This window comes from Mesocricetus auratus, unplaced genomic scaffold (assembly GCF_017639785.1).
Source record: "Mesocricetus auratus isolate SY011 unplaced genomic scaffold, BCM_Maur_2.0 Super-Scaffold_15014, whole genome shotgun sequence".
In the NCBI taxonomy this organism is placed as follows: domain Eukaryota; kingdom Metazoa; phylum Chordata; class Mammalia; order Rodentia; family Cricetidae; genus Mesocricetus; species Mesocricetus auratus.
Genome location: NW_024429186.1, coordinates 14,008,994 through 14,074,729, shown reverse-complemented (window position 1 = coordinate 14,074,729; position 65,736 = coordinate 14,008,994). Strand labels below are relative to the sequence as shown.

Below are 65,736 nucleotides of genomic sequence, written 5' to 3'. Positions count from 1 at the left end.
GTATTAAAGGTGGATAGCATCACCTCCTAGCTCTATGGCTTTGGGGAATAAAGGTGTGTATCACCACTGTCTGATCTCCATAGCTTGAGGCTGGCTTTGCTTTCTGAATCCTCAGGTAAGCTTTAATAAATCATATATAACACATCACCACATAATTCCTGATGGTTAGGATTAAGAGATATTTTGAGCACAAATATGATTTGGTAATTGTAGAAAAAAATCTACTGCAGAGTGAAGGCCATGTGCTTTATTGTGAGGAAAACAACCTCAAATACCATTGAACTTACAAGGGAATATAGCAAGGTAAATATTCATAATAATCCAAGGTGTTAATACCCAAGTTTTCCTTGTATGTAATCAAAAAGAAAGCCAATGGAAAGTCACTTAAAATGCTCAGTGAATCAGATTTTTAAACATTAGTAAGGGCTCACAAACAAGTCATATACAGAAAGACAGGGTGTGCTGCACACTAGTCCCGTGAACTCTGCAGGTCACTGTTATACCTCAGCTTCTTCATATCTCAAATTGAGATGGATTGTAACAGAGACGTTGCCCTCAGACTTAGTGTACTAGCTTGAGATACTTGTTCACACCTTTAAGGTAATATATGGAAATATATTCCAAAGTAATGTATAAATACATCAAAACCAAACCAGATCTACCTACATGATCTGACCCAGAAATCAATGTGAGAAGTGCGTGGTGAGAAAGGGTGAGAGAATTCTGGGTGGGAAGAGCTTGAGGGCACAGGAGAATTCTGGGACATGATGCAGTTATTCACCGCAGTCAATGCCCCAGCCAGAGGCTGCTACAGGTCTGGGTAGCAAGGCACAGGAGAGGCTGGAAACACAGGGATGGGACTCACAAATGAAGGGTAGGAGAACACTGAGTCCAACATGCACCACATGGACATAAAGATTAGTCTATGCTAAAGACCCTGACCGGCAATGTGTACAAGACCTTCCATATCTTCTTTCTTACTGAACCCGACAGGGAAGATGCTGGCCCTACCCCAGAAGTAAGGTAATACTATTAACACCAGGGATGTGAAATCCAGGCTTACTATTAACTAATTACTGAACAAAATACATGCCAAGAAAAAGGAAACACAATGTTATTCGGACTTATGGTTTGAGGGAATAAATTCCATCATGGTGAGAAGGCATGGGGATGCATGGCTGTGTGGTAGCAGGAACGTGAGGTTGCTGTTCACTTATTGGTGATCAGGAAGCAAACAGATCAGAGCAGAAGCAGTCTGGCCTCTTGACACTACGTCATTCTGACATCCAGCAAACCCCTTATGTGCTGGGCTCTGCCTTCTAATGGTTGCACGGTCTTGTAAAAAAACTTCACTGCAGGCTGAGTGTGTTCACATGGTCCCATGAAGGACATTTCACCATTAATGCAGACCACAGGGTGAGAGGAATCTGCACAAGTCTCCATTTTATGAGTGTCCTCTGTCATCAATTGTCCCTGCACAGACACCTGGCTGGTCACGTTTCCACCATGTCCAATTCTCAGTCCTACTTTAAGTAGTGACCTCTGTTTCTTTGGCTCTCTGTTTCCTTATGGTGGCTCCTGCCTCACTGGAGACTTATATTAAATACATGCATATGCTTTTGTTTTATTAATGTATTCTGTGTCAACTGAATTCTCCTGGAGGCCACAAAGGCTTAAGAGGATAAAGGTAATATTTTGTTTCTCTCATACAATTGAGGTGGCATTTTAAAGTGTCAGTAAAGGTAACTATATGCAATATATAATTTGTAGCAACTGGCTAGTTTTTAATCCTACCATTCCAGAGAGAGAAATAGGTGTTTCTCTCTCTGAAGTTTGATGCCAATGCCTGTTCCACACAGTGAGGTTCTGGTCCACCAAGTCTACCCGCATATTGAGATCCTGCTTAACAAAAGTAAACAACTGGCTAGCTAGAAATTTACAAATTTTGTCTATTTGGTTATTTTATTACATTTTCATGGGAATTTAATCCCAGATGGACTAATGAGCTAAATAAAGGAAATGACAATGCATTGTGAAAACTGAAACCCCAAATTACAGAAAAACCCTTTCCAACAACATTAAACATAGACCACAAACAGCAAACATGTGAAACCTCTGACTGAGTATATTAAAAAATGAAAATTTTCTGCATAGCAAGAAGGAAGAAAACCAACAGAAGTAAAATTTAAAAAGCCCTGGAAACAAGATAGTCAGAGTAGGAGGACAATGGGAAATGGGGATAGACCTTTTGTGGTTTTCTCCCCTGAATACAGTGTGCAGATCTCTTGACAGGTTCCATCCTCACCATCCCTTCAAGCGCTGAGCCCCAAACACCCCTCTGCAAACACAGTCTTCATGCCCCTTCTGAATTACTTTCCAGATACCAGGACAATTGGAAGAACCCAGTACAGTCCCTGTACTTCTCCGTGGTTTGTTTTATGTTTAATTTTTATAAAGTCTCAGGTGGCCCTTTTGGGTTCCTCTCTGCGAAACCTCATGTCCATCCCACAAACCATTTGTTAAAAACCAGCAGACTCAACTGGGAGTCTCCTGTGCCCACCCCTGGAGGCCTGAGTCTGCCGGAATTTATCCATCTCCTTGCTCCCACGATGTCTGAGAAGCTCCCACCTCAGTAGCACATAGCAACAAGGGATGTTGTATCCAAAGCATCTCACATCCCTTCATCCAGGGCACTGGTCCATGCCTCAGCTGCCTCACAGTCTGCTGGTTCTCTGGAAGCCATGATCCATACTCTGAAGTAGTTTCCTAGGACTGTCCTACTATGGACCACAGACTTGTGACAGCAGAGCAGGGACTAGAGTTGGAGGCATTGAATCCACAGGAAAGCAGCCCCTTGGCAAAGAAGTGCGGAAGCCCCTCCCACAGGCTTCCTCTTGGGACACAAACTTCCCCCTAGAATCACCCTGGGTACACAAACCTGGGAGAATCGGATGTTATGGAAATGTCCTAAAAGGGCCATGCCACCGAGAACCAGGGCTTTGGGGAGCTCTCTAGGCCCACCCCCACCCCCAAGAGTGCCTTCCATTTCTTGATTAACTGTCTTTATTTCTAATCGTGGGTCTCTGGTCCAATTCTCTGTCCTGAAACAGGAACCTGGGTAATCTGGCTGGTGCCCCAGAGACTCAGTGACACAACAGACTGAGGGCCAAAAATGACTAGCTTAATTTTCATTTTCCAACAATCCTATTGCAGCCAGAAAGATGACAGCAGGGTATGGGCAGGGCCAGTATCCCCTGAGGACTGTCTCCTTATTCATACATGCTGTTTTCTCTATGACTTCCCCATGGCCATCTCACTGAGTCTTTGTCCCAGTTCCCTCTTCCACCAGGACACCAACCATAGGCCTGGTCAAATGACCTCATTTGTCCTAATGATTTCCTCAAAGACCCTCTGTGCAAATGCATTTGCTTTCTAAGGGACATAGAGCCAGGACCCCCATGTATGGATGGGGACACAATTCAGGCCACTGTCCCTGAGACGACTTTGAGTCTTTACTCTCATAAACTTCTCGTGGCTCTCCTTCCTCATCATCCATTTGGTAAAAATCTGGCTCCTATTAAGTGTCTCTCCTGCGATGACTGATTACATCTGTCCAACAGATTGCATCTGTCATCAAATAAGAGACCCATCTCTGGGAGGACAAGGGTCTTGCAGTATTTACCAGAAGGTTTATCTTACAGGGGAACACTGTCCCCAGAATAGTTGGTACTTTCTGATAGTGGCTATGATCAAAGAAATTTGAGGGCAACGGCAGGTATTGGTGGCACGCCTTTCATGCCAGCACTTGGGAGGCAGAGGCAGATGGATCTCTGTGAGTTTGAGGCCAGCCTGGTCTACACAGGGTTCCAGAACAACTGCAACACAGTGAGACTCTGTCTTGAACCCTCCACCCCGAAATAGTCACTTTTGCAACAGGACTGGCTTTACAGATATCACCACTCCTTGGAGATAATGTGATCTGTCTATGACATATAGCACTCTACTGACTCCAGGGGTTGGTTTGTCTAATGTGGTTGGGTAGCAGCATATCTCCTCCATCTCTTAAGAGTACACATGGATCCTTCTAGAAGCTTCTTCCTCAGTATACACAGAACAGCAGTCCTCAAGCTGTGGGTTGATTCCCATTCAGGAGGAGTTGATCCACCCTTCACTGCCTCACATGGTAGATATTCTGCACAGCAGAGTTTTATAATTGATTCATTATGGTACTAAATATGGAGTAGCAACGGAAATGATTTTATGGTTGGGGTGTCACCACAACATGAGGAGTGCAGTATTAGGAAGGTTGAGGACCCTGATACAGAAGGAGCATGCTCTGTCAAGGGTATTGGAGTAGCTGTCCTCCACAGACATGAGCTCTCCAGCGATGGTGCAGGACTGTACATCAGCAGACCACAGACAACCAACACAGGGAGCAAGCTTTTGTTACAAGGGAGAAGCAGGAAGCTCAGAAAGTCAAGTATAAGATCAAGGTCATACAGCAAACGCCTGGACTAAGCACAGGACTCAGGCAAACCTATACACTCTTAAGTATTTGGTTGGTAGGGCTACTGCTTTCTGAAAGCCAGGCCAGTGCAAATGTACACAGCCTGGGTGCTGTCCTGGCAATAGAAACCCACCCACCACTGGGATGCTCCCCATCAGACTATGAGGCAGGCCTAGTCATGCTTAGCATTGGAGACAAGTAGAGCTTGGGTATGTTCAGGGGGTAGAGCTATAGAGGAAACCAGTGCTTTAACAGAAGGCTGAATGAAAGGATATGGGAGAGTTAATGAGAGCATGAGGCAGGAGCCCTGTCTTAATTGGACCCTGAAGCCCTGGGTTGTCTAACTCTTTGAAAAATGGAAAATATCAAGACTGTTCTAGAGGCACACTCTCTGTCTGTTACGGCCTAGGGAAGGAGGAATGGCCGGGGTAAGTACACTTAACCCAGGATGTTCCTCCAGCCACACAGAATGCATCCAGCTCTGTCACCCTTCATCTCCTCTCACTAGAGCAAGCAGAAAGTGAAAGCTCCTGTCTGGTGATGCAGAGGTCATCGTTCTCAAGGGCAGGGTGTGCCCAGTTATGATGGAGAAAGTGCGGATTCTGGGTTTGCTTGTAGACCATCTTATCCTAGAACAGGAGGTCTTATTCTGGGGTCGGTGTCTGTAGGTAGATCTTGGTATGATCCTGTTTCTGACCATGGGGAAATGTGAATGGGGAAGCCAAGCTGATGCTGGGCCAACAGACTGTACCCACTACTCCAAATTGTGCTGCTTGGCTTTAGCCCAAACCAGGGACCAAGAGGACTCAGTATGTTAGAGGCAGGGGTCAGGAAAAAGAGGGCTCACCATGGGCATTGCAATGTATATGATTGGGAGGCTTGGGGAAGTGGTACCCTGCAGGCAGGCAGGCAAAGACTTCAGGGTCAGGCCACAGGGAGACTCTTTCCTCAATGTTTAAGCAATGGGTGTTTTATCTTGAACAATTTATGGGGAGAACTCTAATTCTAATAATCCTTCTGCATGAAAAAGTTTCCTTCTGAAATAGACCCAGCTTTCAATGAAGCTGCTTGCTGGCTCTGTCCCACCCCTGTGCTTGAAGCAGCTGATGCAAAGGCATAAGATGAGAGAGAGGATGAGCCTGGAGTAATTGAAGACGCAGAGGCCGCTGTCCATAAGGAGCAGGGTATAATGGTCATGTTGTCACCTGTGTTCTCTGGAAACAGGACCAGGAACAAGCATTTCTATGTCTCTTATCTTAGTTGATTTTTCTCTTGCTGTGACAAAACACCACAACCAAAGCAACTTGTAAAAGAAAGCATTTAATTTGGGACTGATGGTCCTGAGGGTTAGGCCATGACCAGCATGGTGGGGAGCATGGCAGATGGGCAGGCAGAGAGCTGGACCAGTAGCTGAGACGTTTCATCTCACAATCCCGAGGCATAGAGCAGAGTCAACCTAAAATGCAGGGGACATTTGAAACCACAATCCTGCCCCAAGTGACACACCTCCTCCAACAAGGCCACACCTCCTAAAGCTTCCCAAACAGTTCTACCAACTAAGGAAAAAACATTCAAATATACAAAACTGTGGGGACCATTCTCATTCAGACTATACCCATGTTGTTAGCAAGCACACACAACATAGAAAGTTAAAAATGTAACATTGAATGTGGCTTGACTCTAAAAACCTAACAACAGACAGAATAATATTAAATACAGCTTAAAACTCAGAGAGACATGTGGATTGTTGGTTCTTAATTCTTTTCACATAGACTCAGAGTTTTGATTATGCAAATCTGAATCCCATCAGGCTTTGGGGCTGGGGTAGGATGGCTAATGTGACAACTCTGTATTTACTTGGAAATGCTCAGGGTAGAGGCCAACTTGATTAGTCAGAATATTGCAGAGAAACAGAACTATTGGGACATGTGTGCCTGCAGGAGGATTTGAGACTGGAGTTGGCACACACGATGATAGAGCAAGTCCAAACCTGCAGTGGGCCAGCCAGACTCAAGATGGCTGATGGTGAGTGTCCACTGTGAAGGCCGTGCCACTGAAGGTTCTCTAGCTTTAGGGAACTCAACACATTAAGAGACCACACAATGATGGGTGTCCTCAGGATCCTGGGACAAAGGTTCAGAGAGTGACCTAGTACTCTTTCTCAAGGAGTATCTCTAAATGCTTTACATTGATGTCATAAAAAGACTGACCAAAGGCCTCATGGGCCAGGAAAGGGCTTACAGGGCACACTCCATTGCTGAGAGAACCAGGCTGGATCTCCGGGCAGGAACCTGGAATCTGGAACTGAACTAGAGTCTAGGAGGTTCACTACTTCCTGACTGGTCCTCATGACTTGCTCAGCCAGCTCTTATATATTCCCAGGACCACTAGTCCATGGGTGTCCTGGTTCCTGTCACACCAATCCTAGCTTGTGTCAAGTTGACAAAAAGCTAAGCCGCACAGTGAAATTGTTCTTCACATTTCTTATTTTTTACAATAAAAACCGCAAATGTTATGTGCCTACATAATTGTAGGTGTCTCTCTCTCTCTCTCTCTGTGTGTGTGTGTGTGTGTGTGTGTGTGTCATAGTGTAGATATAGGGGCCAGATGACAACTTATGAGAGTTGGTCTTCACTATCATGTGGGGCCCAGGAATCTAACTCATGTCTTCATGATGAGTGACAAACATCTTTGCTGAATGAGCCATCTCCACAGCCTAAGGATGGCCTTTTTGTTCTGGTGAGATCCTTCAACTGTTTTACCCCAAGCTCACTGAATTGAACATGAGCTCCAAGTTGACAGGTAAATCTGGCCACCATCACAGGTGATATAGAAGAACATCGAACCTTGGCGGGCAGGGGCAGCAGGTTACACTGAGTTGTGAAGACCCATTTTAAATCTGTAGTCGTTACAAACTAAAGTTTCAGATAAAAAATAGGCATGATTGCCTGCAACAGAAATAGAGCCCAGAGGCAGAAATGGGTATGCTCCTCCTTCTGTTTGAATCAGCGTTTACCTACCCTGAGAAAGAGCACCAGGTCACTGTCTGAACCTTTGTCCCAGGAGCCTGAGGAGGACACCCATCATAACATGTTGAGTTCCCTACCTGCATCTCATAAAGTGGTTCCTCACTCCCAAGTCCAACCATGCCCTGATGCTGTAGGTTCTCTACCTCGTGTCTGGCTCAGTACCCTGGACTGTCAGAGAGAGGTGTGCCAATAGCACAGTGCTTTTCCTTTAGTCCCTCAAGGCCAGCTCAGCGCCCTGTGCATGTGGTCTGGAATCACCCCCACTCCAGCTGATTCACCTGTACTCAGTTCCTGGGCCTTGGGAAGGGCTCCCTCTGGAGGGAGAGGTCAGCATTGCGGGGCAGAGCTCATGGATGGGGAAGAGAAATTAAATGGAGACTATGCTGCATCTTAACATCTCTCCATGCCAGGTAGCAGAGAGGGGCCAGTTGGCCAGGATACATTACCTCCTGTCAGCCATGGTGGGGACAATGACTAGATAGAGGACAAAAGGACTACCTTCCATGGACATCATTCCTTCCAGAGATACATTCTCAGCCTCTCCCTGTGACCCAGTAATTCTAGGGACTCAGCTAAGATTGGCAGCAAAGCGTCAGAGCCAAGAATAGGTGAGTTACAGGATCCCACTGCCACCAACCTCACTCAGGCCACACCATCCATGCCTCAGTTTCTTCATCTGTGAAATGGGGTCTGCAGTCTCTAAAGATGCAGTTACCTAGTGTCTTAGGGTCACTATTGCTGAAATGAAACACCTTGGCCAGAAGCAACATGGGGAGGTTTCCTTGTCTAACAATTCCACACTGTAGTCTGTCACTGAAGAGAATCAGGAATGGAACTCAAGCGGCACCAGAACCTGGAGGCAGGAGCTGGAGCACATGCCAAGGAGGGTGCTGCCTACTGGCTACATCCTGATGTGTTGCTCAGTACACTTCCTGTCAGAACCCAGATCACCAGCCCAAGGCTGCTCCCACCTACTCTGGGTGAGCTCCCCCTCCCCATCAACCACTAATTAAGACATGCATTGCATACTTGCCTACAGATCAGTCTTATGGAGTCATTTTATTAATTGAGGCTCCCTCCATTCAGATGGGTCTAGGCTATCTGAAGCCGCCATAAAATCACCAAGGAAGTGTCTGCCATGGGGCTAGAAGTCTGCATGCAGCTGGGGGTCTCAGGTGGCAGAATGCTGGGCTAGCCTGTGCTAAGCTCTGGGTTGGAACTCCAGCCCCACAGAGAACAGGGCATGGTGATGTAATCCCAGCAATGGAGGATCTGAGGCAGGGGGACCAGGAATTCAGGGTCATCCTCAACTACAATTGAGTCTGAGGATAACTTGGGCTACATGAGACCCTCCTGAGAGAAAAAGGAAGGAAGGAAGGATGAGAGGGAGGGGTAAAGAGGGAAATGCTGACAGACACAGGTGTTCCCCAAGATCTGGGTGGGATGAAATGAATCTGGTCTGAGGCTCTCAAAAAGGAAAAGGACACACAGAGCCGGTCTTCAGGGCACAGGTGCTGTCCTCACAGGGCTGCTTTGTGACTGCCCTGCTGTGGCCTCAGAAAATTGAGGAGATGGGCTGAGGAGATGGCCCCTTGGGCAGTCACACTCCAGGCCAAGGACAAGGTTAATCAGAAGGCCCAGCTGCCCATGCCAGAGTCAGTCACATTTTACATGATCTTTATCACAAACATCTGAGGAGTGTGGGCTTGATTTCCAGAAGCAACTTAGGTCAGGTGTGTATCTTCCTCAGATAACCCCAAAGCCTCGGTTCTCAATCTATGGGTCTCCACCATCTTTCTGACATCTATCTCCCAATGTGTTTATATGACAATTCACAACAATAGCAAAATTACAGCTAAGAAATATCTAGAAAAGTAGTGTTATGGCTGGGGTTACCACAACATGAGGAACTTGTATTAAAGGTTTCCAGGATTAGGTAGGCTGAGGACCACTGTATTATATCAAGAGGGTTCAACTAGGTTCCTGATGGAAACTTGTTGGAGAGGTGGTGATGAAAGTAATTCCTCTGGGTATCTGCGGATGCAGGGCACTTGGTGCAGCTGGCAGCTGTTTCCAGGGACTCGAGCTCCTGGCCCAGCTGTAAAAGGTCCTGGCTCTCCAGTCTTACTCTCCCTGCCCCAGCTCCAGCCTGCACCTGCACTATTGTATATTAAAGAAGCAGTCAGCTCTCTGGGCTCCATACTATGGCTGCTACTCCCCTGGGGTTACCCCCACTAACTCTTACCTGTGTAAGACCTGGTCACTACCACAATGAGAACCAGAAACTCTGGGTGATAATAAACCTGGAATTTACTCCCGACCATCCAACTCATAACATAGTGAGTTTTGAGGCTCCAGGGAGGCTGTTCTCTGGCCTAGGGGTATACGAGTGGGTTAGAGTGTTTGTGTTGGGGTGATGTTATCACATGTCAGAATATAGCTGATACTGGTCTCTCAACAGAACCATGTCTTCACCCCTGCACCAGCCCCAGTAGCCCCTGCTTGGAGGCCCCACAGACTCAGGCTTACCCACAGCCCTTGTGATGAGGGTAAGCCTGGTACAGGGACTAGTCAGAGGGAGCATGCTGAGAAAGCCTACAGATTGGATAGTTGAGGCTGGGCTCTGTGGGAGGAATAGGAGTTCTCCAGGTCAGAAAAAAAGGCAGGTCCAGTATAAGCCACACAACTTGGAAGGAGCAGATATGAATGTAAACCACTAGTTTCTGATTTTCTGCAAATAATGACACATCTGCTGCTGTTGCTCCCAAATTATAATGCCTGGGGAAGCATTCAACAGCTAAGGGCTCCTCACACTGGAAACTGATTAGAGGTCCTGCTGGGTTACTCCATCTGCTGTGAGAAGATAATCACTCTGAAAACGGCTCTGGGCTGTGGCTATAGATCCCAATGGAACCAGAGAGGCTAAACTACTCTGTGTTGCTGCAGGAAAAGAGTTTCTAGGTATTAGAACTCTCCCAGAACCCAGGGATGTCACTTGAGGACAAAGTCCTTGTTTGGTGTGGCAGAGACTATGTGTTCTTTACCTGGTGATGGGTGAGAAATGTTCAGTCTTATACCTGGGACAAATGACTGAGTACCAGTTAACAAATCAAAGTGGCCTCTGGCCACCAGGTTCTTCCAGCATCCCTCAGTCCCTACCTGTTACAGGGTATGGCAGGCTTACCCTGCCCTCTACCTTGAACTGTCCAGCTCAAGGCCTGAGCCTCACCCCAACTTTGCCCACCCCCACCCCTATTACTCTGCTAATCCCTTTAAAATTCAGCCATTTTGTCTGTGCCAGTTTCTTGGCCCAGGCCACCCCACTTGGTTGTCATCTCCTCTCCCCTCTCCTCTCCTCACGTGGCCAGGCTCACAGTCATGTTCACTCCAAACTCACCCAGATGTCTCCATCTCTGCCTGTGCTCTCCCTTTTATCTACAATAAACCTTCTCCTCCTCCATACCTAGGAGCAGTCATGTCCTTCCTTTTTCATCCTTTTCCCCGTCATCTGGGGAAAACTGTGATGTGTTATTGAACCCGTTCGTCCCGGGTTGGGACAAGGGAGTAATTCACCTATAGCACCGTAAAAAAATCTTGAAGTAGATATGTTTTTCTATAAACATAAAATAAAGTATAGAATGATTTTGGACCAAATATTTTAGTTGGAAAAAAAACCAGAAAAGAATTCTGTTGGTGAGGATGTAAATGAGACAACTTGCATGAGAAACTTTGTGCAGTCACTGAATTCATTAGAGTCACATGCCTCCCAGCATCCTGCTTCTGGACAGCCTTGGGTTAAAGTAGCTGTTGGATCCACGTGTGCCTAGAGGGGCAGATGCAGCATCCAGAACAGCTTCTGGGGCAACTGAGTTAAAGGGGGAGAGGAGAATCTGATGGCTCCTGTAAAAGAATCAACCTGAGGCCCCAGGCAAAGCTGTTGCTAAGGGACACATGCACTGGAGTTCCTCGTGGAGTGGCACTTGAACTCGCTTTGTAGTTCACGCTGGACTGATACTTCTGTTCCTCTGTCACAGCCTCTTGGGTCCTTTGGGATTCCAGGTGGCAACAACAGGCCCAGCAGTGTTCTTCTCGCCCTTCCTTCTTACTTTATTCTCTCCTTCTATTTCTCTCTCTCTCTCTCTCTCTCTCTCTCTCTCTCTCTCTCTCTCTCTCTCTCTCTCTCTCTCTCTCTCTCTCGGTTAGTATACCAAGAAATCATTTCCATTGTTACATTTAAACACACACACACACTCACACCACAATCACCATCTCACATCACACACACACTCCCACTCTGACACTCGCACACACAAACTCATGCTCTCACACACACAGTCTCTCACGACCCTCATACTCACAACTAACTCTCTCACACATTCTCACAGCGATGACACTGTGTGAGAGTGTGTGTGTGAAAACATGTGTGATAATGTGTGTGAAAGTCACTCTGTGTGACTGTGTAGTCACTATGAGTGTGTGTGTGAGTATGTGCGAGTCAACTTGTCAGTGTAAGTGTGAGAGTGTGCGTGGCAATGTGCATTGGAGTCCACCAAATCTGGAGCTAGACTGCAGTCAGGAAACCCCAGTGGTCCTCCCATCTCAGCTTTCTGCAGCCCTGGCACATGTGTGGCTGTGGCTTTTACATGGGAGATGGAGATTCACAATTAGGTCCTCATGTCTGTGCAGCTAGTACACTTAACCCAGAATCTGTCTTACTTTTCAAAGAAGATTTTTAAAACTCTGGAAATGTCTGAGACCCAAGGCCGAATCCAGCATCCGTGAAAGGTGCTGTGTGTCTGGAGACTGTGGCTACTGTGTGGGAGAAGCTGGGGATGAGCAGGGATGGGCAGAGGGAGGTCAGGGTCGGACCAGGCAGAAGAGCACCAGACATCCCAGGTCCTGGGAAGACAGAGGTGTTGGAATAAGGCTGTGGTGAGGGCTTTGGAAACATAAACCTCTGATGTTGACCTTGCATCAAAACTAGGCCAGCACCCACGCATGACTAATGTACTTCTCCCCTCTACTCCTTTCAGCCCGAACCTTCTCTCACTATCACGTTCTGGCAGGTGAGCGAGTGCTGCCAGGAGCCACTGTCCCCCTTCTCCTCTACTTTGACATGTCTCCCCAGTATGTGGCAGAAATATGCTTCCTTTTTATACAGTGGGACAGACTCAATGTCCTGGAAATTAGTGGATCATACCCAGGTAAGTGTGTGGTGCCTCCCAGTGGAAGCTGCAGCAGGTGGGTGTCAGATGCAAATGCTTCTCATCCTCTCCCATACCCAGGAAGTTTTTTTCTTTCCTTCATTTATACTTTGTGTCTTTTACATCATGCATCTCCATCCCCTTCATTTCCCCAACCCTGAATATTCATGCTATACCCTTGCAAGCTCCCACAATTTAAAAAAAATTAAAAGAAGAAAAGGGGGGACAGGGAAAAAATCAGTCTCATCATGGAAGCTGTACTATGATACAGCAAGTCACACAGTAAGCAATTTTTTCTATATTTATCTCTACTTTCAAGTGTTCATTGCACAGACTCATTGTCTGGTCCGAGGGCTTTGGTTTCTGCTACACTGTCCATGCTGGGCTCTCATTGGACTCCTCTTGGTTATGTTACTGGTGCCCTGTGTAGTGGAAATCGTGCAGATTTGGGTGTGCAGGTTTGCTCCCTTCACATGTTCTGACAGATCACAGATGGGATGGATGTTAGGGAGGAACAACATGTACCCAGTTTCTGGGCCTGGATAGTGGCAGGGTTGGTCAGCCTGCTGGCTCTCCCTTGTCCTCACACATAGGGTGAGCTCTCTAGCCTTGTCCTGGCAAGCTCACCCCTTACACAGATGAGCAAGGGGCAGGGACAGTTGTCCTAGTTTCATGTCCTCAGGGTCAGAACTCTCAAGGCTGCACCTAGGGCCAGCTCTACAGTGTTGTTCAGGGGTGGCAGAGGGGACACTCCCCTGAGAGCGGCAGCTGATGAGGGAAAGGAAAAGCTCTTCCCAGGGAGATTTTTACCTCTCCTTCATACAAATCTCCATTCAAGAGCTATGACAGGGTCATTTTTAGTGGAAGACTTAAGTTTTTGTGTGATAAAATTATTCCTGGAGAGAGGAAACATACTCATCGCCTCACCTTAGGTAGGGAACACATGACAGACAAAAACACAGATACCACCAACTTCATCTTGGTGAAGCAATGAGTTTCATTTGAGTCACTTACAGGAATATGGTGAGGGTGAGGGATCACTTACAGGAGCAGAAATGACTCAAAGACAGCTGCATCACCAAAGGACACCCAGCACTGATGACAGAAGGCTCACAAAAGCTGGGACCCTGGAGCACACTGCACAGCCTGCTGGCAGCTCAGCAGGTTGGAGAGTGTCCTTTCCAGGTGCCTCAGTTGGGCTAAACCCCTCTCAGGCAGAGTGGCTGGTTTCTGCTTGGCTGGGTGGCTTTTCTTGTGTGAGAGTCTTTGCTGCTTGGCTCTACTTCCTCTGGCAGAGAGGGGCCTAGAGAATCTGGTCAGTTTCAGGGAGTTCTTGAAGATATTTTTTGTTGTTGACCTCTCTACTTGATGAGGCTACCAATACAACAGAGGGGGGACAGGATGGAGAGAGAGAATGCATCCTTGCACACATGTGGGTATCTGTGCACAGTGGGGCAGCTGTGGAAGTAATGCTCCCCTCTGGCTCTAGAATCCTCACCCCAGATCCCCTTCTGACCCTTTCCCCTCTGTGCTGCCACAAGTCTGAATGGTCATTGTCTTAGAGTTGGCTAGATGTGTGTTACCCAGGATCCTGATGGCTGTTCCCTCTCCTGCAGATTGGAGACAGAGAACAATTGGTCCTGAAGTTGGACTTCAGCAATGGTGAGACACCAGAAGGCTTTCCCTCTTTATTGGGAGGCAGTGCTGGTGGCGCTCCCTGGGCTTTCCTTGTGTGGTCACCTGTCACCCTTCTCCTTTGATATAAGTGCTGTGAGCTGACCCCACAGAGTCACCCTCAGTCCTGGAAGCAATTCCATGTGTCCAGTGCTCCATGTCACAGCTAAGCAAAGAGATTCTGGGTATTGGATTGCGGGTCCTGAGACAACAGAGCCTAGAATAGTAGTGATGGAACTAGAACCTAGTGACCTTGTCTCTCCAGTTTAATCACACTGCAGTACTATGTGGTATTGGCCCAAGAGGACCTACCCTGGGCATCTCTCCTAGCTTGGATGTAGCTCTACCTGTCAGAGGAGAGATTGGCCCAGAGGCAGGGCTGGAGCTGGCCTGGCTGGAGCACAGTCCAGTACTGTGGGGATTCACTAAGCAGTGTCTCCTTGGTCCTCTCTAGGTATTGGTAGCCTTTCAGGCCCCTGTCCCTTCAGCCCTCAGTGGAGATTTTCTGCATCTACTTCTCTGCTTGTTCCCCAGGTTTCCAGTTATAGCAGTGCTTCCTGCTGGACTCAGGTCCCAGCTTCAGAGGATTCTGTGACCCAGTTTCTGTGACCTTGGCTCTCTGTGTCCTGAGCCTCCTCACTTCCTGGGTACAGCTGTGACTTTCTTGCCCCCTTTTGCCTCTGATGCTAACCATACAGATTGTCCTTCTAAAGACCTCTCATCACTTTGAACCCCTCCCCTGGACTCCCAGTGCAGCATGCCCCTCAGGTGACTCTGATCTGGAGGCGCCTGTGGAGCAGGTATGGATGGGGACTCCATGCCATGTGGATCTCTGAGCTACCAATGCTGGCTGGAAGTTGACCTGGTGCTGGGCAGAGGACTCTGTGCTCCGTGCTTGAAGGCACAATGGGATGTGCACAGGGAGCATCTGGTCACTTCTCCCACGTGCTCAGGACTTGGCTCCCAGAAGTGATGCTGACCCTAATCCCACCCCAAACTTGTTTTTAACTAATTAAACGTCACTGCTTTTACTTAAGTGCTGTGCTGGCCTGGTCTGTCCTTATCTGGGTTCTAAATCATAAAGTGGAAGTGACCCCCAAACATTACAGGAGCACTGTATGACATCTTCAGGACATTTCCTCACTGGAGGATGGTTCCTGGTGCATTTCAGCAGCAGGGTACCTGGGGAAGGTCTAACAGGGAGGCTGTGTGGGAGCTGGGTGAAGCTGTGCTGGGCATAGGATAAGAAGCTGTGGCTTACATGGAGGGAGGGAGAGTGGTCAGTGACTGACAGAGTCAACACAGGAGCCACACTAATTCACTAGAGGCCAGAGGGAGAAAGTGTCCTTGCACATGAAGACACCAGATGTCAAGGGAGCAGCACAGAGGGGACAGAGGCCAGGTACTGTGAATATGTCCTTCCTTCAGCAGATCCACAGGAAACAAAGGCACTCCCTCTGACACAATTCACAATAGAAACTGTCAGCAGATGGAAGTTGTAACTATACAGAGTAAATCTAGAAAGACACTATGGGGTTGGGTCCTTAGCTCAGTTGGACACAAGCTGACTTAGCATACACAATGCTCTAAGTCAATCCCTCAGTTTTGCATGATCAGGGTTCAAACTAGCTGTGTGAGCACTTGCTGGAATCCTAGCACTTGAGATGGGGATTGAGGTCAGAGAATCATTAGTTTAAGGAGATACTGGGCTATGTAGTGAGTTCAAGCCAACCTAAGATATATCAGAGTTTGTGTGTGTGTGTGTGTGTGTGTGTGTGTGTGTGTGTGTGTGTGTGTGTGTGAAGACATGGTTTTCTGTATAGCCCTAACTGTTCTGTTATGTAGAGCAGGCTGACTTCGAACTCAGAGATCTGCCTGCCCCTGCCTCCATAGTACATGGATTAAAGGTACGAGCCACCACTGCCTGGCTGAGCGATGGTTTTTAAAGAAAGTGTTTGTAGAAAGCATAAACAAATGTTTATGTTTTGGGAAAGGAAGATCCCCAGACAAGACAAAAGCTGCACACTGCATTCATCGGGGCAATCCATGGATCGTCTCTCCACATCTCCCATTGTCCTTTTATTCTGGGTACCTAGTTCCCAGGTCCTTCTAAATTTTACTTTTTTTCTTTTTTTGTTATTTATTTTTAAATTTAAATTTAAATTAGAAACAAGGTTGCTTCACAAGTCAGTTCCAGGTCCCTCTCCCTTTCCCTCCTCCCATGCCCTCCTCCTAGCTCCCCCCAATATCCCCTCATTTCCCCAGGGAGGGTGAGGCCCTCCTTGGAGGTGTCCATAGTCTGTCATTTCATCCATGGCAGGGCTTAGACCCTCCCCCAAGAGTTCAGGGTGAGAGTGCATCTCACATTGTTGGATGGGAGTCCAAAGTCCTTTTGTATACTCGGGATAAATACTGATCTACTACCCAAGGCTCAATAGATTACCTAGGCCTCCTCACTGACACCCCCATTCAGGGGGTCTTGATCAGTCCCATGCTGTATTCCCAGGCTGATGCCTGGGATTCAAGAGTTAACCCTTGTCAGGTGAGCTGTTTCTGGGGGTTAAACCAGCCCAGTCTTAATCCCATTGGTCATCAGTCCTCCCTCTCTTACTGGCTTTCTTGAGTTCAGCTCAGTGCTTAGCCATGGGAGTGTGCCTCTTCTTCCATCAGCCACTGAATGAAGGTTCTGTTTCCCAGACTCTCTGGCCATGGGATTGTAGGCTGGCACTTCCCAGATCTATGTCTAAATTCCATATATGAGAGAGTACATGCCATATTTCTCTTTTTGTGACTGTGTTACCTCACTCAGGATGGTTTCTTATAGTGTCATCCATTGTTTTTTCTGCTGAATAGCACTCCATTGTGTAAATGTACCACATTTTCTCTATCCACTCTTCAGTTGAGAGGCATTTAGGTTGCTTCCAAGTTATGGCTATTACAAATAATGCTGCTATGAACATAGTGGAACAGACATCCTTGTTGTATGAATGGGCATCTTTTGGATATATGCCTAAGAGTGGAGTTGCTGGGTCTTGTGGTAGGTTTATTCCCATTTTTCTGAGGAATCTCCATACTGATTTCCAAAGTGGCTGAACAAGTTGGCACTCCCACCAGCAATGGAGGAGTTCCCCTTTTACCACATCCTCTCCAGCATAAATTGTCATTGGTGTTTTTGATTTTAGCCATTCTGACAGGAGAGAGATGGTATCTCAGAGTTGTTTTGATTTGCATTTCCAGGATGGCTAAGGATGTTGAGCACTTTCTCAAGTGCCTCTCAGCCATTTTAGACTCCTCTATTGAAAATTCTCTATTTAGTTCTGCAGCCCACTTTTTGGTGTTTTGGAGACTTGCTTCATGAGTTCTTTGTAAAATTTGGAGATCAACCCTCTGTCAGATGTGGGGTTAGTGAATATTTTTCCCATTCCATGGGTTACCTTTTGGTCTTGCTGACTGTGTCCTTTGCCTTACAGAAGCTTCTCAGTTTCTGGAGGTCCCATTTATTAATTGTTGATGTCACTGTCTGTGCTACTGCTGTTATGTTCAGGAAGTTGTCTCCTGTACCAATTTGTTCAAGGGTACCACCTACTTTCTCTTCTAAGAGGTTCAGTGTGGCTGGATTTATGTTGAGGTCTTTGATCCATTTGGACTTAAGTTTTGTGCATGACGATAAACATGGATCGATCCACAGTCTTCTACATGGCAGTCTCCAGTTATGCCAGTTATGGGGGAGTTTGCTTCTTTATGTTCTAGAGCTTTCAGCTGTGCTGTTCATTCTCTAGTATAACTATTCTCCAGGTTCTTCATGTGGGCACTTAGTGCTATGAACTTCCCCGTAGCACTGCTTTCAAAGTGTCCTATAAGTTTGGGTATGTTGTATCTTCATTCTCATTGAATTCTAGGAAGTCTTTAATTTCTTTTTTTATTTCTTCTTTGACTCAGGAATGGTGCAGTTGTGCATTATTCAATTTCCATGAGTTTTTAGGTTTTCTGCAATTTGTGTTGTTGTTGAATTCTAATTTTAAAGCATGGTGGTCTGATAAGATGCATGGAGTTATTCCAATTTTTTGAAGCTGCTGAGGTTTGATATGTTGCAAGTATGTGGTCGATTTTTGAGAAGGTTCCATGTGGTGGTGAGAAGAAGATATATTCTTTTTTATGTGGATGAAATGTTCTATAGATGTCTGTTAATCCCAGTTGGGTCATTACTTCTATTAGACCCTTTGCTTCTTTGTTGAGTTTCTGTCTGGTATTCCTGTCTAGTGGTGAGAGTGGTGTGTTGAAATCTCTCACTATAAGTGTGTGGGGCTTTATATGTGATTTAAGTTTTAGTAATGTTTCTTTTACGAATGTGGATACCTTTGTATTTGGGGCATAGATGCTCAGGATAGACACTTCATCTTGGTGGATTTCCCCTGTGATGAGTATGTAATGACTTCCTTCATCTTTTGATTGATTTTATTTTAAAGTCTAATTTGTTAGATATTAGGATTGCTACACCACCTTGTTTCTTGGGTCCATTTGATTGGAAAAATGTTTCCATCCTTAAATCTCAGGTAATGTCTGTCTTTGAGGGTGAGGTGCGTTTCTTGTATGCAGCAGAAGGATGGGTTCTGTCTTTGAATCCATTCTGCTAGCCTGTGTCTTTTTATGGGTGAGTTAAGGCCATTAATGTTGAGGGATATTAATGACCATTGATTGCTCATTCTTCTTTGATTTGGAATGGTTGTTGGTGGTGGAATTATGTGTGGAATTTCACCCCTTTGTTCTTTTGGCTGATGGTAGAGAGGGACTCTCTAATGTCTATGTTTTTCTGGTTGTAGTTAACTTCCTTTGGAGTTTTCCTTCCAAAACTTTCTGTAAGGCTGGGTTAGTGGATACGTATTGCTTGAATCTAGTTTTGTCATGGAATATCTTGTTTTCTCCATCTGTAGTGATTGAGAGCTTTGCCAGGTATAGTAGTCTGGGCTGGCATCCATGGTCTCTTAGTGTTGGTAGAATATCATTCCAGGACCTTCTGGCTTTCAGAGTTTCCATGGAGAAGTCAGGTGTGATTCTGATAGGTTTGCCTTTATATGTTTCTTGGCCTTTTTCCTTAGCCACTCTTGATATTCGTTCTTTATTCTGTATATTTGGGGTCTTGATTATATGTGGTGAGGGGACTTTTTTGTGATCCACTCTATTTGGTGTTCTGTAAGCTTCTTGTACCTTCATTGGCATGTCTTTCTTAAGGTTGGGAATGTTTTCTTCTATGAGTTTGTTGAATATGTTTTCTGCCCATTTGAGGTGGTTTTCTTCTCCTTCTTCTATACCTATTATTCTTAGGTTTGGTCTTTTCATGGTGTCCCATATTTCCTGGATGTTTTGTGTTAAGGATTTGTTGGACTTAAGATTTTCTTTGGTTGATGAATCTATTTCTCCTAGTGTATCTTCAACACCTGAGATTCTGTCTTCCATCTCTTGTATTCTGTTGGTAATGCTTGTATCGGTAGTACCTGACTATTTGTCCAGCTTTTCTATTTCCAGCCTTTCTTCATATTGTGTTTTTTATTGTCTCTATTTCAGTTTTCAACCCATGCACTGTTTGCATTGTTTCTTACAATTTTCGATTTATCTTTTTGTCCATTTGTTGCATTTTATGAATTTTTTGGTTTGTTCTTTCTTCCATTTCTTGCATTTTTTGGTTTGCCTTTTCTTCCAGTTCTTGTATTTTTTGCTTTGTTTCTTCTTCCATTTCTTGCTTTGTTTTTTCTTCCATTTCTTGCATTTTTTGCTTCGTTTCTTCTTCCATTTCCTGCCTTTTTTGGTTTGTTTTGTCTTCCATTTCTTGCATTTTTTGGTTTGTTTTTTCATCCATTTCTTTGAGGGATTTTCCTATATCCTCTTTTAGGGCCTGTATCATTTTCATGAAGGTGGTTTTAAGGTCATTCTCTTCTGCTTCATTTGCATTGGAATGTTGGAGTCTTGCTGGTGTAGAGTCTCTAGTATCTGCTGGTGCCATATTTGTTTTTCTGTTGCTGAGTGTGTTTTTGTATTGTCTCTTTCCTATCTCTTCTTCTAGTGAGTGCATAAAGAGTCCCTTACTGGTCTGGGGGTTAGGGGACCAGAGTTCCCTTTTGGTGGGTGCCAGCAAGTCCAATAATCTGGTAGTTCTTCTATTCCTTGTCCTCGTTCTGGTCCTGTGGGCAGAGAAGAAGACCGGGAATCTGGGGTGCTTAGCCTCCCAGCTGGTCCCCTGGTCCCTTTGCTGGATCTGCTGGTTTCCCAGTTTCGCTGGTGGGAGAGAAGACCTGGAATCTGGGGTGCCTGGCTCCTGCCGGGATTGGAAGCTCTGTGCAGTTGCCAGGCGATCCCCAGGCACTGGAACCCAGGCCTGGATGCGGGGCCTGTTTTACCTGGTCCCGCCGGAACAGCTGGTCCCTAAATTTTACTTTTGTAGGGTTCTTTTTCTTCTTTCTATGCAGGACATTTTCATTTTTCAGTATACTTAGTCACAGCTTCAACATGTGTGCTGTGTGGTCTATGTTTAATGCTCTTGGGAAGGGTTTCTCTGTAATTTGGGTTTCCTGTTTTCACAATGCTTTGTAATTTCCTTTGTTTAACTCATTAGTTCATCTCAGATTTATTTTCATATGAAAATGCAGTATTATAATCATATAGATAACTGTCTTGCCACTTGTGAAGTTTTTTTTCTTAAAATATAATTTCAATATGTAGGTAACCTTGGCTAGTAGAACAGATGCTCACCTCAAATTTCACACAAACACCTGTTTCTGTCTCTAGAATGGTAGAACTAAAACCTAGCCAGTTGTTACAAAGTATATATTGCTTAATGTATCTTTAACTGACACTTTGAAGGGTCACCTCAATTGTTTGAGAGGAACAAAATATCACTATCCCTTTAAGGAATTGGGCCCTCTAGGAGACTTCAGTTTTCACAGAATACATTAATAAGACAAAAGCACTCACATGTATTTAATATAAATCTCCAGTGAGGCAGGAGCCACCATAAGGAAATGGAGCACCAAAGAAATAGAGGTCACTACTTAAAGTTGGACTGAGAATTGGACATGGTGGAAATGTGACCAGTCAGGTGTCTGTGAAAGGACAATGATTTCAGAGGACACTCATAAGATGGAGACTTGCAAAGATTTCTCTTAGCCTATGGTCAGCTGATGGAATGTCCTTCATCAGCTCACGTGAGCACACTCAGCCTGTAGTGCAGTTTTACAAGGCTGTGCAACTATGAGGAGGTAAATCCCAGTACTCAAGGGATTTGCTAGATGTCAGAATGCCTTGAGATGTCAGAGCCCAGCTGCTTCTGCTCTGACCACTCCCTGTTTGCTTCGTGATCCACCAAGAAGTGAACAGCAACCTCACATTCTTGCAACAACACAGCCATGCACCACCATGCCTTCTCATCATGATGGGTTGTATTGCCTCAAATCATGAGCCAGAATAACCTTATCTTCCCTGTTTCTTGTCGGATATTTGGTTCAGTGGTAAGTTAAGAGTGAGCTTCAATCCTCATTCTGTGGTGTTAGTAGAGCTATTTTACTTCTGGTATATGGCCAGCATCTTCCCCATGTGGCTCAACTTCATATGGAAGGTCTTTAGCACAGACTAATCTATTGGCAGAAGTTTTCCTATCCTCTAGTTGCTCTCAAATAAACACACTGACGTTTATATTATAAATGCTCGGCCAATAGCTCAGGCTGATTACTAACTAGCTCTTACATTTTTAAGGTAACCCATATTCCTCATTTTCACTGTGCCACATGGGTGGTTACTTTATTAACAAGACACATCATCTCGTGCTCCTCATGTTGTCTGGCTGCAACTCCAGGCTTCACCCTTCTTCCTTCCAGCATTCTCCTAGACTAGCCTTTCTGCCTAATCTTATTCTGTTCAGATACTGGCCAGTCAGCTTCTTTATTAACCCAATCACAGAGACATATATTCAGAGTGTAAAGGAATACTATTCCACCGCAGTAATCCTTATGCCAAAGTGGTGCATGTTGGACTCGGTGTTCTCCTACCCTTCTTTTTGGAGTCCCATCTTCTATGTGTTCCAGCCTCTCCTGTCCCTCCTCCCCAGACCTATAGCAGCCTTGGGTGAGGCACTGCTTGCTGTGTGTCACTCCATCATGTCCCACAATTCACCGCAGCTCTCCGACTCCTCCCACCCAGAATTCTCCCACCCTTTCTCACACACACAATTGTCATGTTGATTTCTGGGTTATATCATGCAGGCAAACACTGTTTTTTTGTTTTGTTTTATTGTAGTTATATATTAGTGTGGAAAATAGATTCTTATATTAACTTTATTTTTGAAATAATTGTCTCAATCTGTTACACTAATCCCTGTCTGCTAGCTTCTTTATTATAATCACTGAGGTGTAAAAAGTGAACTACCCAGTTCATGGGACTTGTCTGCAACACAACCTGTCACCCGCTTTAGGCTTGTTAGTGAGCCCTTACCAGTGTTTTAAAATTGGCTTTGCAGCATATCCTTTCTTTTGGAATCTGTGTACAAGGAAAGCTTGGGTATATGCCTTGGGTTATTAAGAATATTTACCTTGCTGTGTTCCATTGTAAGTTCAATGGTATTTGAGGCTATTTTCCTCATAATAAAGCACCTGGTCTTCACTCTGTAGTAGAGCTTATTGTACAATTGGAGAACACCTTTTTGATCAAATCATCTCTCAAGCCTCACCATCAGGGACCATGTGGTACTTGCTTCCTTCTCACCCTTATCCTCTGACAGCTCCCCACAGGACTGGATTCACCTCACTTGGGAGAATGAGGCGCATTTCTGGGGGTTTATGAAGGTATGAAGCATGGGGGCCATATAACATGAACGTAGGTATGCAATTACTTGGGCTGTGAGATCCAGTCTGAATAAAAGCTGGGGAAAGAGAAAACAGGCATGCATTCTTTCTCCACTCCCTGGCCAACCATGATATGAACTGAAGTGCTTCTCATACACCCCACACGAATCAAAACAAGTGCTTACTCAGTTGTAAGTCATTTCCACCAGACATTTTGGTCAGAGCAATGAAGTAACACAGACATCCAATTCTTCTGTCCCACTGTTGCCTTTGCTAGGTCTAATTTATTGTAGCAGACACCATTCTCCTTTAGTATATTCCTAGATTTGTCCCTTTGCAATAGACAGTGTCAACCCTACTTTCTTCAAATTCAGGTGTGAATGCACTACCCCCCCCCCCGCTGGTCTCTGTGTTCCAGTTTGTTTCTGAGGGGTGATGTAGTAGTACAACCACCCATGGCTGCGTAACACCATCACTTGAACAGGACATCCAGACAGTACGAGCCTACTGCAAGGGAAATCTATTCATTCAATAGGACCAGCAAACAAAAATGGGGGATGCTGGATCTCAGCTGACTTTCCTCTTGCCCTACTTTTATTCCATTCAAACCTGCAGCTTATGGAGAGGGTGCCACTCAAAGACAGTGTGGGTCTCCTCCCCTTCAGGTCTCTTTGAGAACACATTCAACTCACACCTTGGCATGCCTCAATAGCAATCTAAGTTGACAACAGGGTTACCCATCAGAGGAGAGTTTCCTAGGCACCACGGTCCCAGATGAATTCAGCATCTCACAGGACAGGGCAGTATCAGGATTCAGGGCTTGGTCACCCCTGCATGGTACAATTAGGACTCTGAGCACCTTCCCTTTACTGACCTCTGGGCTGGAAGCAATCTCAACTCCCAAAGCCCAGATATGGGGCAGTGTCTGGAGACACCTTAGGTCCAGGGGACAGATGTCAGGGATGAATGCTGCTGTTCACCTGTGTGCTCACCCAGGTCACCCCAGGACGATGAAGGATCTGTGACCCAAATGCCCTTGGTGCCCACTTCAGGAAGCCTGCTCCAGGCAGAGGCCAGGAAGGGCCTGGCTAGCAGTTGAAGCCACCATAGATGTCCCTATGTTGTCTCATCACCCCAAGTGTTCCTACCCAGAACAAGGGTAAGCATGCCTAGGTCTCACACCTGCCTTCTCCCTGTGTTCCTTTCTCTACTGGCGTGGGCTGCTGCTCTGTTTTCTGTCCTCAGAGAATCCCCAGAGTCATTGTGAACTTGAGTCCCAATGCTGGTCTCACAGCCTGCTGTTTTGATTTGTAGGGTTTTTCCTTCCCAAGATCTTAAACATATTTTTCTATATTTTCTACAAATACTATAATTAAAAAAACAAGCTCTCAGCTGGTCAGTGGGGCTCCTTTCTTGAATCTCAGCACTCAGGAAGCAAGAGCAGGCAGATCTCTGTTAGTTCAAGGTCAAACTGCTCTACAGAACAGAACAGTCATGACTACACAGAAAAAGCCAGTCTTGAAACACACACACGCACACACACACACACACACACACACACACACACACACACACACACACACACACACACACACTCAAGGCCTCATGTATCCCAGGATGGTTTTGAACTTACTGCAGACCCAAGGATAACCTTAAACTTGTGATTCTCTGACCTCCACATCTCATGTGCTAAGATTCTAGCATGTGCTCACACAGCTGGTTCATCCCTGATCATACAAAACTGAGGGATCGACTTTGAGCACTGTGTATGCTAAGCCAGCTTGTGACCAACTGAGCTAAGAGCCCAACCCAATAAGGGTCTTTCTAGATTCACTCTGTAAAGTTACAGCTTCCATCTGCTGACACTTTCTTCGACTGAATTGTGTCAGAGGGAGTGCCTTTCTTTCCTGTGGATCAGCTGAAGGAAGGACATATTCACAGTACCTGGCCTCTGTCCCCTCTGTGCTGCTCCCTTGACATCTGGTGTCTTCATGTGCAAGGACACTTTCTCCCTCTGGCCTCTAGTGAATTAGTGTGGCTCCTGTGTTGACTCTGTCAGTCACTGACCACTCTCCATCCCTCCAGGTTAAGCCACAGCTTCTTATCCTATGCCCAGCACAGCTTCACCCAGCTCCCACACAGCCTCCCTGTTAGACCTTCCCCAGGTACCCTGCTGCTGAAATGCACCAGGAACCATCCCCCAGTGAGGAAATGTCCTGAAGATGTCATACAGTGCTCCTGTAATATTTGGGGGTCAACTTCCAGTTGATGGTTTAGAACCCAGATAAAGACAGACCAGGCAAGCACAGAGTTTAAGTACAAGCAGTAAGTTTAATTAGTTAAAAACAAGTTTGGGGTGGGATTAGGGTCAGCATCACTTCTGGGAGCCAAGTCCTGAGCACGTGGGAGAAGTGACCAGATGCTCTCTGTGCACATCCCATTGTGCCTTCAAGCACGGAGCACAGAGTCCTCTGCCCAGCACCAGGTCAACTTCCAGCCAGCATTGGTAGCTCAGAGATCCACATGGCATGGAGTCCCCATCCATACCTGCTCCACAGGCGCCTCCAGATCAGAGTCACCCGAGGGTCATGCTGTACTGGGAGGCCAGAGGAGTGGTTCAAAGTGATGAGAGGACTTGAGAAGGATGATCTGTGAGGTCAGCATCAGAGGCAAAAAGGGGCAAGAAAGTCATAGCTGTACCCAGGAAGGGAGAAGGCTCAGGACACAGACAGCCAGGCTCACAGAAGCAGACCATGTGAAGTTCAGGGCTGAGTCGAGCAGGCGGGACTGTTAACTGGAAACATGTGGAACAGAGAATCAGATGCATAAAATCTTCACTGAGGGTGCGTGGGGCAGAGAGGCCTTACGAGCTCTCATCACCTAGCAGATCAAGAAGAGAAGGCTTGATGAGTCCCTGCAGAACTGGGAGCTAGACCAAAAGGCTGTACTCCAGCCAGTCCAGCTCCAGCCCTGCCCCTGGGCCACTCTCTCCTCAGACAGGGAGAGCTACTGCAAACCTAGGAGAGATGCCCAGTGTCGGTCCTCTTGGGGCAATACCACCCAGCACTCCAGTGTGATTAAACTGGAGAGACAAGGTCACTAGGTTCTAGTCCCATCACTGCTATTACAGGGCTCTGTTGTCTCAGGATATTCTGATACCCAGAGTCTGTTTATGTAGCTGTGACATGGAGCACTGGACACGTGGAATTGTTTCCAGGACTAAGGGTGACTTTGTGTTTACTGTGGGGTCAGCTCACAGCACTTATACCCACAGAAGGGTGACGGGTGACCACACAAGGAAAGCTCAGGGAGAGCCACCAGCACTGCCTCCCAATAAAGAGGGAAAGCCTTCTGGTGCCTGTCTTACCAAGTGGGGTTTGCATCCTTAAGGTCAGGTGTAGTGTGCCTTCAGTCTGCAGGAGAGAGAACAGCCATCAGGATCCTGGGTGACACACATCTAGCCAACTCTAAGACAATGATCATTCAGACTTGAGGCAGCACAGAGGGGAAAGGGTCAGAAGGGGATCTGGGGTGAAGATTCTAGAGTCAGCGGGAAGCATTACTTCGACTGCTCCCCCACTGTGCACAGATACCCACAGGTGTGCAAGGATGCATTCTCTCTCTCCATCCTGTCCCCCCTCTGTTGTATTGGTAGCCTCATCAAGTAAAGAGGTCAACAGCAAGAATATCTTCAAGAACTTCCTGAAACTAAACAGATTCACTAGGCCCCTCCCTGTCAGATGAAGCAGAACCAAGCAGCAAAGATTTTGACATGACAGAAACCACCCAGCCAAGCAGAAACCAGCTACTCTGCCTGGGAGAGGTTTAGCCCATCTGAGGCACCTGGAAAGGACACTCTCCAACCTGCTGAGCTGCCAGCAGGCTGTGCAGTGTGCTCCAGGGTCCCAGCTTTTGTGAGTCTTCTGTCATCAGTGCTGGGTGTCCTTTGGTGATGCAGCTGTCTTTGAGTCATTTCTGCTCCTGTAAGTGATCGCACACCCTCACCCATATTCCTATAAGTAACCCCAGTAAAGCTCATTGCTTCACCAATTTAAACTTGTTGGTTATCTGTACTTTGGTCTGTTTTGAGTTCCCTACCTGAGGTGAGGAGATGAGTATGTTTCCTCTTCTCAAGAAAAATTTTGTCATACAACAACCCTCCCCCAAATGTCCACAAAAAAGACAGACCCCATTAGAGCCCTTGAAGAAAGAGTGAATGATGGAGAGGTGAGAATCTCCCTGGGAGAGCTGTTCCTTCCCCTCATCAGCTGATGCTCTCAAGAGAGTGCCCCCTCTGCCACCCCTGGACAACACTGTAGAGCTGGCCCTAGGTGCAGCCTTGAGAGATCTGACCCTGAGAAATTAAACCAGCACAACTGTCCCTGCCCCTTGCACAGATGGAGAGCTCAGGGCAATGCTGGAGAGCTCAGCCCATGGGTAAGGACAAGGGAGAGCCGGCAGGCTGAGCAACCCTAGCATTGGATCCCAGCCCACACAGAGCTCTGACAGCCACAGGTGTATCCTGTTCTCTAGTCCTCCCGGACAGCCCAGCCTCGCCCCCTGACAACATCCAGCACGAGGAAAACACAGACTGACACCTCGGTGGGCAGCACTGTGCTGTTAGTCTGTATATAAGGCTGTTCCCTCCTTGCAATAAAGTTGAACACAGGCATTGTCTTAGCACAAACAGCTGGATTTCTCGTCTTTTATTTAAATCTCCAGGATTTTGCTTGATACACTGGACTTGCTCGAGGCTCAGGCGCCATACCCTACTGCTACCCAGACCCAGAACCTGGGTTATGAGCTGGGTCACCCCACCGTCCCCACCATCTGGGATCTGCTGCAGCATTGAAGACTCAAAGATGCAGGATTTCCACTACACAGGACACCAGCAGGATAACTAAGAGGAGTCCCAGTGGGATCCCAGCAAGAACAGCAGAAACCAAAGGTCTTGAACCAGACCAATGAGTCTCTGCAATGCAAGCAAGCATATATGAATAAGAGTGTTTACTGCATGACTCCCTGTGTCACTCTACAGCTTCCGTGATGAGGCTTATGTTTCCTCATCCCCCCCCCTTTTCTTCTGTTTTCTCTTCAATTGTATTTTATTTCAGGGGAGGGGTAGCTTGCATTGGATGGATAAGTAGTGACAGGGAAGTGAAGGGGATGGAGATGTATGCTGTGAGGGACAAAGAATAAATGAAGGACAGGAAAATACTTCCTGGGGGTGGGAGAGGATGAAAAGCATTTGTATCTGACACCCACCTGCTGCAGCTTCCACTGGGAGGCACCACACACTTACCCTGTAATGGGCGGTTTTTATCCAGAACCTTGAGTCTTTGTCAGTGTATGAAAAATCAGAATCTTTCTGCCACACACTGGGGAGACACGCCAAACTTGAGGAGAATTGGGACAGGAATTCTGCGCAGCATTCGCCCACCTGACACAACCTGACAGTGACAGAGACTCGGTGCTGAGGGGAGTAGAGGGGAGAGGCACATTAGGGACAGATACCTTTAGTCATGCTGGATGCTGCGCTAACTGTTTTATGCAAAGGTCTAGATGAGAGGTTCCAACAGCCATAAACACAGCCTTGCGTCCACCACCTCTGTCTTCCCAGGACCTGGGATGTCTGCTGCTCTTCTGCCTGGTCTGACCCTAACCTCCCTCTGCCCATCCCTGCTCATCCGCAGCTTCTCCCACACAGTAGACACAGTCTCCAGACACACAGCACCTTTCACGGATGCTGGTCACACACTAACACTCTCTCTCATACACACCTCTCTCTCTCTCTCTCTCTCTCACACACACACACACACACACACATTCTCTCCTACAATGTAACAGACCGACTTGTGAGAATGTGTGAGAGGGTTAGTTGTGAGTTTGAGCTTCTGAGAGCATGTGAGTGTGTGAGAGCTCGATTGTGTGTGTGTGTGTGTGTGTGAGAGAGAGAGGGGGGGGAGGATCTCTGTGTGTGTAAACCTGGCTTTCCTAGAACTGACTAACTGGGCCAATGTGGCCTTGAACTTAGAGATCTGCCTGCTTCTGCAGTGTGAGTGAGTGTGTGTGTGTGTGTGTGTGAGTGTGTGTGTGTGTGTGTGTAAATGTAACAATGCAGACTATTTCTTGGTATACTAACCAAGAGAGACACAGAGAAAGAGAGACAAAGAGAAGGAGGAAATAAAGGCAGAAGGAAATGAGGAGAAAAGAGAGAAGAACACTGCTGGGCCTTTTGTTGCAACCTGGAATCCCAAGGACTCAAGAGTCTGTGGCAGGAGGAGCACAAGCCTCACTCCCTCATGGACTACAAGCGAGTTCAAGTGCTACTCCATGGGGCACTCCAGAGGATGTGTCCCTTAGCAACAGCTTTGCCTGGGGGCCTTAGGCTAATTCTTTTACAGAAGCCATCAGATTCTCCCCATGCCTTTTTTAACTCAGTTGCCTAAGAAGCTGTTCTGGAAGCTGCATCTGCCCCTCTAGGCACACGTGGATCCAACAGCTACTTTAACACAAGTCTGCCCCAGAAGCAGGATGCTTGGAGACATGTGACTCTAATGAATTCAGTGACTGCACAAACTATCTTTTGGAAGTTGTCTCATTTACATCCGCACTAACAGAATTCCTTTCTGAGCTTTATTTTTCTTAACTGAAAAATATTTGATGCTAAAACTGTCCCTATTTTATTTGGTGTAGATTTAAGGAAAACACATATCTACTGGAAATTTTTATTTTTATGCTGCTATAGATGAATTATCCCCTTGTTAAGTTTCCAAACTGTGACAAACTGAGGTTCAATAACATATCACAGTTGGCCCCAGATAAAGGGGGGAAAAGGATGAAAAAGGAAGGACATGACTGCTCCTAGGTATGGAGGAGGAGAAGGTTTATTGTAGATAAAAGGAAGAGCACAGGCAGAGATGGAGACATCTGGGTGAGTTTGGAGTGAACATGACTGAGAGCCTGGCCAAGTGGGGGGGGAGAGGAGATGATAACCAAGTGGGGTGGCCTGGGCCAAGAGACTGGCACAGACAAAACAGCTGGACTTTAAAGGGAAGGGCCAGAGGAGGTGGGGTGTGGTGGGAATGTTGGGAGACTCAACCTTGAAGTGGACAGTACAGGGTAGAGCAAGTTAAGCTGCCATACCCTGAAGCCTGTAGAGAATGAAGGATGCTGGCAGAATCTGGTGGCCAGAGGCCACTTTCCTATATTAATGGGCACCTCAGCAATTTGTCCCACATGTAGGACCAAATACCCCTCAGGCAGGTACCTGGCAGAGGACACTTGGTATCTGCCACACCTACACTAGGGCTTTGCCTTCAAGTGACATCCATGGTACTTGGGGAGCAGTTTTGATACCTAGAAATGCTTTCCTTACAGCATCACAGAGTAGTATAGACTAGAGGGATCCATTGTAGTCTAAAGCCACAGCCTATAGCAATTGTCAGGGTGATATCTACCTGAACACATACACCCTAGCACAGAAGACTACCCACAAGTTCAAGATGCAGCTTGCCTGGAGCCCCCAAACTCACCATGTCATCAGCTAGATGGTCCGTTTTAAATAACAGGGTTGCAACTATCCAGAGTCTCTGGTTCTCATCCTTGTAGTAACCAGGTATTTCCCTGGTAAGAGTGACTGGAATTAAAAAGGGACCAGCAGCCATACTGAGGAGACCAAGGGGCTGTTGGTTTCCTTAAAATACAGTGCAGGGACAGAGGGAGAACTAACCCGCAGTTGCAGCAGGGGCCAGGAAAATAAGGTGTGAGAAACCCAGTTCTTCTACAGCTGGACCAGGAGCACAAATCCCTAGAAACAGCTGACGGCTTCACCAGGTGCCCTGCGTCCTCAGGCTAGCCCTCTACAGCGTTCTCTGTGGACCCTGCCCAGACCCCCAGGGAGTGTTGTCCTGTCCACCTTTCCAACTCGTTTCCCTCAGGAAACTAGCTGAAGCCCCTGGATCTAGGGCAGTGGCCCTCAGCCTACCTGATGCTGTGACTTTTCAATACCTCATATTGTGGTAGCAAAAGTCATAAAGTTATTTCTGTAGCTATATCACAACTGTAATTTTGCTATTGTTGGAATTCTCATATAAACACTTTGGGCGACAGAGGTATCCAAGACTGTCTGCACCGACAAATTCAAAACTGAATCCTTGGGGATTATCTGAGGAAGACACACCAGGGCTAAGTTTCTTCTGGAATCGAAGCCCATGCCCCTCAGATGTTTGTGAACACAATCATGCAAAATGTGACTGACTCTGGCAAAGGCAGCTGGGGCTTCGGCTTCTGGATAGCCTTGCCCTTGGTCTGGAGTGTGACCACCCAAGCAGCCATCTGGTCTGTTTTTCTGAGGGCACAGCAGGGCAGTCACAAAGCAGCCCTGTGAGGGCAGCACCTGTGCCCTGAAAACCAGCTGTGTGTCCTTTTCCTTTTTGAGGACCTCAGACCAGATTCTTCTCATCCCACCCAGATCTTGGGGAACACCTGTGTCTGTCAGCAACTCCCTCCCTTCTCCCCTCCCTCTCATCCTTCCTTCCTTTCTTTTTCTCTCAGAAGAGTCTCATGTAGCCCAGGTTGTCCTCAGACCCAGTTGTAGTTGAGGATGACCCTGAATTCCTGGTCCTCCTGCCTCAGTTCCTCTAGGGCTGGGATTTCTTCACCATGCCCAGTTCTCTGTAGGGCTGGAGTTCCAACCCAGAGCTTAGCACAGACTAGCCCAGCATTTCACCACCTGAGACCCCTAGCTGCTTGGAGACACCTAGCACCATGGAGGCACTTCCTGCTTGTCTTATGACAACTTGACAGAACCTACAGTCATCTTAAAGTCAATTAAGAAAGTGACTCCATAAGATTGGGTTGTAGGGCTGGAGAGATGGCTCAGTCATTACGGGCTAGGCTCACAACCAAAAATATGAGATTGGGCTGTAGGCAAGCTTGTAGTGCATTTTCTTAATTGGTGACTGATGGGTGAGGGGAGAGCTCAGCCCATGTAGATCGGCCCAGTTATGGGATGGTGATCCTGGGTTCTATAAGAAAGTATAGTGACCAAGTCATGAAGATGTAGCCAGTAAGCAGCACCCTCTATGGCCTTTGCTCCAGCTCCTGCTTTGACCATGCTTGAGGGCCATTCCTGATTTTCTTCAGTGATGGACTACAATGTGGGAATGTAAGACAAGTAAATCTCCCCATCTTGCTTCTGGTCAAGGCATTTCATCACAGCAATAGTGACCCTAAGACACTAGGTACTGCATCTTTAGACTAGATACTGCAGACCCCATTTCACAGATGAAGAAACTGAGGCATGGATGGTGTGGCCTGAGTGAGGTGGTTGGCAGTGGGATCCTGTGACTCACCTATTCTTGGCTCTGACGCTTTGATGCCAATCTTAGCTGAGCCCCTAGAATTACTGGGTCACAGGTAGAAGCTGAGAATGTATCTCTGGAAGGAATGATGTTCATGGAAGGTGGTCCTTTTGTCCTCTATCTAGTCATTGTCCCCACCATGGCTGACAGGAGGTTATGTATCCTGGCCAACCGGCCCCTCTCTGCTACCTGGCATGGAGAGATGTTGAGATGCAGCCCTCTGTCCATGGTGCTGCTCTTCCCCAGACATGAGCTCTGCCCAGCAATGCTGACCTCTCCCTTCAGAGGGAGCCCTTCCCAAGCCCCAGGAACTGAGTACAGGTGCATAGGCTGGGGTGCAGGTGATTCCAGACCACAGACAGGGGGCGCTGTGGCAGCCTTGGCAGACGAAGAGAAAAGGACTGTGCTGTTGGCACACCTTGCTCTGACACTCCCAGATACTGGGCCAGAACCACGGGATAGATGTGAGGTAGAGAGCCTATCTCGAAGGGGCCTGGTTGGAACTGCGATTGAGGTATTGACCTCAAACGAACAGGCAAGGAGGGAACTCAAGGTATTTAGAGACAACACAATGATGGAGTGTCCTCAGGCTCCCGTGACAAAAGCTCAGACAGTGACTTCCTGGGCGTTCTCAGGGTAAGGAAATGCTAAACCAAGCAGAATGATGGGCAAGGTGAGCTTGTTATTGCCCAAGTGACCTGGACCACACTTGAGGAACGTGAGGAACGGACACACTGACAGGGAGTCTTGGTCACCTAATCAGATGATTCAGCCTGGGAAAGGACTGGCTGAAGACAGGCCAGAGAACACTGCAGAAGAGACTCCCCGTTCCATTTGCTTAGTTCAGGGATCAGCCCAAGCCAGCAGGAAGATGGAAAAAACTCAGCCTGACCCAAAAACCCAGAAGACGTGGGCACTAATTGCCTTCACTGGGGCAATAAAGATGTGCCCTCGAAGCTGAGTTTCCGGTGGTTTGAACAGAATGTCCCCCCGAGACTCAGGTATTTGAACACTGAATCCCAAGAAGACAGCGCTCCCTGGGGAGGTTTGGGAGGTGTGGCCTTGCTGGAGGGAGCAGTCACTGGGGACAGGGGTTGAGCATCGAAACCTCACCCTCCAGCTCTGTCTTAGCCTCATGCTTGCTGTTGAGGATATGAGTTCTCACTTCGTATGTCTGCGGCCTTGCTTCCCTCACACGATGGACTCAGCCCTCTGAAACTGTAAGACCAAAGCAACTCTTCCTTGTGTAAGTTGCCTCAGTCATCGTGTTTATCAAGACAAAGAAAAGTAACAAATACATCCAGATATCCACTTAGCTCAGTGCTGTTAGTGAAGTCAGGGCCTTCTCTGCTCTACAGTGGTTTCACTTCCACAGGGAATCTGGAAGCATGCATGCCCATGTCAGCCTCCATTTCTGTTGTAGCCAGTTAGAGTGCCTGTTTTTGAGCTGACATGTTAGTCTGTAGAAACCTTTGCTTTAAAGTGGGTCTTGACAACTTGCAGTGTCATCTGCCTCCTCAAGGTTTGCTGCTCTCCCAGATCACCTGTGGTGGTGGCCAGATTCACCAGTCGACTTGGAGAGAGTTCATATTTAAGGCAGTGAACTTGGGGTAAAGCAGATTGGCTTCCTTATTGTGTGTGAGCCTCACCCCATCAGTTGAAGGATCTCACCAGAAGAAAAAGACCATCCTTAGGCTGGGGAGACGACTCAGCCAGTCAAGATCTACCCACAGACACTGCTCCCGGGGTAAGCCCTCCTGCTCCAGGATAAGATGGTCTACAAGCAAATCCAGAATCCGAACTTTCTCCATCATCACTGGGCACACCCTGCCCTTGAGAATGATGACCTCTGCATCACCAGACAGGAGCTTTCACTTCTTTCTCTGGTGAGAGGAGATGAAGGAGGACAGAGCTGGATGCATTCTGTGTGGCTGGAGGAACATCCTGGGTTAAGTGTACTTACCCCGGCCATTCCTGCTTCCCTAGGCTGTAACAGACAGAGAGTGTGTCTCTAGAACACTCTTGGTATTTTCCATTTTACAAAGAGTTAGAAGACCCAGGGCTTCAGTGTCCAGCCTAAGACAGTAGCTCCTGCCTCCCCCCATCATTAGCTTTATCATATCCCTTCATTCAGCCTCTACCTGTGCCCCCAGCAACTCTAGGGACTCAGGGAAGATTGGCAGCAAAGTGTCAGAGCCAAGTATAGGTGAGTCACAGGTTCCCACTGCCACCCACCTCACTCAGGCCACACCATCCATGCCTCAGTTTCTTCATCTGTGAAAAGGGGTCTGCAGTCTCTAGTCTAAAGATGCAGTACCTAGTGTCTTAGAGCCACTATTTCTGTGATGAAAGATATGACCAGAAGCAAGATGGGAAGGTTTCCTTGTTTTACACTTTCACACTGGAGTCCATCTCTGAAGAAAATCATGAATGGAACTCAAGCAGGGTCAGAACATAAGTCAGGACCTAGTGAAGAGACCATGGAGGGGTGCTGCTTACTAGGTACATCTTCATGACTTGGTCACTATATTTTTATAGAGGACCCAGGTCACCAGCACAGGGCTGTCCACACCTACATGGGCTGAGCTCTCCCCTCCCCATGAATCACCAATTAAGAAAATGCACTACAGTGTTGCCTACAGCCCAATCTTAGGGAGCCATTTTCTTAATTGGCTCCCTCCTTTCAGATGACTGTAGGCTCAATCAAGTTGTCATAAAATATGCAGGAAATGCCTGCATGGGGCTAGGGGTTTCCATGCAGTTAGGGGTCTTGCTGGGCTAGCCTAAGCAAAGCTCTAGATTGGAACTCCAGCCCCACAGAGAACTGAGCATGGTGATGAAATCCCAGCACTAGAGTTGCTGAGGCAGGAGGACCAGGAATTCAGGGTCATCCTCAACTACAACTGGGTCTGAGGACAACTTGGGCTACATGAGACCCTTCTGAGAGAAAAAGGAAGGAAGGAAGGATGAGAGGGAGGGAAGAAGGGGGAAATGCTGACAGGCACAGGTGTTCCCCAAGATCTGGGTGGGATGAAAATAATCTGGTCTGAGGCACTAAAAAGGAAAAGGACACACAGAGCCAGTCTTCAGGGCACAGGTGCTGCCCTCACAGGGCTGCTTTGTGACTGCCCTGTTGTGGCCTCAGAAAAGTGAGGAGATGGGCTGAGGAGATGGCCCCTTGGGCAGTCACACTCCAGGTCAAGGGCAAGGTTAGCCTGAAACCAAGCTGCCCTTGCCAGAGTCAATCACGTTTTACATGATCTTGATCACAAACATCTGAGGGGAATAGGCTTGTTTTCCAGAAGAAATTTAGGCCAGGTAACCCTTAGCGCATCGGTTCTCAAGTTGTAGATTTTGACCTTCTTGCAAACCTCTGTCTCCCAAAGTATCTATATGACAATTCACAACAGTAGCAAACTTAGAGTTATGAAGTACCTACAAAAACAATGTCATCACTGGGGTCTCCACAACATGGGGAACTGTATTTAATGGTCACAGCATTAGGTAGGTTGAGGACCGCTGTCCTAGATCCTGGGGCGTCACCAAGGTTCCTGAAATGTGTTGTAGAGGTGGTGATGAAAATAATCCCTGGGGGTCTGGGCAGTGTCCACAGAGAACCCTGTAGAGGGCTAGCCTGAGGATCCAGGGCACCTGGTGAAGCTGGGCAGCTGTTTCTAGGGACTTAAGCTCCTGACCCAGGTGCAGAAGGTCTTGGTTTCTCCTGTCTTACTCTCCCTGCCCTAGCCCCAGCCTGCCGCTGCAGGACGGAGTGTATTTTAAGGAAGCTGCCAGCTAGCTGGGCCACTCACTATGGCTGCTCTTTCCCGGGGTCTTCCCCCATGCAACCTGACATATGTAAGTCCTGGTAACTACCGTGATGAGAAACAGAGACTCTGGATGGTTGTGAGTCATGAATTTACTCCCGATAACACTCATAACTGGGTAAGTTTTCGGGCTGCGGTGAGGCTGACATTGTGGGTAGACTTGTTGGTTAAAGTGTTTGTGTTGGGGTGATGTTATCATATCAGAATATAGCCAATACTGGTCTGTCACCAGAACCATGTCTTCACCCCTGCACCAGCCCCAGGAGCCCCTGCTTATCTGTTGTGGTGAGGCCTGACTCACTGGTAGAGGGCCTAGTCAGAGGAAGCATGCTGAGAAAGCTTATAGGATAGTTTAGGCTGGGCTTTGTGGGGTGAGTGAATGAGTTCTCCAGGTCATAAAAAAGCCGGGTCCAGTATAAGCCACACTACTTGGAAGGAGCAGATACGAATGTAAACCACCAGTTTCTGATTTTCTGCAAATAATGATACATCTGCTGCTCCCAAACTATAGTTCTCCCAAACTATAATGCCTGGGGAAGCATTTAACAGCTAAGGGGTCCTCACACTGGAAACTGATTAGGGGTCTTGCTGGGTTCTGCAACCCCTGGTGAGAAGATAATCACCTTGAAAACTGCTCTGGGCTGTGGCTTTAGGCCATAATGGAACCCAGGAGGCTAACCTACTCTGTGATGCTGCAGGAAAAGCGTTTCTAGGTACCAAAACTCTCCCCAAGGCCCAGGGATGTCACTTGAGGGCAAAGCCCTTGTGTATGTGTGGCAGAGCCTATGGTTCCCCTGTATGGTACTAGGTGAGGGGTGTTAATTGTTTACACCTGAGGCAAACTTCTGAGGTGATGATAGTTAAGATATCAAAGTGTTCTCTGGCCAACAGGTTCTCCCAGCATCCCTCACTCTATACCTGTTGCAGGGTATGGCAGGTTTACCCTGGCCTTTCCCCTGAACTCTTTATCCCATGGCCTGGACCTCCCCCCCACCTACCTCTTCTGGCCCCTATAAAACTCAGCCATTTTGACTTTGCCAGTCTCTTGGACCAGGTCACCCCACTTGATGGGCAACTCCTCTTCCCTCTCCTGTCCCTCCCCTCCCCCTCCTTCTCCCCTCACCCCTCTCCCCATATGGCCTGGCTCACAGTCTTGGAGACTCCGGAGTCTTCTCAAACATTCCTGTCTTTGCCCTTTTATCTACAATAAACCTTCTCCTCCTCCATACCTAGGAGCCATCATGTCCTTCCTTTTTCATCCTTGTTCCCCTTCATCTGGGGCCAACTTGAATATATTATTGGATCTTAGTTTGTCTCAGGTTTGAAACTTAAGAATGGGGTAATTCACTTACAGTGCCATCAAAAAATAAAATCTTAAAGTAGATATGTTTTTCTTTAAACCTACACCAAAAAATATGGAAATATTTTTGACATGTTTTTGGTTAAAAAAATAACATAAAAGAATTCTGTTAGTGAAGATGTAAATGAGACATCTTCCATGAGAAACTTTGTGCAGTCATTAATTCATTAGGGTCACATGTCTCCCAACATCCTGCTTCTGGGCAGCCTTAGCTGTTGGATCCACGTGTGCCTAGAGGGGCAGGTGAAGCTTCCAGAACAGCTTCTTAGGCAATTGAGTTAAAAGGGGGATGGGGAAAATCTGATGGCTCCTGTAAAAGAATCAATCTCAGGTCCCCAGGCAAAGCTGTTACTAAGGGACACATCCACTAGAGTGCCCATGGAGTTGCACTTGAACTCAATTGTAGTCCAGCCTGGACTGGGACTTGTGCTCCTCTTGAGTCCTTTGGGATTCCAGGTTGTAATGACAGGCCCAGCATTGTTCTTCTCTCTTTTTTCCTCATTTCCTTCTTTCTTTATTCCCTCCTTCTATTTCTCTGTGTGTATGTGTGTCTCTTGGTTAGTATACTAATAAGTAGGTTGCATTGTTACATTTACACACAGAGACATGGCAGAAGCAGGTAGATCTCTTAAGTTCAAGGCCACATTGGCCCATATAGCCAGTTCCAGAGATCCTGCCTCAAGCAGGTTACAAATACAAAAGCAAATAAATGAATCTTAAAAATCAAACCAAAACCTGTGAGCCCGAGTTAGGATCTCAGCAGCCACATGAAAAGCACCATGTGTCTCTGTAGCCCATAACTTCAGTGCTGTGGGGGCGGAGTCAGAGTCCCTACTTCAAAGACATGAGGGAGAAAGTGATGGAGCAGACACCTGAGTCTCCTTTGTCCTTTTCAGACTGTCACATATGTGCATCACACACACACACATGTTAAGAGAAGCTTTTTCTTTGCTAGCCGCTTTGGTTTATCCCCCACCAGCCGCCTGGGCTCTGCCGCATTGTAGCCCCCAAATAAACACACAGGAGGCTGTATTAATTATGAAGCTGTTGGCCTTGCTTGTTTCTTACTGGCTAGCTCTGACTTAGGTAATTACCCCATAATTGTTAATCTAAGTATGTCTCTTACCGGAGAGGTTTCCGGGCTTCCTACCCCAATGGCGTTACATCTCGACTCCTTGTGTTTCTCCTACCCAGAGTCCTCCTGGACTCCTAGTCCCTCCTATCTAGATTCCCTATTGGCCAGACAGTACTTTATTGACAAATGCACAGGACTTCCCCAACATCTCCTCTTTTCTGTTTAAACAAAAAGAAAGGTCTTAACTTTAGCATAGTCAAATTATATATAACAGAACAGTTATCAAATAAGAACATAGTTACAATATTTTAGCAAGATTTAAAGAAAATATTATCCATCCCATCCTTGTGAGTCCAAAGTCCTATATGTAGCTTATCTTTTATCATAACTAAGGAAAACTATAATTATAGCTATCTGTCTTCAACTCTATCAAAGACCACAGAAGGATAATATATAAACACTAGGATTGACAGAGACATCTTACTGCCTGGACAGTCACCCGAAGTTCCTCTGTAACGTTGGGGCATCCATCTTCAGCCCATAGGCCACAGTGTGTCTGGAACACTTCTCAGCAAAGCAGGAAATTTCAAACTGTCCATCTGCATCAGCAGTCTGTCAGTCATTTTTCTGTGTCCTGCAGAAAGTCCCGTAGACTCTTCCATGAAGCAGGAACCCTGTAAGACTGAGTTCAGCAGTCACTTTCCTGTGGGTCCTGCATGTCCAGATTATACAACAACAGTCAAACAGTCTAGGTAAGAGCAGTTTCTTGCCCAAATGGCTAATCTTGCCATGTTGAAAGCAAACTCCATAACAAGTTTCTTCGATGCCCATCTTCCTCTCAGACGTAATTGGTGCTGCCAGGAGCAGACATTTCTCATTGTCAAGAAAAACCCTAAACCATTTTAAATGCCATTTTCTGAAGGTCTTTGAGAGGTTTGAAGACTGTTTATCTATCTGTCTCAAATACATCTCTATATATCTAGAAAACCTAACTTACCTAACTATAAATCTTATTATCAATAACTATCTATAGTCTGTATTCAATTATGTATTACGTTTTAAAAGATCAGTATAAGCACAATACTTAATCAAGAGGAGACATATACATATCACAAAATTGACCTTGAATTTGTCTCAATAAATGAAAAACAATACCCATACCATAATTCCCTTTTTTACCATTAAAAAGGATTGGCTGTGATCACTAGCCAATTATAAACAATCCCATTTAAATGAAAACAAAGATTTATAAACAAGATGGGAATTAGGACGTCGCTCATTCCAAACTGCTTCCTGCTGGAAGGGGGCGCTGTTCATACCATGGGGATCATGACAAAACTCAGAAACCTGTATAAGTCCGTATTTTCGGGGTCTGTAAAACTGCATCATCTTAGCTGTTTCAATTGTTGGAACATCTGATCCACTGCTTCCGGGGGTTTTGGTTCGTCAAACCACAGAAGACTGGAAGGAATCCTCAGCTTTTCATTTTCTGTGGAAACATAAACTAAAACTCCTTTTCCGAGTAACATATCCATATACTTAAATTTTGAAGTCAAGGCATTTTCAAAAGATATAAGTTGAATTAATTCAGAAGCATTTATAATCAAGTGTACTTTAGCATTTGTTCCTTCCTTAGCAATGAAAAAACTGAAAAACATAATAGCGTACAGTATCCAGACTCTCTGTGTATTTTCCATATTTACGTGGCTTATTTATTTATATATTATTACTTTATTTATTTTAATTTATTTTTCTCTGAGACAGGGTTTGTCTTTGGAAATCTGCCTGCCTCTGCCTCTGGAGCAATTCCTACCAGCGTGCGTGAGCCACCACAGCCGGCTTTTTTATTTTCTCTCTCAGTCTTACGTATATTTTTAAACACACTGTAAACCTTTAGAGATTTTCTTCTTCCAAGTCTGACTTTACTGTAAATCTTTGTTTTTCTGGCCACGTGTCTTAACTGTAAAACCGCGGCTGTTTTAAACTGCCGTTTTCTTTTTTTTTCAAGATGGCGGGCGTTAAGCGTGACTCCAGCTTACCGCCTCAGTCCATGCTGACCTCCAGCAAAAGCTGCCACTTCCAGCTGTACGTACACACCTTTCAATCGTTAGCAGAGTCTCTTAAAAGAACCCTGTTGGTTTTTTTTTCTTTTTCTTTTTATGCCGAGTCAGGAAGACTCCAGTAAGCGAGCCGCGTGAATCTCGGCTTGTGGCTAGCAAAAGAGCACACCTGAGAAAAATGCTGCTACCAAAATCTGTGCTTCTGTCTGTTCTTCTGTTTCTAAAATTCCTTTAAATCTTTTGTTATTTTGCGTGGAAATTCATGATCCCACTCCTGACACCATTTTGTTAAGAGAAGCTTTTTCTTTGCTAGCCGCTTTGGTTTATCCCCCGCCAGCTGCCTGGGCTCTGCCGCATTGTAGCCCCCAAATAAGCACACAGGAGGCTATATTAATTATGAAGCTGTTGGCCTTGCTTGTTTCTTACTGGCTAGCTCTGACTTAGGTAATTACCCCATAATTGTTAATCTAAGTATGTCTCTTACTGGAGAGGTTTCCGGGCTTCCTACCCCAATGGCGTTACATCTCGACTCCTTGTGTTTCTCCTACCCAGAGTCCTCCTGGACTCCTAGTCCCTCCTATCTAGATTCCCTATTGGCCAGACAGTACTTTATTGACAAATGCACAGGACTTCCCCAACACACACACATCACACTCTTTCTCAAATCACACATTCTACTCTCATACTAACTCTTATACACATACTGTCACAATTCTACTACAGCTCACTCTCTCACACTCTGAGTGTGTGTGTGTGTACCAGAGTGTGTGTGCATGTGAGTTCCCACACACGGTTGCTGGTGACACAAGACTTTCACAGTGTGATCTCAACAAGAATCAGGAGGTTTTTTTCAATCTGAGGATGCAGAGGGAAACTTTTCATTTTGTAGGCGCTGAGGACTTGGGAACACTTCCTGGGCCACCATGGTGCAAAGCACCAGAGACAATGGAGTTTCAAATAAAACTTCATTTACTATAAAAGCAGGTGACACAACAATGTGGGTCCCTGTCCCTTCTTTGCTGTCCCTCTTCACTGACAACCTAAAGTCAGAACAACAGAAGGGCAGACTCTCAAAAAAATTGTTAGGGTGACCAACAGAAGGGTGACCTGCCAGAGTGTGACAAGTGAAAAAAATGCAGGCAATTAGAGGAAGACAGGGGAACACTGGTAGGGAGTCCGGGACACACTCTCTGCATGGTGGTCATGCCTGGCACTTGCTTACAGTTTATAGTAATGGTTTTCTTTGTTTTTGTTTGGTTTTGTCAGGACAGAGTTTCTCTGTATAACTGTACTGGAACTCGCTACGTAGACAAATGCTGGTCTCCAATCAGAGATCAGCATGCCTCTGCCTCCTGAGTGCTGGGATTAAAGGCATGCACCACCATGCTTCACTATTTAGACTTTTTCACTTTGTAACCTTCTGTGCTGGCTAAGGTTTCTGTTTTTGCATTTATTAAAGGCACATGAAGCTCAACGTCAACACCACATTGCATTTCTTTTGGTAAAGCCATAGCCCTGGGCCTGTGTGTGTGTGTATGTGTGTTATGCCTATTCAATGTTCAGGTGACTTGCTCTCTCTCTCTCTCTCTCTCTCTCTCTCTCTCTCTCTCTCTCTCTCTCTCTCTCTCTCTCTCTCTCTCCATTATACCCTTGAGACAGCATCTTTCACCAAATCTGGAGCTAGACTGCAGTCAGGAAACCTCAGTGGTCCTCCCATCTCAGCTTTCCACAGCCCTGGCACATGTGTGACTGTGGCTTTTATATGCGTGTTTGAGATTCACACTTAGGTCCTAATGTCTGTGCAGCTAGTACACTTAAGCAATGGGGTCATCTCCCCAGTATCTTATTTTTCAAAGGAGAATTTTTAAAGCAGTAGAAATGGCTGAGACCCAGGGCCGAATCCAGCATCCGTGAAAGGTGCTGTGTGTCTGGAGACTGTGGCTACTGTGTGGGAGAAGCTGGGGATGAGCAGGGATGGGCAGAGGGAGGACAGGGTCAGACCAGGCAGAAGAGCAGAAGACATCCCAGGTCCTGGGGAAGGCACAGATGTTGGAGACAAGACTGTAGTGAGGGCTTTGGGAACATAAACCTCTGATATTGACCTTACAGCAAAACTTACCCAGGCCCAAGTATGACTAACAGGATCTGTTCCTAATGTACCTCTCCTCTCTATACCTTTCAGCCTGGAGACTCCCTCATTATCAGGATGCAGCAGGTGAGCAAAGTCTCCCAGGAGGCCCCGTCCAGCGTATCCCCATGTTTGGCTTATATCCCCACGAAGTGGGTGCAGTATTCTCTGATATTATACCTGGGGTCAGACAACCGGTTCTGGAAATTAATGGACCACATCCAGGTAAGTGTTTGACACTTCACAGTGAAGGTGTGGCAGAGGGGACACTCCCCTGACAGCAGCAGCTGATGAGGGGCAGGGACAGCTCTCCCAGGGAGATTCTCTCCTCTCCTTCATTCACTCTTCATTCAAGGGTGCTAACAACATCATTTTTAGTGGAGTATTTGTGTCTAGTAGGGCGGGGATGGAAGTACCGCTCCTCTCTGGCTCTAGAATCCACACCCCAGATCCCCTTCTGCCCCCTTCCCCTCTGTGTTGCCTCAAGTCTGAATGGTCATTGTCTTAGAGTTGGCTAGATGTGTGTCACCCAGGATCCTGATGGCTGTTCCCTCTCCTGCAGATTGGAGGCAGAGAACAATTGGACCTGAAGCTGGACTTCAGTGAAGGTAAGATGGCCACCAAAAGGCTTTCCCTCTTTATTGGGAGGCAGTGCTGATGGCTCTCCCTGGGCTTTCCTTGTGTGGTCACCTGTCACCCTTCTCCTTTGGATATAAGTGCTGTGAACTGACCCCACAGAGTCACCCTCAGTCCTGGAAACAATTCCATGTATTCAGTGCTCCATGTCACAGCTAAGCAAACAGACTCAGGGTATTGGAAAGTGAGTCCTGAGACAACAGAGCCCTGTAATAGCAGTGATGGGACTAGAACCTAGTGACCATGTCTCTCCAGTTTAATCACACTGGAGTGCTGGGTGGTATTGGCCCAAGAGAATTTACACTGGGCATCTCCCCCAAGCTTGGAAGCAGCTCTACCTGTCTGAGGAGAGAGTGGTCCAGGGGCAGGGCTGGAGCTGGACTGGCTGGAGCACAGCCTTTGGGTCCAGCACCCAGTTCTGTGGGGATTCACTAAGCAGTGTCTCCTTGGTCCTCTCTAGGTATTGGTAGCCCTTCAGGTCCCTGCCCCTTGCACCGTCAGTGGAGATTTTGTGCATCTACTTCTCTGCTTTTTCCCCAGGTCTCTAGTATGGCAGTGCCTCCTGGTTGGCAGCCCTGAACTTCAGATAATCTGCTTCCGTGAGCCTGGCTGCCTGTGTCCTGAGCCTCCTCCCTTCCTGGGTACAGCTATGACTTTCTTGTCTCCTTTTGCCTCTGATGCTGACCTTACAGATTGTCCTTCTAAAGACCTCTCATCCTTTTGAGTCCCTCTCCTGGACTCCCAGTGCAGCATGCCCCTCAGGTGACTCTGATCTGGAGGCACTTGTGGAGCAGGTATGGATGGGGACTCCACGCCCTGTGGATCTCTGAGCTACCAATGCTGTCTGGAAGTTGACCTGGTGCTGGGCAGAGGACTCTGTGCTCCGTGCTTGAAGGCACAATGGGATGTGCACAGGGGCATCTGGTCACTTCTCCCACATGCTCAGGACTTGGGTCCCAGAAGTGATGCTGACCCTAATGCCTGCCCCAAACTTGTTTTTAACTAATTAAACTTAACTGCTTTTCCTTAAATTCTGTGCTGAGCCTATCTGTCCTTATCTGGGTTCTCATGCAGGAAGTAGAAGTTGACCCCCAAACGTTACAGGAGCACTGTGTGACCTCTTCAGGACATTTCCTCACTGGGGAATGGTTCCTGGTGCATTTCAGCAGCAGGGTACCTGGGGAAGGTCTAACAGGGAGGCTGTGTGGGAGCTGGGTGAAGCTGTGCTGGGCATAGGATAAGAAGCTGTGGCTTAACGTGGAGGGATGGAGAGTGGTCAGTGACTGACAGAGTCAACACAGGAGCCACACTAATTCACTACAGGCCAGAGGGAGAAAGTGTCCTTGCACATGAAGACACCAGATGTCAAGGGAGCCGCACAGCGGGGACAGAGGCCGGGTACTGTGAACATGTCCTTCCTTCAGCTGATCCACAGGAAAGAAAGGCACTGTCTCTCACACAATTCACAGGAAGAAAGTGTCAGCAGATGGAAGCTGTAACTTTACAGAGTGAATCTAGAAAAACCATTATAGGACTGTGGCTTTAGCTCAGTTTGTCACAAGCTGACTTTGCATACACAATGCTCTATGTTGACCCCTCAGTATTGCATTACCAGGGTTCAAACTAGCTGTGTGAGCACTTGCTGGACTCCTAGCACTTAAGATGTGGAAGTCAGAGAATCACAAGTTTAAGGTGATCCTTGACTAATGAAGTTAAAGCCAGCCTGGAATATATGAGGGCTTCTGTCTGTCTGTCTGTCTGTCTGTCTGTCTCTCTCTCTCTCTGTGTGTGTGTGTGTGTGTGTGTGTGGTGTGTTTTGAGACAAGTTTTCTGTGTGTATGACTGTTTTTCTCTGTATACCAGGCTGGCGTAGAACTCAGATCTGCCTGCCTCTGCTTCCTGACTGCTGGGCTTAAAGGTGAAAGCCACTACTTGGCACCTGAGACCTTTTTTTGTCATTTTGCTTTTTAAAGATGTATTTATGTATACAGTGTTGTGCCTGCATGTATGCCTGCAGGCTGGAACAAGGCACCTAAGTTCATTAGAAATTTTGTGAGACGCCATGAGGTTGACAGGAATTGAACCCAGGACCTCTGGGGAGCAGAACCTTGATACTCTGCCAGGTTCCCCTGAGGCTCAGGGCCACAAGAGACTCTGTGACAAAATGACTGGTGTTAATTTTTATTTTTATTTTCCTACAGTCCTATGGCAGCCAGAAAGCTGATAGCAAGGTGTGGGCGGAGCTGGTGTCTTCTGAGGATTGTCTCCTTAGTCATAGATGCTGTTTTCTGTGTCTTCCTCATGGCCCTCCTTCTGAGAGTGTGTCCCAATTCCCTCTTCCACAAGGACACCAACCATAGGCCCAGTCTCATGACCTCATGTGTCCTAATGACTTCCTCAAAGATCTCTGTTCAAAGGCATTTTCTAAGGGCTCTTAGAGCCAGGACCCCATGTATTGATGGACACACAATCCAGGTCACTCTCCCTGAGACTACTTAGGGCCTTTACTCTCATAAACATCTCGTGGCTCCTCCACTTGGTGAAAATCTTACCTTAGGAGCAACAGACATACTGGCTCCCAGGAAGTGGTCTTCTATGATGGCTGATCTCAGTTGCCAACTTGACTGCTTCTGTAGTCAACTAAGAGACACATCTCTGGGTAGACAGGGGTGTTGGGTTATTTCCCAGAAGGATTAGCTAACTGGGGAGGACTGTCCCCAGAATGGCTGGCACTGTCTGGCAGTGGCTCAGATCTAAACAAGTCTGAGGGCAACGGCAGGCACGCCTTTAATTCCAGTGCTTGGGAGGCAGAGGCAAGTGAATCTCCGTGAGTTCGAGGCCAGACTGGTCCACATAGCAAGATTCAGGATGGTCAGGATCATATAGATGCCAGTCTCTAAGCCAAAACCAAACCAAACAAAGAGGTCTCGGGGGAAGCGATGCCGTTTCCCCTGCTCACCTTTGCTCTCTGCAGAAGTCATCTCCCTTGTGTCTGTACTGCTGCCATCGGATCCTGCAGCCTCAGCCTTCCAATAGGAAATGAAGGCCAGTGGCTCTTAGAAATCCTCCAGACTTCTAGTACCATCAGACTGGGACCACTGAGACATCCAGCCTCATAGTCTGAGTCCCACTGGGTTCTCCAAACATCCAGCTATTGTTTGATCACTCATATTGTGCAAGTCTAGTCAAATGAATCCTGTTTTGAGAACCCTCCTATCTTTCCTCATCAAATCCTGTCTGCCCTGTCTGCATGCATAGTCTCCGTCTGTGACCACAGATGGCAGGAGTCTCTTCTCATCCCTCTGTCACCAAAAGGGACTTCATTTGTAGCTTGACTTTTTTGTGAAGGAATACACCCATGTGCTTCTGTGATCTAAGTTGATATCAAAGTGCTAGAAAATGAACACTGCAGGGCGTTGGTGGCACATGCCTTGAATCCCAGCACTCTGGAGGCAGAGGATCTCTGGGAGTTCAAGGCCAGCCTGGTCTACTGAACAAGTTCCAAGACCACATCCAAAGCAACAGAGAAACCCTGTCTCAAAAAAAAAGTGAACATCCCTTACACTCAAGTAAGAGCAGATACTTCCCCATGCATTTGCAACTATGTTAGCAGGAATAAAGGTATTCTAGGTATACCATGCCCCCTCCGTTTGGCTATCCAAGTATTAAAACAAAATGAGGCCTAAGGAATTGACATTTCCCTAGCAATCTCTTGCTGACAGAAAAAGAGGCAGCCATGAGTGAGGCTAGTCTCCAGGAAGATTTCACACATTTCTAATTTCAGACCACCTTCAGGCCAGATTGATGGGCAGGGCTCCTCCTAGAAACTGTTAGTTATACACATCTCTGGTCCTCTGTGTATCTCTAAATCCCTTGTTAGGACTCCCAGGTGGATTTAGGTTGTCACTGAAGCTTCTCAATTGTGGACATGTTAGATTTTCTTTTTTGGCTTTTTGCTATTAGTTATTAATCAGTCTATTCAGAAGGGCGGTGGAGTCTCTAGCTTGTAAGGGTGATGCTACAGCTTGGGTTCTAACCCTAACGGCTTCCTGAAAACCTCCATTGCAACACATTTATCTGAGTACCTTCATTGCTGGTAACTTTGTACCTGAGTATTTAATATCTAGACCAGGAGTAAAGACTATGACCAAATATGCTGGGCATTTTTTATAAGTTTTATTGACCAGTCACACTCAGCATTTATCATTTATGGTCCTCACAACAATGACAGAATCAAATAGCTACAACAGAGACATTATGGCCCATAACGTCCCAGATATTTGCTATCTGGCCCTTTATTAAAAAAATTGGGGGCTGGAAAGATGGTTCAGAGGTTAAGGGCACTGACTTCTTTTCCAGAGGTCCTGAGTTCAATTCCCAGTAATCACATGGTGGCTCACAGCCATCTATGATGAGATCTGGAGCCCTTTTCTGGTAGGCAGGCATACATGGAGGCAGAATGTTGTATATATAATAAAAATGAAATCTTAAGAAACAAAAAAAAGTTGGCCAATTTCTGCCCTAGCTTTCTAACTTTAATTGGTTTCTCTTCTTTCACTCTTGTCCCCTCAAGGTCCATCTTCCACACAGCAACTGGAGGTCATTCAGACCCTATTACTTCCTGGAAGTTCCTAGCATAAATTTTTGTTCTGACCAGCAAGACAGACTCTCTCAGCTATATTCACCAGCTCCAGGCTCCATGCCCTTCAGGCACACTGGCTGGCACTTGGTTGCAGGACATCACATCCCCCCCCCTCCAAGTGGACGTTACCATCTCAGAGAACATGGGATCCTGTTTCATCCAATGTTCTGCCTTCTCTCCTGGTCCTGAACCATAAGCAGAACCCAGCAAGTAAACACTGGTAGCCAAGAAAGGCAGATTCTGGCTACCCTCAGGCAAATAACTGCGGCTGGTTTCTGGGTATACTTCTCATCAGGAAATTGGGGGTAGTGAGAGTACCCCACTTCCAAAAACTACACCAGTGTTAAAGATTGCAATTGGCTTTGACAATTCTAGAATCAGGTACACTCTTGGTTTCTTTTCTTTGTTTTATTTATTTTATGTGCATTGGTGTTTTCCCTCCTACATGTATGTCTGTATGAAGAGGTCAGATCACTGTGCCAGACTACAGACAGTTGTGAGCTGTCATGTGGGTGCTGGGAATAGACCCCAGTCCTCTGGAAGAGCAGCCAGTGCTCTTAACCACTGAGCCATCTCTCCAGCCCACCCTTGCTTATTTCCTTAAGACTGAATGAGACAGGTTGGCTTTATGGTCATGAAAAGGCTGAAGAAATCAGAAACTGTTGGGCCAGGTTCGCAGAGCCCAGAGACTGACCTAAGGAGTCCACACTCTGATGCAAAAGCAAAAGGTTTCCTTCATTGTTCAAGCTGGCCAGCTTGGATTTCTTTCCATGGCAGAGGAAATGAGGTGCCAACCAGCCCAAAAGAGAAGCTTTTAAAGGGGCAGACCATAAGGTTGAAAGCCACAAATTTCAGGGTTTCCATGGTTACTTAAAGTCATACAAAGTACAGAGTCAAGCAGTAGTAACTATATATTTTAAGCAAGGTACATTTGAGTGAGATAAGACAGGGCATGGGCTTGCAGGGTTAGAGGGTCACAGGGTCTGTCAGTTATCCCCTGGGCCAGGGGACCCTTATGACCAGCAATTAGCAAAGGAATGTTAACAGGAGTGGTGGACAGTTACCTCCCTTCTCTGAGAGCAGGGGCTTAGGCACCAGACATGGCACTCCTGATGTAAGGAGTTAAATATTCCTTTACCTTTAGAAGTTCCCTTTCTCTGTGTAGATTTAGGGCCCATGTTTTTTTTAACTTTTATTTATTTAATTTTTGGTTCCTTAAATAGATTGGCAGCTTCAGAGACTTCTGGGAGAGACTTGGCCATCACTCCTTGTGAGGGTCTAGCTAGTCTAGCTGCAGCTGCCCACAGTGAGTGACTCCATGCTGTAGGCAGGTGGTCTTCCACAGCGGTCCCGTCATAAAGGAAAGCCTCTGATGGGGACGTCCTCTGCATGCTGTGACTATGTGCTTCTCATATTGGTTGATGAGTAAAGCTGTTTTGGCCAATGAACAGGTGGGAATTCCAAACAAAGAGATGGGTGGGCAGACAGAAGGAAGGAAGGAAGGAAGGAGGGAGGGAGGGAGGGAGGGAGGGAGGGAGGGAGGGAGGGAGGGAGGGAGGGAGGGAGGGAGGGAGGGAGGAAGACAGAGAGCAGATACCATGTATCCGCCAGGCAGGCAGGATACAGGATGCCAAGGCATCACTTAGGTGAGCCAAGACCACATGGTGATACAGATGAATAGAAACGGGTGAATAATTAAGAGGCAGCTTGCCAGTAAGAAGCCTAAGCCATTGGCCAAACAATTATAAATATGTATTAAGTCTCTAGTGGTTATTTCATAATGGTGGTGGGGATCCAATGGGAGGAGAGAAACTGTCCAGTAGGACCGAGATGGACAAAGTCCCTCTACAAGCCTTTTGCAAGTTTCTCATTTCTTTGTAAGGCTTAATGGAGATACTCTATGATAACTGTACAATCAGCATGCTGTAATCATTATAAAAATTGTGTGGTATATGTGCAGGAGGTATGTGTGCACGCACACCACACACACACACACACACACACACACACACACTTGAGATTAGAGGCCAGAACCCTAAAGACATCGCACTAAGTGAGACAAGTCTGTCACAGCAGGGTGAGTCCTGCATAATTCTATTTATAGAAGATTCCTAAAGCTGTGCAAATCACAGGAGCAGAAAATGAAGCAGTGATTGCCAGGGGCTGTGGAGGGCAGGAAGTGGGAGCTGCTATTCAAAAGGCATGCAGGGAAAGAGTTCTTGAAACCTGCTGTAAAACGTGCTCATACCATACTATACTCTCAGAAGTGCACTATGGTAGATTTAGTATCAGGTGCTTTTTATCGCAATGAGACAGAGGAGATGAATCAGTTAGTAATGCCCTTGCCATGCAAGCATGAGGACAGCATCCACATTGAAAGCTGGGCACATCAGGGGACACCTATGACCCCACCACTGGGAAGGGGCAGAAGCAAGAGGATCACTGTGTTATGAGTCTCGGGGTGTCCTGAGACGTGATGTCCAGGTTGGACACAGAGTGGCAGTGAAAAAGTATAGCATGCATTTTACAGACTAGGTAAACACACCATTCAAGGGGCCCGAGTGTGTAGTTTCTTAAGTAGCACTATGTGAGGAGGGGGCACTGGCTAACTCCTTGCCAATTGACAAATGAGCTATTATTAATTTTAGATCGCCTGTGTGTGTATACATGGACCATACACAATCTTAAGCATGCACATGAGATGGGAAATAGGTTTGTCCCCCCCACACACACTAACAGGTCACAAGGACAGACTTACCCTCACAGAGCTTGTGTCACACGCTAGCTTAGGTAGGCCTTATTCCTCATGCCAGAAGTTCCCCACCACAAATTACTCATAGGCGTGGAGGCGCTAGGTGTTGTCCTACCTGGGAATGAACAGTTAAGGGTACCTTGGGTCCTGCGCTTGCCTACCTCTCCTGGGACATGCTGGCCTGTGGTGATATCTTGTTTGTACTCTTAATAAAGGAAGCGTGGAAAATGACAGAGGAAGACACTGAGGCTGACCTCTGGCCTCATGCACTGGAACACATACGTACACGCATGTCCGTGAAGCCACCTTTAGACAAGCATCATTTGCTCTTATCTCAGCCTCTTCTGGTTTCTTCTGGGGCTCTGGGTTCTGAACTTACCTTGCAGAGCAGCGCCTGCATGTTCATAGCCCTTGTTTTGCTGGCTGCTATAGTCACAGCAGCCGGTGGAGTTCACGGCTGCCAGATGCATGTGTGCCAAACAAAAGAATCCTGCAAAGGACTGCTCCTCTCCTGGTCTATCAACGGGACCACAGCCTGTAAGTCATTCTCATAGTCTATTGAAGACGGGGTAGTAATGAACTCACTAGACCCAAGATAAATAATACACGGGTGTTTTATTGGGGAACAACTTACGCAGATAACAGTAAATAACCAAAGCGCCATTCCTGCCCCGGAAGAGGAAGTCTCTGCCCTTCCAGTGCCACCCGCTACCCATGAGAGAGAGCCTACCTTCCAGCACCTGAAGCCATGCCCAAAGGGGTGTGGCCACTAACACAAATTCACTGGCAAGAGATGTTACTATAGTCTATATATATTTATGTCCGTGTGTGTGGTCATTCTATTAGTTCTATTATTCCTAAAGAACCCTAATAAGCCTGTCTCGTAGATTTAGATCCCATCAAATTGCCAATCAAATTAATGATCACACGTGGCCATGTTTTTAATTCATCCAGTGGGTGAGAGGGATAAGAGACTAAACGGAGGAGGTGGACTTCCTATACTATGCGCTTGTTGGAGGCTAAGAGCGTGTCACTCTAGTTACCCAACTTCATCTTCAGGACAGCCCTGTAGACTATACAGAGATGGGCAGTAGGGTGACATTAGGCCCTTTTTGGCCCCCTTTCTCTGTTAAGGTGTCCCCTGTATTCTGGGGCCTACTCATAAGGCATGAGGACCAGCAGGTCATAAAAACCAGCAGAGGACAGGGCACAAGATGGGCTAGGCTGTCTGTGACTGCAGGCCATGGATGTGGGGATGGTGTCTTGTTGTGCTGGAGTGATGGGGGCAGTTTCAGATGAGGAAGAAACCTGTTGGGATTGAGAACATGAGCAACACATGGAATGGAACACGTGGTGCCTTTCCAGGGACAGCAGGACATCTGGAGCTGAGGGTATTCAGAGGTTGGGGAGAAAGTAGGACCATACCAAGGGGACCAGGGGGCCAGGACTGGCCGTCAAGGATGTTTTGAGGTTATTGTCGCCAATGGTTCTCAAATCATAAGTCCAAGAGCACCGGGGTTTGAGAATTGAACTATGTAAAACTTGCAGAGCCTAGCCTTATCTCCAAAGGAGAATACCATGAACCCCCCAGGCATTCCCTTTCAGCGTTCTTACTGGGTATCCCCAGTTTCTCCCTTATCCACTAGCATCTAGGTCAAGGATACAAGATGATCTGGCACAGGTTAGACAACATATTTAATCAGCAACATAAAACACAGCATTACATTAAATACAGCATCCGATCGCTCAGGTATATGGGTACCAGTGAAGAGAGGGAGCCCCAATCTGAGGACTCATCTAAACCAGCTCCATTGCCTGGCCTCCTGCCCTAGTGAGGGCCATCTGTAGGCATATCCCTGGCTGCAAGCTCCTGGGTTCCGAGGAGGGGCATGAAACTCTCAGGCCTTATACTGCTTTGCGACCAAGCCTAAGTTTGTTGGGTAGGTGGGGTTTCACAGGTCAAGTGGGTACAGGCACAGCACCTTGACAGATGGTAGAGCTGACCAGATTCAAGTGACTAGTCCTTGTCCCTCGGGATACATGTATAACTGAGCGACCAATGAGGGAGTGGGATAGCTCAAAAGCCAGGCACTGGTTACCCCAAGGGACAAAAGGGAGAGTCTGCAAAATTAGTCAGTTGAGAGGGCTCAGATCACAGCACCTAGAGACGGTAAGAACCAGGCATTTCTCTGGTGCCACTTGCCGGGGAGACAACAGAGTGGAGGGTCAGCCAGGGCAGCTGAGCAGGCTGTAGGAGCACGGGAAGGGGGAGCCTCCGGCCAGATTTCTTCCTGGAACCCAGTGTGGAGGAGGAAGGAGGGGAGCAGCAAAGCGATTATAAGTACAAATATGTCTCGTGCGGGCCTGGGGAGGCAAGGGAGACAGGAGCTGCAGGACCTGGGGAGAGATGAGAAGGCAGGGTCAGAGGTACAGGGGAGGAGCAGGCAGTGGGGCTGCTGGGCGGCTGCTCAGTTGGTTCCGGAGGCCGAGCCTCACGTCTCATACCTGGGCCAGGGCAAACACCAACCCAGTGAAGAGAGCGGGTAAGATGGAAAATCTACGTCTGTACAAGTCACACAGTGACAACTGATCGTGAACCATGGTGACCTGGGGTGCCCCGTGAACACGGTTGTAGCTGGAGCTGCTAAGGTGGTAAAGGAAGACACACGGACACTTCTGGGAAGCTTGTCTCACCCTGGGCTCTCTCTGAGGACAGCTGCCGGGGAGGGGCTGGCACTACCCCTTCCTGACGGAGCCCGGTGCACTCACCGAGTCATGGATAGTCTTCGGACTCCATCAGTTCAAGCAGCATGTCCTCCACGCCTCTGAACTGAGGTGGGGAAGGAGAGAGACAAGAGTAATCAGACCCAGCCCCCAGAACTCCCCTTCCACTCTGGCTAAGCTTTCTTTAGCCTGGGGCAGCACTGGGACCTGAGTGGGAGGGGGGGCTAGCTCTCTCCACTGGTCTCAGTGACTACCACAGAGGACTCCTTGTGCCAAGGAGAGACCTCAGAAGATAGCCTCTTCTATCTCTCTAACCCATTCAAAAAGAAAAACAAATCGGCAGTTAGTTCCCCCTTCCATTAGCTTAGCTTCTGGTGCTAGGATGGAGGGATACAGAGCTAGCCCAGGCCAGCCCCAAGTTGAGAGCAGGACCACTGGAAATGACCCTCCTAGTCCATGGGAGCTGTGCTTGCCTTGATGTGGTACAGTATCTGCCAGAGCATGGAGTCACTGCCACGGTACTTCTTCCCTGGGTACAGTTGCCACATTAAAGGCAGCTCGTATGCCTCCAGCTGCTCAGGGATCATAGCAAGCCCCAAGGGGACGTCTTGCTGGCGCAAGATCACCTGGACTTTTTCATCAGTCTGCAGAGGAAGAACAGAACACACCTTCACCTCCTGCTTACCACTGCCGGGCTCCCCCAGGCACAACCCCCAGTTCCCATCTTATCACTCAGCAGCAGGGGCTGACCCAACGCACAGAACTGACCCTGGTTTCAACTCCACAGGGGGCTCTGACAGGGTCTAGCCATCCTTGGGGGTGCACTTTTTCCTGCCAACCCTCCTGTTGCTAAGCCGCCGAGCCCTCCAACATGGCCCCATAGGTGTGGGGGAAGTTCAGGCACCAAGTGCAGAGAGGATAACCTTAAGGTGCCACGTGTTCGACACCATCCAATTTTTCTTTCACTTCTTTATTTACTTATTTATTTAAGACAAAGTCTCTAGCTGGTGGCGCATGCCTTTAATCCCAGCGCTCAGGAGGGCAGAGACAGGCAGATCTCTGTGAGACAAGAGCTAGTTCCACGACAGCCTCCAAAGCCACAGAGAAACCCTGTCTCAAAACAAAACAAAAAGACAAAGTCTCTTGTTGGCTTGCAGCATGCATGGACATGTGCACGCACGCACGCGCGCGCACACACACACACACACACACGCACACGCACGCGCACGCACACACACACACACACACAAATCTAGTTTGGCTGGTCAGTGAGCATACTCTAGAAATCTGAGCGTATCTGCTTCCCCAGTTCTGGGATGACTAGCAACATCTACAACACTAGGTTTCTAAACTTGAACTCTGGGGATTGAAGTCAAGACCTTATGCTTGCAAGGCAAACACTTTCTTTATTCCAGCCCTGTCGGGGGGGGGGGGGTCTGACTTTGATTTTGTCCAACGCCCTCTTTCAAATGAGGTGTCTGTCTACAGACCCTTGTGGGAACTGTAAACAAAGCACACTGTCTTTTCTATCAGAGGGTTAAATGAGATGAAGCGCCATCTCTAAAGAGGTTGGCACGATACCGCTAGCAAAAAAAAAAAAAAAAAAAATCCCCTTCCAGTCAGCGTATTTCTAAGATCAAAGTCTGGGCTCAAGGTTGTGTCCTATTTTCAAAGTTACACTTTGGTTATGGACTGCACAACTCAAACTTATTCAACTGTGAAGAGGCTGAACTCTTGACCAACCAGAATGGGACTCAGGCCCCCTGTGGCACAGCTCCACAACCTATGAACATACAACTTTCTGTCTCGCTGACATGCTTTGGGTTATATGATCATTTTCTTGAGACACCCCCACACCCATTTCTAACACTGTGGCTCTGGTGACAGGCAGCATTTCCCCATCCCGGACATGGTTCTCCTGGGCCATGGCAACTACTTCTTCACTTACGGTCTTTAGACACCAGGGTGGGGATCTAAAAGTCAGGCCTGCCTCCTCACGCACAGAGTGAGCCCAGGGCCCACAGAAGTCCACAAAGCATACACAGAGCATCTCTGCCTCCCTCTTCTCCCAGTGTTCCCTTCGTCACTTCCGTCTAGCCAGAATGCCTTGTGTGTGTGTGTGTGTTGTGTGTGTGTGTGTGTGTGTGTGTGGAGGGGGGACGTCTTCACTGTCTACAGAAAGCCTCCCCAAATCTACAGAGAGGTCCTTTGAGTCAGTCCTTTGTTCAAATGTATGTCTATAAAGAACAAATATTGCACAAACCAATGTTAGTGTGGAGAACCAGACTTCCAGGTTTATTAATGGAAATGAGTGCAAATTTGTGGTTTTGAAGCGGGGGTCTCAACCTATCACCCCAGCTGGCCTGGAACTTGCTATATAGACCAGGCTGGCCTCACACTCACAGAGATCTAGCCACCAGCCTCTGCCTCCCAGGTGCTGAAATTAAAGGCGTGCGCCACACAGGCACAAATGGGCCAAAGCTTGCGGGAGTCAGCTCTCTTGGATGATGTGGGTACTGGGAACCACACTCAGGCCATCAGTTTGGGTGACAAGCACCTTTACCTTCTTAGCCATCTCACCAGCTCCTGAAAAAGAGTTTTATCTATCAACTTGGGATGAAAATCCCAAACAACAACAACAACAAAAAAAAAATTCACCACCGAAACACACAAAAACCAACAAAACCCTGCAAATCAAATTCTATAGGATACTCCCAGTTAAGATCTAGTGGCCTGCAATGGACTACTCAGTAAGCTGAGGCAGGAGAATCACAAGTTCAAGGCTACAGAGGGAACTCAAGGTCAACCTAAGTAACTAGGGCCAAGTTTCAAAGTTGAAGTTAAGAGCATTGTGCAAATGGCTGGGCTATAGCTCGGCAGTACAGCTCTCTCATCTAATACACACAGGGTCCCAGGTTTCTTCCTCAGCACTACCCAGGTCGGGGGCGGGACGGGGCAGGGAAAAACAAAAGCAATTTGAAACCCCAAACAAAATGACTCAAAAAATATGACATGCAACTACAAACCGACTTCACAACTCACTACAGAACAACTCACTGCCTCCCTTCCCGTCTCCAGTTCCTTTCTCCCACAGGACCCCCCACCAGCCTTGTTGTCCTTGTGGTGGTCACCCAACTCACACTGTACGACCTTCCCAATAATAGGGCTTCTACCGCATTCACTGCAACCCGGCAGCGCAGACCTGTGTTTGGTGTATGCACTAAGCACTCACCTATGTTTGACTCGTGTTTTCCCAGGTGAAAACAGTTTTGTGAAATGTTCTGCCAATGAGATAAATTAGAACTGGTAGCTCGGATCACAGTGGCAGTTGTGTAAGCATGCTAGCATTCAGGACTCCTTAGTCAATAGTCTAACCACTGATACATACATATATATTTTTTTCAATATTCACATATATATCCTTGGCTCTGTCAGTCCTGAGAAGTAAATCCTGTGTTGTAGTTTGTTACAAGGCTCCTGTCCAGACAACACCTACCAGAGCTCTGAAATGCTCTCTGGTTCATGGTTTGGGTGAAAAACATAGTGGCTAACCTGATTATATATATATATATATATATATATATATATATATATATATACCTGATATATATATATACATCTTACATGCTTACAGCGGTGGTGCACGCCTTTAATCCCAGCACGAGGCAGGCGGATCTCTGGGAGTTTGAGGCCAGCCTGCTACAAAGCAGAGTTCTAGGACAGCCAGGACAGTTACACAGAGAAACCCTGTCTTGAAAAACCAAAAAAAAAAAAAAAAAAAAAAAAAAAAAAGAGAAATTTGCACAACTTCATAATAAAAATACCCACCTACGTTTTCTTCACACATTTGACTTTAACCTTAAAAAACTAGATGCATGTAAACTTAATATTGTAAAACGGCAGCAAGAGTGTAAATTTTAGAGCCCAGAATCGTGGTTGCACCACCTACTAGCGGCACCCAACGTCAGTGAGGTTCACAAAACCCGGCTTTCCCGAGTGAAGACAGTCCCTAGTCCCTAACGGCTCTCTAGCTTATCACACTATGTCTCCACAGTTTTAATTCTGCTTTTAAAGCTTTCGTTGGTTTTTACAAGTGGGAGGCATGTCAATAATTTCTGCCGGAAAAGTACTCCTAGAAGAGATTTTTTTTTAAAACATCAACATTCATTAAGACCCATCCGGAGGTTTCCATAAGTGTAACAAAGTTAAATCTTATTACCGATATGGACGCTACTAGATGCCTTAAAGATATTCCAATTTTATGGTTTCGGAAAGCTGTTTCACCCTAAATGATAGTCACACCCCAAGCTAGGTATGAGGGGGCCTTATCCATTGTGCTCAGGGGGTTCCCACCCTCCTTTCCAGGCCTACCAGGCCCAACCCAAAGACTTTCATCTGCGGCCTCCCTAGCCCTTCTGTTTCTGGCACAAGGGACCCTCTGTCCCCTGGTCTCCAGCTACCAGGACTCAAAGTCCCAGGCAGGACACACCCCTGCTGCCCCATCTGCTGGCCCCAAGGCTGTTGGTACCTTGAGGACTATGGGCAGCCAGCTTCGTTTATTCTCATCCAAGTACACGTGCTTCTCCCAGATCCACAGGCGTTGGGGGTCTTGGGGTGTCTCTGTTCTGTACGTCGGCTGTTCGGCCATGGCATACGGTTGGAGCAAGAAGCAAAAAATTTGCAAAGGCAATATCTGATAAAAAAAAAAAAAACTACTCCCTGGTGGTGGGCAACGAGAACCTAGACTATTTATTGCCACCAGGTGTGCGCCTGCGCCCCCTAGAGCGAGATGAGGCGGGACGGGGCGGGGCGAACAGAGTGGGTGGGGCGAACCTCAACGATGGTAGGCAGGGCAACCAGAGGGCTTCTGGGTCTCCGGCAGGCCGCACTGGCTTGCAGACCTGATCCCATCAGACCTAAGGCTTCTTCAAGTCCAGTTAGTTCTGGACTCCTCCGGGTATACCCGGCCACAGCAAAGGTACACCCAAGTCCCGTCTTAGGAGACACTGCCCTCTGCTTTCTCTATGCTGGAATCCCAAGGTCCACGTCAGTTATTGTGTGTGTGTGTGACTGCACAGGCCGCACCCCTATGGCAGGCCACCCGGGGCGAGGTCCGTCTCCACTTCTGGGATCAGAGACCCGAGAGAACATGGCCCACTTCCGGACCCTCCAGGGTTCTCTCTGTCACTTTCAGTCTGTCCTTTGGGGTGTCGGAGGCAATTTCCTTCGCAAAGTTCAGTTCGTGTGCCCTCCCTCTTTCCCACATGACTTTTTCCATGGCTCTGATGAGGCTGTGGTCTTCTAATAGGTCTTGCGAAACAGACTTTTGAAAACACGGGTTTCTCTGTCTTTGTGCTCCGACTTGGTGAACACACCATTCCAGACCAAAGCTTAAAAAGAAATCCTTCCTACACCCCAAGAGTAATGGATTTGGAAAGTCTCTGGGTTGCTCAATCAAAACTGTCTCGTTGTAAACAAATGAGGAAAAATGACTTCCCTTTATTTTACAGTAACACGTGTCCAGTAAATCAATTAAGAAATTAATGAAAAACATGTAAAAACAAGTTCCAGGCCCGTTGCTCAAACAGCCAGCAGTTCTGAGCCTCACCTTCTAGTTCTTTCCTCTCTGAGGATCCACCGAGGAAGCCACTTGTGGTCTTTGGAAGGTCAGTGAGTGATCAAGTGTGGACGTTGGGTCAAATCCCCCGGATATGCCAAGATGGGCTGAGGTCAGCCGGGTACATTCAGATTATCCAGGAAAAGAAACTAAGAAAAGACTCAGGCCTGCAGACCAGTGCAGCTCTTAGTGGTGTTAACGTTTAGTATTCAGGCTGGTGGCTTTTCAGGCTGATTTCCCTATAGATGGCTCTTTGTCCCCAGATCCAGATAGCTGCATAGGAAGGTGACATTTTTGGAATAAGCTTGGTGGGGAAGTTCTGGGTGAGTGCAGATAATGAGCCTAGTGTATTTAGTTATTTTAATTCACTATTATTGTGTTTGTATTGGGGAGCACATGCGGGGTCGGAGAAGGGCATTGTGGAGTCAGTTGTCGCCTTCCACCATGTAGGTCCCTGGGATTGAACACAGCCTGTCAGGCTTGGTGGCAAACACCTTCACCTACTGAGCCTTCTCACTGGCCCACAAGTCCAGTTCTAATAGTACTGCTGGCACGGCTTTTGTGGCAAGGGGGTATCGTCTCCCCAGGAGCCAGGGTGGCTGGTTCTTGGCACAGGCATGGCCTGGGAATGTCACTGAATTGTTGCTTTCATTCCTGTACTCTACTTTCCTGGGAGGTGCTGGGGAAAACAGTGTGTCCCGTTGTGAGGTGACCATTCTAGGAATGTTTCCCTTTCTCCTCACTCTAGAATACTTCTGGAAGTTTGTATGGTTTGTTTTGTTTGTTTGTGTGTTTAATATTGAGCAATGGTAGACTCCGTTCTTGCTAGCTATTTCAGAAAGAAATGAAAGAGTGATGGGGATGGATGAGAGGCCAGTTTGATACCTTTTTTCATGCAAATTCCACAACCCAGGAGCGGGGCCAGTAGCTATTGTATGGTCTCAAGCCGAAAGCCTCCAGGCCAGTTAGTTATCTTCACAATCTCAGTGTGCTGGCCCCTTGCCTGGCAGACAGCTTTAGACTTCTCTGTTCCCTTTTGAATCTTTCTTTCCTTCCTCACGAAGCAGCCATCCTGCAAGGCCCCTGAACTGATGTTGCCTTTGTGTCCTGCCTCAGGTCTCATTTCCACGGACTGCAGTCACTTGTGAACTTGGTCAGTCCTTTGCCGGCTTGGCCTCAGTGCTCCCTTTCTGCAATGGATGATCAGAGCAAGCTGTGTTCTAAGCATGTCACAGGATCCACCAATAAGGTTGCTTCACGGTGGAGAAGGGCATGCCTGAGAGCCCCAAGCCCCTGAGGTCAGCTCAGGAAAACCTGTAGTTTTGAGTCAAGCCTCCTTGTCTGGATGTCCAAGTGTGGGTAGTGGCCAGAAGGAGGGCCGGTTCTAGAGTCTCGGACCACAAGTGTGGTTCTTAGGGCTAACCACAGCTGCACCATCTGGAGCTTGTAAAGAATGTGGATTGGGAACCCACTTAGGCCTCTGGAGTAAGACAGCATTGGGACAAGAACCCCTGGTGATTCCTGGGAGGAGGGGGGAGGGTTGTTTCAGAATTGCAAGATGCCCATAGTCCCAAGTTCTCTGCATGTCCCTGTGACTCAAGAGTTAGGTACAGGTGCCTGTGACATTTAGTTCTCTTGTTTAGGGTCGAACTCATTTCTTACATATAAGGTGTTTTTTCTTATAGGAATATTGTGGCAATCAAGTCCGCTGTATAACCAACCATCACCATCGATGCCTCAGCCTATAAAGAGGCTAACTAGAAGCTACTCAGGTATCCAGGCCTCTGGACCCTACACTTGACCTGCCCGGTGTTTCTCAACCATCCCAACACTGCGACCCTTGTTACAGTTCCTCATGTGGTGACCCCCAACCATAATATTATTTTCTTTGCTACTTTGTAACTGTAATTTTGCTACTGTTATGAATGGCAAGTATCTGGTATGCAGAATGTATTTTCATTGTTACAAATTGACCCAAAGCGGTCGCCACCCACAGGCTGAGAAGCACTACACTAGACCAAGCATATGGGATCCAGGGAGACTGAGGCTTGAGTAGAAACTGTCAGTCCTCTCTCTGTTTAAAGGACAATTGGGGCGATTCAACAGAGAGGACTACTCCTCTAGGATCTGAGCCAGTTTTGAGGTGTGAACAGATTAATAAAACTAAGTAACTACGAAAATGTCAAAGCTATTCTTTTGATGGTCACACACACCTCATTGTAGACCTCACTCCGGCTCTGTATTTTACTCCTTCCCCTTTGCCCCACTTCAGGTTTGCTGCTTCCAATCTGATCTTTTATGGACAGGGAGCCGTACATAACACATCAGGCTTACTGAATTGTAAAGGTCTGAGATCTTGCCAGGGTATAAAACACAGAAACCCCAGTGTGTAGGTGTGTACAGGATCCTTGCTTGTGCCTGGGGTAGGGTGAGATAATGAAAACTGTTGATCTGGTGAGTTCAGGGTGTAGCTATTTTATCAGAGGGGTTGAAATTTCGTCTCTAGATTATTGGACGGGCTGGGATGAAGATGTCCCAGATAGAGTCAGGCACTGCATTTTGTCCACTAAGCAACTGTCTATTTGAATTTAAAGAGTTTTCTGGAAGTTTTATTGAGGAACCATCAGTGCATGGAGAGATCTTGTTAAAATGTAGATCCTAATTTGAGTTAGAGTTGGAATTAAGTCTACTTAATTCTAAATTAAGTAGAATTAGGGTGGGCCTTAAGAGTCTGCATTTTTTTTTCTGGTTTTATGAGACAGGGTTTCTCTGTTTTGGAGGCTGTCGGTCCAGCCTGGCCTCGAACTCACAGAGATCCGCCTGCCTCTGCCTCCCGAGTGCTGGGATTAAAGGCGTGCGCCACCACCGCCCGGCAAGAGTCTGCATTTTTTAAAATTATTTTTTCAAAGTATGGGTATTTTACCTGCATGTTTGGCATCAAATGTGTGCCTGGTGCCCACAGAGAAGGGTGACAAGCCCCCTGGAACTGGAGTTACAGATGTTTGTGAGCTACCACATAGGTGTTGAGAATCAAATCCAGCTCTTCTGCAAGGGCAGAGATTTCTTGAGCTAGATTTGTGATTTCAGTGTTATTTCCTATGGAATTCTAGTCAGTTACATGGGGTGGGACTTATTTTGATATCTGAGGTATGTGAATGTATTATCCCATGTACATTAGGGAGCAACCTAGTTGGGAGTCATATTTTCTCCAGTCTTTTCAGGTCAAGAATTCTTCTACCAAAAGTCCTTAAACATCAGATTTCTGTGGGTCTCTTTCTGAGCTCTATCTGTGCTATCTGTTTCTATGATAAAATCACACTTCTAAAATAATTTATGAATGTGAAATACCAGGGAGACCCTGCCCTTTTCATTTTTTTAAAATTATTTTAACTGCCTATGGAGATTTGCATCTTTACATTTTTTTTCTTAGTCTTTGGGGGGAGTTTATCAACATCTTACTGAAAGGAGACACCAGGCAGAAACTAGCCTTTATTGGGATTTTATAATATCTTCCTGAAAGTATTATTGTATTTTTGTTTGACATAGTTCTGTTATTTTATAGTTTTACTCACATTAGTGTAAAGCTGTGTATACCCATGTGTGCACATATAGAGACTAGAGTTGGATATCCGCTGTCTTCCTCTGTTCTCTCTGTGTTGCCTTAAGACAGGCTCTCTCATGTTGGGGCCTAGCCCACAGGGTCTCTGAGTTGTTTGTCAGCTGATAGCCACAAGTGCATCCTGTTTTCTAGTCCTAGCCTACTGCCCCCGCAATGTCCCACTGACATCAACATCTAGCACGAGGAAAACACTGCTCTCTTCCACCTGGGTTTTTTCTACTGTGTTGTAAGACTATATACAAGACTGCTCCCTCCTACAAGAGAGAGACCTATTAGCACTTGCAAAATAAAGACACTTCTTAGTACAAACAGCTGGACATGTGGTCTTTCTTTTCCTGATATCTCGGAGTTGCAGGCACCACACTGTCACTGAGCAGGAAGATCGCCATTTGAACTAAGCTAGCTGACCAGCAAGCTGTCAGGATCCTCCTGTGTCCACCTCTTAATGCTGGGATAATGTGCATGGGCAGCTATGCCTGGCTTTTTACAGGAGTGCTAGAAATTCGAACTCAGGTCTTATACTTGTATTTTTAATTCTAGTTTCTGACATGATGAACTAATATTGAATTTTGGTGGTATTCCTGTCCTTAGCATCCCTTTTAGATGCTTGCATTCATTTTAATGGTTGGTTTATCTGTAACAGTTTTCTTCCCCTGTCCTTATGTATCTATCTGTCTTTGTCACTCCTTCTCTCAGTATCTAGCTCTGTCTTTTTGTCTCATTGGCCTTTGCTGTTTGCTAGGGTCCTTCACATAGCAGGGGTCAGTGTTGGGATCATCTGTCTTTAGTAGGAATGCTGCTGGGGCATGATGGCCCTGGCATGCAATCCTCACACCCAGGGAGGATGAGGGAAGAGGACGGCAAGTTCCGGTCAAGCCTTCGGACACACAGTGAGCCCTTGTTTCAACATGAGTGAAGAATAAGGTAACATGACAGTAAATATAAAGAGCACTTCTGAAAATTAACCAGTAAGCACAATGCTAGACATAAGTTTGAGCAGATAACACATGATTAGACTAAAGAATACCCTTACTTCTAGGTTCCCACGTCCCTTTTTTCTGTTCTTTCCCCCATGAATTTGTGTTGCATTTTCTCGGTCTTTTCTGCATCTGTTAAATCAATCCCTAGTCACAGGACACAGGGGTTTCAGGTTGCCCACCCAGCCCTCAATGCCTGGTCTTGTCACAGAGCCCTCATTCTTTGGGAGGGCATGGTGAATGTTCCATGTCCAACTTCTTTATATACCTGAGAATGGGGGGGTGACTCTTCTAGAATGCCTGATAAACCTGGTCTGTGTAAGGCAGCTCTTGCTGGGGGTAGCTGCAGGCATTTTTGACAGATCCAATGGGACAGGTATTCTGGCACTCGGGAGTCACAGAATACTGAGTGTTACACAGCTCAGAGGGGAAGGTATCCTCGAGCTCGGGAGCCAAAGACAAGCCACAGTAAGCATAGCAGCTTACAGCCCCTGCTTCAGGGAAAGGCTTCCCTAGTCTATCAGCTCTGTTCTGGCAGGAGAGGGTTTCCCAGCTGCGGATGTTTGCCCAATGTAGCAGTTTTGCTCCGGCAGGAAAAGGTTTCATGGGTGAAGTTGCTACAGTTTAGCTCCGCTGCTGGAGAGCAGAGTGTAACAACTCTCGGCCTCTGCTCGGCCAAGGGAAGGTTTCCCCTGCAAAAGTGTTACAGCCCCACTCGTTCCACTCTGCTGCAAAAGAAGAAAGAAGATCTTCACTTAAAGCTCATCAAAGGGGTTTATTGGGAGGGAAGAATCCAGGAGTGGCACCAACAGCCACAAACAGATGCAGGGTTTATATAGGGCTTACAGAGTGGCGATTGGTCAGATTTTAATCTCCTGCTCAGGGATTGGCTAGTTTTTTTTTTGTTTGCTTGTTTTTTGTTTTTGTTTTTGTTGTTTGTTTGTTTTTGCACAGGGTTAGGGTCAAATTTGACTCTGGCTTTAGGGACAAAGTGTGTTTCTTTCACTGGTCCTTTTTAGCCTTTTGGCTCTAATTTTAGGGCCAGGGTGTATTTCTTTCACTGACTCTGATACCAGGGGCAAAGTGTGTTTCTTTGGCACTGGTTTCAGGGTCAGGGTACATTTCTTTGGTTCTGGTTGCAAGGCCAAAGTGTGCTTCTTTGGCTCAGCTCAGGGTGTGTTTCTTTGGCTGGACCTTTTTCCCTACAGTAACTATGCACCTGTTCTAGCTTATGAGATCCAAGATGGCTTTTCTTTAGAGCTCTTCCTCTAATTTCTTCATTTTTCTCTTTTGCAAGTCTCTCCTGCACACCTTAGGTTTTGTCCTTCTTTATCTTATAGCCCGTGCATCCCAGGAGACTTTCTTACAGTGACTTTTCAGTTGCTACTTGACTTATCATACCCAACAAAGTTTTCATTGCAGGAGTTATATTTTTATCTTCACAGTTCATTCATGGGGATGATCAAGAAAAGAACACAGTTTAAAACCCATTGGGAGGAAAACATAAAACTACTTCTATGACCATGGAGAAGTACATTTTTAAAAAGCTGCTCAGTGGTGGAGCACACCTTTCATCCCACCACTTGGGAGGCAGAGGTAGGTATATCTCTATGAGTTCGAGGCTGAGAGTGAATTCCAGGACAGCTAGGGCTGTTACACAGAAAAACCCTGTCTCAAAAAACTCAGGCCAATAATATGGCCCCTTCTTTCCATCC

At 46.9% G+C, this 65,736-nt stretch overlaps 3 protein-coding genes and 1 long non-coding RNA gene across 5 annotated transcripts; 2 read left to right on the top strand and 2 right to left on the bottom strand.

Annotated features, from left to right (window-relative positions):
* Positions 1 to 25,553: 25,553 nt before the first annotated feature.
* Positions 25,554 to 31,002, bottom strand: LOC110339651 (protein TCL1B2-like). The gene is made up of 4 exons (XM_040742544.1): positions 30,778 to 31,002; positions 28,545 to 28,715; positions 26,610 to 26,655; positions 25,554 to 26,122 (listed from the first exon to the last, which is right to left on the bottom strand). The coding sequence occupies exons 1-4, from the start codon at positions 30,907 to 30,909 to the stop codon at positions 26,106 to 26,108; spliced, it is 366 nt and encodes a 121-aa protein (XP_040598478.1). The 5' UTR covers positions 30,910 to 31,002; the 3' UTR covers positions 25,554 to 26,105.
* Positions 31,003 to 36,377: 5,375 nt separating this feature from the next.
* On the top strand, positions 36,378 to 44,721 carry LOC121139250 (protein TCL1B5-like). Its single transcript, XM_040742545.1, has 4 exons — positions 36,378 to 36,549; positions 43,109 to 43,279; positions 43,617 to 43,662; positions 44,231 to 44,721. The coding sequence occupies exons 1-4, from the start codon at positions 36,418 to 36,420 to the stop codon at positions 44,236 to 44,238; spliced, it is 357 nt and encodes a 118-aa protein (XP_040598479.1). The 5' UTR covers positions 36,378 to 36,417; the 3' UTR covers positions 44,239 to 44,721.
* An 8,040-nt stretch (positions 44,722 to 52,761) lies between these two features.
* Positions 52,762 to 58,628, bottom strand: Tcl1a (TCL1 family AKT coactivator A). Its single transcript, XM_005068264.3, has 4 exons — positions 58,337 to 58,628; positions 54,282 to 54,452; positions 53,854 to 53,914; positions 52,762 to 53,481 (listed from the first exon to the last, which is right to left on the bottom strand). Exons 1-3 carry the CDS (start codon positions 58,454 to 58,456, stop codon positions 53,858 to 53,860), a joined length of 348 nt encoding a protein of 115 aa, XP_005068321.1. The 5' UTR covers positions 58,457 to 58,628; the 3' UTR covers positions 52,762 to 53,481; positions 53,854 to 53,857.
* An 18-nt stretch (positions 58,629 to 58,646) lies between these two features.
* Positions 58,647 to 61,628, top strand: LOC121139448. 2 transcript variants are annotated; one of them, XR_005876405.1, is made up of 4 exons: positions 58,647 to 58,786; positions 59,319 to 59,474; positions 60,542 to 60,723; positions 61,111 to 61,628. It is a non-coding gene; the product is annotated as an uncharacterized LOC121139448 (long non-coding RNA). The 2 variants fall into 2 exon arrangements; XR_005876406.1 differs by having other exon boundaries at positions 60,542 to 60,674; positions 61,111 to 61,627.
* The last annotated feature ends 4,108 nt before the right edge of the window (positions 61,629 to 65,736 follow it).

Bases quoted from the DNA above. Each gene is read 5' to 3' on its own strand.
- LOC110339651 (XM_040742544.1), bottom strand. From the start codon at position 30,909: ATGGCTGCTGGTCCCTTTTTAATTCCAGTCACTCTTACCAGGGAAATA. The intron at 28,716-30,777 runs GTGAGTTTGGGG...TACTCCCCTCAG, and splicing joins ACCATCTAGCTGATGACATG to CACCGAGTCTCTGTCACTGT. The intron at 26,656-28,544 runs GTAAGTGTGTGG...TCTCTCCTGCAG, and splicing joins TAAAAACCGCCCATTACAGG to ACTGAAGGCACACTACACCT.
- Tcl1a (XM_005068264.3), bottom strand. From the start codon at position 58,456: ATGGCCGAACAGCCGACGTACAGAACAGAGACACCCCAAGACCCCCAA. The intron at 54,453-58,336 runs GTACCAACAGCC...CTTCCTCTGCAG, and splicing joins GGCTGCCCATAGTCCTCAAG to ACTGATGAAAAAGTCCAGGT. The intron at 53,915-54,281 runs GCAAGCACAGCT...TCCCCACCTCAG, and splicing joins AGATACTGTACCACATCAAG to TTCAGAGGCGTGGAGGACAT.
- LOC121139250 (XM_040742545.1), top strand. From the start codon at position 36,418: ATGGCTGCTCTTTCCCGGGGTCTTCCCCCATGCAACCTGACATATGTA. The intron at 36,550-43,108 runs GTAAGTTTTCGG...TATACCTTTCAG, and splicing joins CCGATAACACTCATAACTGG to CCTGGAGACTCCCTCATTAT. The intron at 43,280-43,616 runs GTAAGTGTTTGA...CCTCTCCTGCAG, and splicing joins AATTAATGGACCACATCCAG to ATTGGAGGCAGAGAACAATT.